The sequence below is a fragment of the Hippocampus comes genome, unplaced genomic scaffold (genome assembly GCF_001891065.2).
Source record: "Hippocampus comes isolate QL1 unplaced genomic scaffold, H_comes_QL1_v1.1 scaffold17, whole genome shotgun sequence".
In the NCBI taxonomy this organism is placed as follows: Eukaryota; Metazoa; Chordata; class Actinopteri; order Syngnathiformes; family Syngnathidae; genus Hippocampus; species Hippocampus comes.
In genome coordinates this window covers 2,140,640-2,212,728 of record NW_017805002.1, presented here as the reverse complement: position 1 = coordinate 2,212,728, position 72,089 = coordinate 2,140,640, and the positions used below count along the sequence as shown (strand labels likewise).

Genomic DNA, 72,089 nt, shown 5'->3' with positions numbered 1-72,089 from the left:
GATGGTTTTAAATGCTCCTGAAATTCAGTGCCGCTTGACGAGCCTATACAGTGTTGTGTTCATGTATGTGACGTCACTGAAGGCCTAAGGTTGAAATGCACGGCCCGCCACTGGCTGATATAGTACAGTATACAGTAACTGTCATCAGACAGATCAGTCTGTTTTTGTTTTGAGATCCAGCTGAGCGATGGACGTTTCTCTTCACCTGTGCACCTGTCAAGCATCGCAATCAAACTGCTCCTGCAGGACTCTCTTGCCGACAACTGACTGTCGGATAATTCACCTTTCTCAAGCCGCTGTTCATGTACAATTTTCTAGACGTTCCTAATCTTGCTCTGTTTTTCCCTTTCCTCCACGCAGGAAGGCTGGAGCCGGAATCGAACCCGGCACCTCTGCGCTGTTAGGCTGACATGCTAACCAGTCGACCACGAGGCTGCCTTTTCTGTTTCATATTCTTGAAAATAGCTCACATTATAGTAAATAATTCCATATGTCTATGTCTTCAAAGTACTTTAAAGCATCAGAACAGCCATCGGCTGATTAAATGTTCTCCATGATAAAACACTGAGTGAACCAGACCGTTTGTTGTCAAAGTTTCAAAATGAAGGCAACGTTCACACAGAGCTTTTGTGGGGCTTTTACCATGAGCTTCACCTCCCTGTTATGTCATGGGTGACAATTTAAAGTTTTAAAAAAGGGTGGCAGAAAGGTGATATGGTTCTCTGTGTAGCATGCAGCACAAATTATACAGAGTCAGAGTTGAGGTTGCCCTTGTGGGATTTTGATGTGTACGATGTGAAAAAAAAAAAAACAGCCAGGACTTGTAGTATAGTTAGCTCACAAAAACATTTTGCATCTGATAAAATTCAACGAAGCTCTGCTTATCAAGAGAATTTTCCAGGGTGCACACGTGGGGTGTGTGTGTGTGTGTGTGTGTGTGTGTAATACAGTGTGTGTGTGTGTGTGTGTGTGTGTGTGTGTGTGTGTGTGTGTGCGTGCGTGCTTTTGCATGATACTGCCTCTACTTCAGTGTTTCAGACAGTGTAGTCTGAAAGTGGCTCTGGATCTTCACCCAGTCTAAATGATTATGTCATGGTGGAGAAACTTGATGTGTATGTACAGTAGTGGCGATTGCTCTCGGACTGCAAGGGAAGCTCAGCTTCCCCTAAAATGTCAAAGAATAAGTGATCAAATATGTGAATGTAAATTTCATTGTGTGTACATGTCATTGACCAAATATGCGCTACAACATGCACAACTTTTGTTCCGAATCAGCTTCTACTTACTGGTTACGATGCGACTCCCTTCTCATTCATTCCCGCAGCTTCGCTGTGCTTTAAACGGTGGACGCTGAGCGTCCGCTGAGCGTCTACTGCCCGGACGCTGAGCGTCTCGAGAGTTCAGGGTAGGTTGTACCAATGCGTTGAACGGAGACGAGTCATTGGATACAAGCTGGTTTTTGTCCCGCCCACGGACGCTCGGCGTCTCTGGGACTGGGTGGCAGTGGGCGGGTACCGGACGCTCAGTTTTTCTGCATCAGATTGGATGATCTGTCTGAGCCTGTGTTCCAGTTTGATTGACATCGAAATGAAACAATCACCGATCTTTTAGTGTCGGCATCCGTGGGAGCACTTTCAATTCTCATTCTATTCTAAATTGAACTGGAGACGACTTCTAATCATCTTAGCGACACTCTCTTTGTTGAAAACGATAAGCGACGAATTAATCTTTTATTACTGGTGGGTTTCATTGTAGTTGCTGTAGTTGTAGGACACAAGTTAAATTCCTGGAAAAGACGCCTTGTTGGTATGACAGTGTTACAGATAATTTTCTTGAAAAGAAACGGAGACTAGAATTCGCGTTTATATAAACGGACACATTTTATGATGTCGGCCAAAATTGAGCTTCCCCTCCTTGACAGACCGATAGATAGATAGATAGATAGATAGATAGATAGATAGATAGATAGATAGATAGATAGATAGATAGATAGATAGATAGATAGATAGATAGATAGATAGATAGATAGATAGATAGATAGATAGATAGATAGATAGATAGATAGATAGATAGATAGATAGATAGATAGATAGATAGATAGATAGATAGATAGATATACTGTATATAGTTTATAAGTGTAATCTAAAATGTTGTAACTGTGTGATCATTGCCCATAGCTTTGTCCTTCACTCCAGTGGATTTGTCAACTCCCTCATCTTTAGAAGCACAACAAACTCCACCAGTTACGATGCTGTCTACTGTCTCAATCGCCCACGATAGTGTAAGTGCTGTAAAAAGTTCAATGTCGACATTGTGGCCTGAGCTTCAACAGCCAAAACATGGCCAGCCACATCCTGTGGAGACTATCGGAAAAAGAGTGCTTCTTTGTTGTTGAAAGCCTTCTTCTGTGCCATCCTTTTCATTTACCATATTATGTTAAATTCAGAGCTGATTTGATAATAATCCACCATGAAAAGTCAGACATTCGGTTGTATGACAACGGTGTGCTTTTTTTGTGCTGTGGAGTGATTTTTTGTCAAAAACAATAAAGTTTATCAGTTTGTACATTAAACATCTTGTCCTTGTAGTGTACAGTATTCAATTAAATATAGGTTGAACATGATTTGCAAATCATTGTCCCAACTTCGGTGGAGTTGTACGTAATAAACTATTTCAGTAATTAAAACTAAAACTCCGCAATTTGGGATACAATCTCTCCGTAGTGTTTTGAAAATAAAATACTCAAAAAAAGTTCATGAATAGTTAGAATACAATATACCCTGCAATATTCAAGCAGTAAAATAAATATTTCAATTCTATCAAATTAAAAATAAAATATAAAATAAAATGGAAGTCGGCGGCTCGCAGCTGCTTAGCAGCTAATGGGTGGATGCAAAATTAGAAGTTTTGAGCACACTTCGCCTCTAACTTGGCAGGGATGCTGTTGTAGTAAATCAGCACAAGGAGGCGACATTGTCTAACCAGTTTACAAGTCTGATCACGTTCGACCAAGCCACACCAGCGCAAACGTGGAGAAATCATGTTCGCCATGAAGAAATAAAACGATTCATTGCTTTAAAAAAGTTATTTGCAAACGTTACATTGACAATTTGCTTGTTTGGTCTATTGTGTTGAAAATGTCTTACCAATGTCATCTCCCAGGGTTGGTGAAGTGTTTAAAATAGCAACCAGGAATGAACACAATTGTTTTCCTGGGACAATGAACATTCCTGCTGTCAAAGGCTGCCCTTCCTCGGTCGGCTTCCTCTTTTGTGTTTGCGTTTTTTCCTTGTCTTCGATATTGTAAACAGAGACTGGCCCGCCTGTTTGAACCGTGTCATCAAAGTTTGCTTATTAGTTCAGGAATGGCTTGCATGTTTCCCACTCATCATGTTTGCACAGCATCGATGACTATTGTGAAAAAGGATATTTAGTCTAATTGAACCACAGCAGACATCCCCTCCCTCGCATGACCTCAGATAGACTTAAAAACAAAACAAACAAACAGTAAAGCGACTACCGAACTCACTATCTGCCATTCAATATTCACAAATTTAAACATTCACATTCATGTACTGTGTCCTACTACTTGCTGAAAACTCACCTATTTGCATTTTTACTGCTCTTTTTGAAATGTCTGAAGATGTTACAAGAAGCCACTAAAGCCCTGTCAAAATAGGAGAGTATTGGATTAATTGGTGTCACGGAAGCATGTTGACCTTTCAACTGAGAGACATGCTTTATATGTTAGGGATAAGCGAAGTTTTGCCTGTCTTGGTGCCGGAGAGTCTTTCTCGCATGTGCATTTCTGGTGCATTTTTCACAAATCAAATAATCTGGAAGCCATTTATTTATACTATATATAATACTGCAAAATGAGTTGGTTAGATTTAGAGTCATAGTTTGTGATATAGTTCCAGTTTATTCTATTAATATTGACAAATATCAACATTTGTTTGTGGGAGGGGCTTTAATTATACAGTTTGCAGCAAGAATCGGTCCTTATTCTCGACACAAGCATACCGACGATCAGAGCAAATTTGAGCTATTTTCTGTCCTTATGATCATCGTGAGCCTATGCCCAATTCTTGGAGGTTTCCGAAGGATTATCTAATGTTATGGACATGTAGTGAGACTGAGTAAACCCCACACCCCGCATACCACCCCACCCACCTCACACATCTGAGACATTTGAGCGTGAGATTTTTTTTTTTTTTTCTGGAAATGGCACAAACTTCAGGTCTTTTGTTCTGTTTAATGTCACAATCACATAGTCCATACCATGGCCCAACTTGGTGGTGACCACACGGATTTGCCATCTTAAAGGAATACTAGTCATTTTCAGCAGTAAAATGTTAATGTTTTGTGTCTAATGACTTTGATGACCATTATTTTTCATGTACAATTAACACCTTGAAAAAACGCATTTTGCCACTTGCTGTCGACTGAAAATGACATCATATGTGCTCAGGGGTCAAGTAACAACCAATCACGGCTCATCTGATGTTCGCAACCTGTGAGAGTACCTTTGATGTCATTTTCAGTGGACAGCAAGTGGCAAAATGCAATTTTAAAGGTTTTAAATTTTATATGAAAAATAATGAAGTTATCATGTTCATTATAGACAAAATATTAAGTTTTTACTGCTGAGAATAGCAAAATTAGTAAAGTATCCCTCTACTAATTTGATTCAAGCTAATTATTAATATGTGTGTGTTCGTCATTATGATGTTGTACTACAGGAAATTGTAGGACGTATGCAGACATTCAATTTTTGGATAAAAGTTCAGGTGCAGGAATTTACATTAGAGTTTTAGTCACAAAGGCTTCAAAGGAAGCATCACCCTGTCTTTTAATACTATCATGATGGTGAATCCACCCACTTTCCAGCCCGCTTGGAAATAGTTGTTTCTAATTGTATTAAGTTAAAAGTTGCTCTTTATGTGTTTGTCAGAAGTGTCTCTGTCATGTCTGAGATGGAAGAGCAAAGAAACAGAGTCGAGGGATTAAAGGAATACTGCAGATGAGAGCGCAGGGTGACTCGTCGTACGCTGCGGCTGGTAGCAGCTTCTGAATGGACGTGCATTCTGCTGCCACTTGTGGGAATACAGTAAAGCAACTAAAGAGCATCAGCAACTGCGTCGTCCTTTAAACACGAGCGAGTGCATTGCAACACTCTCCTGTTGATCATAAACCGGGAATTTCTCCATTGGGAGGCAAATAAAGGTTTTCTTATCAATCTTATAAAACAGGAGGGAGGTGACATTCTAGTTCGGTATTGTTATTGTGGCATACTGTAGCTAAAAGAACACTTCAGAAATATAACAATGGACCTAAAGTTGGAACACACATACCAATAATAAGGTGGATTTGGAGCCTGATTACGTTTTATGTCAAAGTCGGCAAAGGCCTGATATTTTCATGTCTCTAAAAGATCATCCTGTGGATTGGGGTGTGTTGAGTGATTTTCTTTTTCGTACCCAATCTACTCAGAAAACGGTCAGGCTGACAATGGTTGAACTGCTCGCACACACTTGGATGCAAAACTGTGAAGCGAAAAAAGTGTGATGCTTGCACTCCAACACTAATTTATTTTCAATGGGGAAATGAGTTATGAAAGGGGGGCGAAACAGCACAGCCCAGAGCGTCCTCTCACACGCGGCCGGCCCATCACGCCCTCATTACTTCAATTCCCTCACAGCCGATCAAAATAATAGGATTCTCCCCACAGAAGTTACAATGTACCCTGCAGTGTGCACCGATGTGTGTGCAAAGATGAACAACGCTGCAGTGTTTTCGTTGTTTTGCGTCGACGGTGGAGGAATTGGCAATCAAAGGCCCACCAAAATGTTTGCTGACAGTCAAAGCCCCTTGCCTGGTTGGACTTTTGACTTGGCACTCATCAATTCCCCTCACTTGTCAGCAAGAAAAAGTGCCAGTGCTGTCCTGTTTTAAGGCTGACAAAGATAACAATGAAGTGTTTTACTTTGTCTTCAACAAAAGTTGCTTTGGTCATTTTTGGAATGACACGTCATTTTGTTCTTGTAAAAACCAAAGGCAGGTCTTTATTTCAAGGGCAATTTTACAAATGTGTTATTCAACAAACCTGATGTATGTTAAAAAAAAAAAAACAAAAGGAAATTTTGCAACTTTAAAGAACCCGAAATGCCTGTTTTGTAATAATCAAAGACAACTTTGTTTCGTCAACCTACCTGAAGTATGAAAAATTGATGCAGGGCAACAAATGGCCCCCGAGCCGTAGTTTGGATATCTGCCCCAATCAAAACTTCGGATCGTCTTTTTTTTTTTATCACCTCAAATTCAATTTTTCAACTTCACAGAACATAAATGTGTTGAGTGAACATCGAAACAATTTAGTCTTCCATTTTCTGAAAGATCAAAGACAATTCAGCAATTGTCAGAGGATTTTTTGTAAACGACCGTTTATAGTTTTAATCCTTTTGAACAAAGGCCACGGGATTAACTTCTTGCAGTGCAAATTCAATTTAATTACTTAATTTGCACAATTTGTAATGCATTTGACAAACGTGATCATGATCAAGGGTGAAGCTCATTTTACCAACTCTGCATAATATTTTAATATTAAAATTTAGGACACAGCAAAGACTATATTGTTTATATGCCTAGGGAAAAAAATTTGCTGTACTTTTAAAATCAGAGGTCTTTTTGTTTAATGAGTATTTTTGCTGTTATTCTCTAGCAATAAATAAGTGTCAGTAAAATTTGTATCATGAGTTACATGAGTCTGTTTTGGAAATTTTCTGAAGCTTAGCAAGGAATTTGCAATAAATGCAGCCGGACTTTTTGCTTGGCTCTCGTCAATTTTCTCGCTCGTCAGCAAGAAAAAGTGCCATTACTGCCACTTTCAAAATTCGACATGTACTTTCTCTTTAAATAAAGATATGTATACAGGTATATTTAGTCAGTAGTATTTCCCCCTTTTAATGGCACTTGTGAATAGCAATGCCATTCATTTCCCGGATAGCACTTCTTCATTCCACAAACGGGATGGATGAGTAACAATGTGAAACGGCTCCAAATTGTTTGCTTGTTTTGCTAAACCTGTTCCCCAAGAAAAAAAAAAAGAAGCAGTACTGTCACTCGTGCGTGTATGTGTGTGTGGGCATGTTTGTGTGTGTTTGAGTGGAATTTTCCATTCCTCTCAATATTCAAATTTGGACATAAAATGCCATAAATCAAAAATAGGACGTCAAGGACGCGATAGATGGAGAATATGGATATTGCCCGGGTAAGGCAGTCATAAAAGTGACACTAATCGGAAATAAGTGAGAAGAACGAATTCGTGTACGATGTTATAGGTTTGCATGCAGGAGTTTTGGAAGGTAGCTCGCCATTCATTATATTCTACAGGTCAGTTTCAGCACTCTTCCAGTATATGGCTGTTCCTCTTCGTCCTCCCATCATGTGTGTTTAGGGGGAGGTTAGCTGAGGAGACTTCAATGTTTTCTTCTCAGAAACCGTGCAGAACAGGTCGCTCTGAGGAAATAGTTTGCTCCAGGCGCCCAGTGAGTTGTCGCTGGGAAAATAACACAGTTGAAACGTTGACAGTTGACTATACTATAGAATATTTTCAAACCTAATTGTACTCAAAACTGTGATCCCAAAAGATTTGAAGATCATATTAAGCTGATTTTGCAAAATTAAATCTAAAAGTAAATGATATTGATTAGATTTGGAAGTAGTATTTTGGCATACGTCTCAATTTTGTTACCTGTAAAAATATCAAGGAGTGTTCTCCCGCATTTTCACAATTCACAGATTTTCACAATTTCTAGGGAGGAGCTATCCTACGATATTCACAAAAAAACTATTCTGTTTTTGTGCTCAGTCATAAAAGTATTGTTTTGATGCTATTTTCAACTTCTAAGTTCCAAGGAACATTGAAGTTGAACTGATGAGTTTCATTATGAAAATAAAGGTGTTTTTTGATGCCATCTCCTGGCTTCCAGAAGCAATTATGAACCTTCTTCAGGTGGCATGAATTACGTGGAGATTTTGCGCATTGTGATCATCGCACTACTTGCCACTATCCGCTTAGGTCGGGGGTCGGCAACCCGCGGCTCAAGAGCCGCATGCGGCTCTTTAGCGACTCCTAGTGGCTCCCTGGAGCTTTTTCAAAAATGTTTGAAAATGGAAAAAGATGGGGGAGGGAAATATATGTTTTTGTTTTAATATGGTTTCTGTAAGAGGACAAACATGACACAAACATTATTCACGTTTTCCAAAGCTGTAAAAATGTGTCAAATAAATATTACATTTCAACATTTCGTCAACGAGGATTTCTGTCATAGCCTGCGACACACGTTTCTATTAGCAGGGCGGGATGTCAGTCAAGGGGCTGTTGTTTAAAAAAACCCAAAAAACAGCCTTTCATGTACAATTCACCGAGGGTACTTGCAAAGACTTGGAATCTGGGCGGCCGAGAGAAGCATTTTTAAACGGTACACATGCTACGATAGTTACCACGCTGAGAAAGTGCGTCCCGGGCCTCATTCATCTTCGCGGCCGTTATGGCTGTTGCTCTTTGCGGCATGAGTGTGTAAATGTGTGCGTATGCGCGTGTGCAGTAACGGGTCGATCGCGGGAGGTTGTTTGATCGAAAAGTAGATCTTCCGTCAAAAAAGTTTGGGCACCCCTGCTCTACGGGATGAACTGCAGGGGAAAAAAAAACTTTTAATCATGAATGCTCGTTGTGTATTTGTAGCCAATTTAGTCACATTCATCGTAGGCTAATATAGGTCAACATATGGCGAGTTCACAGTGAGCTGTTGTCGACAGCAGCTCCTGAGTGTGCTGATTGTGTTTGTTTTTTACTGTTCTCCCCGGCGCTCAAAGAACGGTTAAAAAGTGCATCTCTGTTGTGGTAGTGGCAGAGCTGAGGACCGAAAATCAGGGAAGCGGGGAGGCAATCTAGGATTGCAGGAAGGACTCAAAAAACTAAATATTTATTTTCCAAAAATGCAAACGAGGAATCAAATGAATACAAGTTCAAAAACCAAGACACAAAGTAGCAAACTCACAGACACGAACATGACAAGGGCTCAAAGCAATAATCAAACCAAGATGGAAAGGAAGAAGGGAACTAAACACAAGCAAAAATGGCAAGACAACGAGAAACACCTGGACAAAACACAAGTGGCTGAGGGAGTTGACCGATAGACGCAAGGGACCGGGCGGACAAGAACAAATGGACACGAGACATGAAAAGGGACATGGTAAACAAAACTAAAACCAATCAAAACCACCTCACCAAAAACGCACTTCATGACAATCAATGCCGGAGCTCTCCTTTCCCACATGTCAGGGCACTACAGATTTGGGCAATTCACCGAGTAGATGCGTTCCATCCAAAAAATAAAATAAAATCTGTGACGTGGCCAGGGCGTGGAAGGTGAACCTTGATATAGGCAGGGAACACTATTTACTTTGTACAGTTTATGTGGTGAGGTCAATTGAGACTCCGGCAAGCACACTCACGTAGGTTCTATTTGCAGCGAATGGGACAGCCAAGTAGCCGAGTCACGCGTATGTGAAGTGTTTGCCTGTCTGGTGTTCGTCACTGACTCGCAGGGGATGACGGTAGGTTGTTATCCGACACCGAGCACGTCCGCCCAAAAAATGCCCGCATGAGAAAAAAAGAGGGAGAGGCGACAACACAATATAACAAGGAAGTAACCTTAGAGTGATTGAGCAACTGCGTTTGTAAATCCCCCTCCCACTTGATGACTTTATAGTGTAATCGGCGTACAGTAGAAGGAGGGAAAAAATATGTGACATGAAGAACAAGATGTCGAAAGGCTTGTAGACTTCTGTCACATAAACAAGACGTCTAAAGCTACATTTTAAACGTCTCATACGTTTTGCTGCTAAGTGCTTCAGAGAATTCGTTTTACATACATAATGACGTTACAGTCGTCAATAAAAGATCACATTTTTCCTTGAAATAACCTAATGCATGTTGAACAAACTATTAGCCCTGACTTTTGATTTTAAAACTGGTAATCCGTCAATTTGTGTGTATATGTAATCATATGATGAGACAGAGACAATTAAACATTTCTTTGGTTGACTACAATGTGGCCTGCCACAAAAATGAGTCTGAGATCCCTATTTTAAGATATCAAAAGGAATGTAACTTTCACTTTTTACTAATTGGAGCCCCACTTTTTTGTAGCGTCATTGCCTTGGGTGTTTTGAAAACAAAACAAAAAATGATACAAGCAGTCTTTCACCATAATTTGTTGCGGCCATAACGGGAAGTTTAGTGAAGAGCTAACATGTTATACCACTAGATCATCTCACATTCACAACCTTCTCAAAAAATTCACAAACAAAAGTATCTAGAGATGATGACATTTATGATCATGCTTTATTATGTAACTTTTGTACAAGGAATGAAATGTATTATGTAGCTCGTTGTTGTTGAATACTTCCGAAAGTGCATTTTTCTTCGTAAATAAAGCAAGTAGGCATTGGTCAACATTATTTCTTGCAAACTTGGAGAGCTAATAATTTCCACCCCTTATAAGCGAGTCGATGAAATGTTTAAAACATTTTTTTTATGATAAATGTATTTATCCAGAAGTTTATTTCTTTATTTATTTTAATGTATTTACACGTCTGCAAAGTATTTACAGGGATACTTTGTACATTTCGTTAAAAAGCAACTGATGGAGGATGCAAACCTTTAAAACACAACAGAATATGTTTGAATCTTGTGTTTAATTCCCTTTGAAGTCAAACGATTATGTTGGCAAATGTGAAGTAACTGAATTTAAAAAAAAAATGTTTCTCAGCAATATATTAGTGTTGATGATAAACTCATCATGAGATTCATGACTCAGGGTGCAGTGAGAGTCCTAATTGGGCAACAGAGGGTTTAATGAGAGGGCAGAAGGTTTGCATGTCCTCCCCCGGTCGCTTCATCCCAAGCTTACCTCACTCAGCTCAGCCCGCACGGTCCGGTGAGCTCGACCAAACAGCTAATGCCGTGTGACAGGCTGTTTTTTGCCGAGGTAGTGGGCGGGAGTGACATGTTTCCAAATGGACATAATGATGAGGAGATGGGTGTGGTAAGGGGAGGAGGTGTGCTGTGATGATCAAACCTTCATCATGCACAACGTGTGCATTAACTCTTTCCTCACTCCTTCTGCGTATGTTGTCCTGGAAAAATAAAAAATAAATGCACGAATCACCAACAAGGTCAGACTGCATGATTCTAATGATTTAGCACAAGGTGTTATCAAGAGAGAAGTTTGGTTTCTATGAACCACTTTCATTTTAAAATCATACAATGGAATGTCTCGTTAACTTCTAATTTCCGCTACTATTATACAGCGTGTCACAAGTCACCACACACTTCCAAACTTCCTGCAGTGCAAGATTTTCTCTCCTCCACTGCATTTTGGCGCCAACTTGAGAAGTTTTTGTGAGCGTCACTCTGCTCCAACCAGGAGTACAATTTACGCTACATGGTGATTTTCTCTGAACAAGATCAGCTCTTAAACCACACAGCAGAAGGCCTGTTACTACCACCACTGATGAAAACACTAGACTCCGACTGGGGTGGGGTATGCTCGAGAATCCTTGGACCCAAGCTCTCGGCTCACTTGACAATTACAAAATGAAATGTACCAGGCAATAACTTCGGCCAATTTACAATGGCAGGAGGGTCATGGGAAAGGTTAACGACAACATTTACATTAATGTTAAATTTTTTTTCTGGCCAGTTTCGTGACTTTCATCTTCTCTCGGAACGCCCCCCTCACTGTCCTGGGGAAGGAGGACTTTCGCAGGGGCCCTAATGTCCGACGGAGGGCCCTGTGAAGAAAAGAAGGGAGCGTGTCAGCAATTTAGCCAGCAGAGTTACGGCCACATTTTGGCCTCCCGCCTGCTGCCCGCTCAGCTGAGTCGGGCGACGGGAGGTGCTTGCAGTGAATTGAGACCTTGTTGGGTTTGGTGGGGACAAGGAGAATGGGCATTAAAGCCCTCTTTTGTGTGATTCTACCGGCTCTTGCGCCAACCAGCTGGTTCTGGTTTGGTTTTTGGTTTGCAGTCAAGAGCCAAAAAGCTGGAAGCCATTAATCTCCCCATAATATGTCGTTTGGGAAATTCAAAATATTCACATTGATTGGCTGAATCCACATTATGTAATAGTCAATCCATGTTTTGATGAAATCTGTGAGCAGTTAGCATGACCAATGATCGGGTTGGATTCGTTCACTTCTGACCATGAAAATCGCCTGGATTTGTGTGTGTGTGTGTGTGTGTGTGTGTGTGTGTGTGTGTGTGTGTGTGTGTGTGTGTGTGTGTGTGTGTGTGCGTGTGTGTGTGTGTGTGTGGTTTTTTAACCACTCCCCTCCTACAGTTTTTCATTTAATCGGGCAGTGCAAAGGCCCTCTTGGATTACTGTCTATTCTCCTCCTTCTGCAGAATGATTTGCCTTTTGGTGGGGTCTCAACAAGCCTTAAAATCCAACCATTTTTTGCAAGAGCACATATCCTCGTGAAAATTTATGTATTTTAGGGCTCGTGAACATCCATTCATCCATCCATTTTCTAATGCGCTTATCCTCATGAGGGTCGCCGGTGTGCCCGGAGCCTATCCCAGCTGTCTTTGGGCAGTAGGCGGGGTACACCGCGAACCGGTTTCCAGCCAATCGCAGGGCACACATAGACTAACAACAACTCGCGCTCAAACTCACAACCAGGGACAATTTTGAGTGTTTCATTAACCTGCCATGCATGTTTTTAGAATGTGAAAGAAAACCGGAGGACCCTGAGAAAACCCACGCAGGCACGGGGAGAACATGCAAACTCCACACAGGAAGGCCGGAGCCGGAATCGTACCCTGCACCTCTGCACTGTGAGGTCGATGTGCTAACCAGTCGACCGCAGTGCCACCAGCTCATGAATACGGCCCCCTAAAACTAGTTCATTAGTGCCTCCGAGAAACTACTAACTTTACCATAAACACATATTATGCAGAATGGGTTTAGCGTGTGTGAAAATCTCCCGTTATTAACACGTATTTCAAGTAGGCCTGCTGATAACACCCTCTGAAATGTGGCTTTCTTTTTTCTTTGAAGTTGTATTGCTATTTTTCTATTCTAGCATTTGGCCTTCTTCCCTTTCAGAAGAAGCTCTTGCAAAACGTTTTTATTTATTTATTTATTTATTTTACACATTTTTTTGATAGCTTGTGGGAGATGAACAATTGTACAGTGCACTGTACATGTGTATAGAGGCAACAGCCCAGGCATCTGATTTGTAAGATAAAGATTATTTGAGACTCCAATGATGAATGACATATTTTCGATCTCCCTGTAGACATTGGTACAAAATGGCCTGCTGACCACCCCCACTGCTGTAAAGAACTGATATGTGGACAAAACCCAAACGACACGATTGAGAAAGGGCAGTGGCGCGCAGATTTCGACTTTTAAACACACATGACCTTTTGTTAGACGATGTGCTTTATCTTGCCATTTCACAAGCGGGTCGGAGAAGAAGCAGAAGAAGAATGGGCTTGAGAAAGCGTCTGTGTGCCTGCTGAATGTGCCAGCTTTCTAAAAAGGACCTCGTTGAGACACTCTCCGGTGGCTGTTGCCTTGGCGATAGAGAGTCACCCAACACCAAGTCAACCACATCTCCTGAGGTCATGAAACCTGTTTCAAGGCATAACACAAATGTTTAAACGGGCTCAAACGGCACATACGGGTACATTATTTCTTTTAAAATGTTCTTGTGTTACGACCCAATTCTGATTCGAATGGATCCAATTCTGTGCCTTTTTTTCCAGTTTACACTACCATAAAGTAAATCACAATTGTATAACCCCGGAGCAAAAACAAATTGGAATTGTCACTTGACACGTGCGGTGTTGATCTATCCATCCATCCATCCATTTTCCGATCCGCTTATCCTCACAAGGGTCGCAGGGGTTGCTGGAGCCTATCCCAGCCATCTTCGGGCAGAAGGCGGGGGACACCCCGAACCGGTTAGCAGCCAATCACAGGGTCACATAGACAAACCAACCATCCACGCTCACACTTGGGACAATTTAGGGTGTTCAATCAGCCTGCCATGCATGTTTTTGGAATGTGGGAGGAAACAGGAGTACCCGGAGAAAACCCGCACAGGCCCAGGGAGAACATGCAAACTCCACACAGGGAGGCCGGAGCTGGAATTGAACCCGGTACCGCTGCACTGTGAGGTCAACTTGCTAACCACTGTTCCACCGGGCCGCCCCGGTGTGGATCTAGTCGTGGAGTATTGGTGCAAGAAAAGAAAACATTATCATCACGTACTTTATTGTACGACTGTTTGAGGGGAACAAGGCATGCCCTTACGAAACAAAATAGCTTCTTTTCAACATCATGTTCTTTGACTGCAAACTAAAGCATATTAGAGTTTACAAATTACGAGTTCCTGGCTTTTCAGTGGAACGTCTTTATTCCTTTGGATCTGTTGCAAGCTGTCAGGCAGTATGCGACGATATAAGCAGCGATTCAAAAATTTAGCAACGTTTGAGCACAACCAATGTTCTTTGTGTGGCTTAAATGAGAGCTTAGCAAATATGGAGTAAACAAAACTGCAACAATGCACATGCTCCCAACGGTCTCGTCCAGCCTTGCCCTTGAACAGACATCCATCAAGACGTTTATGCAGTTGACACCATTTCACACAGCTAATGATACTGAATACTACTTTAAAACTAAATAAAGAATGATTATTTTTGAGAATGGCATGAACAGAGGCAGCTCAAAATTTTTCATGACTACGGGATATGTTCTATGCGACCCTGTACATAGCCGGATCATTTTCGTGCCCTTGTGTAGCTTGCTGATTTGGTGATCATTTAAATCAGGTGTGTTGGAGGAGGGAAACATCTAAAACATGCAGGCAAGTGGCCCTCGAGGACTGGACTTGCCCAGCCCTGAGCCAAAGGATTTGTATGTTGAGTTAACTGAGGTCATCACAACAACCAACCATCGCTTTCCTAACGCAAACAGGGAGGCGTCCATTTGAGGGAGGCGTTTTTCATTTTAAATGAGTGCGGCAGACGGCGACTAGTTGAGCCACTACAACTTGTCGGGGGGTATTATGATCATTATTTGAGGGAGGTATTTATATTTTTGAGGTCGATAACCCAAAGCAACTACTTGGGGCTCTGCGTTGAGTATTGAGATAAAGAGCAATGATGCCAATAATCCAAATGAATTCGAATGAAACAGCTCCATTTTCATGCGCACTCAAGCGCTCATAAACGCGTTCTCCAGGGAATCAGAATTCCACCTTGTTATGCAACACATTCACAGCTAATCCTTCAGAGAACAGCAACATATAAACATGCCTTTGGTAACTAACAACAGCTTTTCTGCACAAAAGAATGCTGCCAGAAGCAGAACAACCTGGTTATCACATTGTTTCGTTGTCAATTTATTGACTGGAAAAACAACATAAAACTCAACTAACCTGTGTCAGATTTGAAGTGGCTGGGAAAAGGCTTGCTGGAAGAGGGCCAAAGCCATAAGCAGCTGAGAGGGATTCAGATTTGGGCAGCTTTAGAGGGTCACAACAGAGGTGCGATTGTGTAGTCGTACTGAGAGGGGGGAAGGATTCATAGGGAGAGAGCTTTCTCCTGTTCTTTGTTATTTCAATGGACACCTGAATGTGTCCAAACATCGTCAGTTCAGGGGTCAGTGGGTGAGGGGTTATCAGAAACCCCCCTGTGAAACAGATTGTCACAAATAATTGGGAACGCCCCGACTTTCGTAGTTCAGTATTGCCTCGGTGTTTACGTGCAGACCAGCTAAGCAACTGGTTTAAGAAAGTTTTAAGCTTCGTTGCGTCATGGAGAGCTTTACAAGGAAATCCAACTGTCCTTAAGAAATAAGTTACTGTGCAACAAAACGCAAACATGTCCACCATATTTTGGAAACGCACGCTATTTGTTGGAGGTAGCGCGTCTGCCTCACAGTCTGGCATTTGGGGTTCTGCTATGTGGAGTTTGCGTATTCTCCTTGTGCTTAGGTGGGGTGTTTCCTGGTACCGCAGCTTCTTTCCACATCCTGAAACTTTCATGCTAGTGAGGGGATGGGCCTGCGATTGGTTTCTGTCTGCTGCCGTGCAACCCCAGTACCACACTGTGATGCAGTATGTGAAGATGCTTTCCAGAGTGGCTCTGTAGAAGGACACCAGCAATTTCTCCTCCAAGTTGTTCCTTCTGAGCACCCACAGGAAATGGAGTCACTGCTGTGTCTTCTTGACCACCCCTGCAGTGTCAGCAGACTAGGAAAGGTTGTCAGTGATGTGGACTCCCAGATATTTGAATGACTGGATCCTTTCCACGCAGTCACTGTTTATGATTAGTGGGGCCGGGTCCAATTTGTGTTTGCGGAAATCCATGACTAACTCCTTGGTTTTTGTGGTGTTGAGTGTGAAGTTGGTCACTTTACACTACACTATCAGTTTCCCGAACAACAATTAAAACATCGGGTAACCCACGTCTTGAAAAAACCTGGGTTTTCCTGGTGGGGCTATGTCACTCAAACAAAAAGCTTCATAACCAAGTCAGATACGTCTCTGGTCATGTTGCCCCTGGGTTCTTCACTCAACACCCTGATCTCATCAAACAATTGACCTTGCTATAGTAGAGAGCGAAATTCTGTCCAGTTGAGGTACGATAAAAGCCTAAAAACATACAGCACATTCCAGTGCAATGTGCAGGTTTATCATTTTACCGGCAACAGATATAGACACTCAAGTGAAGTGTATGCACGTCTATAGTCGAAGCTATCAGTGTCTGCTGATAGGAACAGCCCAACAGCAATTAGCCAAACAGATGGCTTCAATTTTAGACAGCTGGTTGGTGCTCCACTTTCAGGTGGAGATGGAAGAACTGTAAATGATAACAAGGATGTTAGGGCCAGGGGGTGTCAACTGAATGACCCAGCAGAGGCAACATGGAGACCAGTTTAGCTGTTTACATGCTAAAGAATCAAACATTCTACTGATAGACTCAGTTAGTAAAAATACACATTAAAAGCCATAAACTCCACAAAGCTACTGACTAACCCTGACAATCGATCTGTGTAACAATTGGGATATATTCCTTGCAACTTTCCATACTGTTGTTGCAGCATAATGGTCGTTGGTCCCGCAACCCTCAGCACAATGAGTCAAATTTCAGATGCAAACCAATGTGAACTTCCAGTATGCTAGTTTGCTCATAGAAGGTCATTAGATTAGTGACAAAGAAACAACTCTTTTGTTCTTTATAACACACCTGCGATGTGAAATAGTGGAACGGCCTGACCTCGCCGTAATCCAGTATTGGAGGTAATATCAGAACTGTAAAAAGAAGGCGTGTTGCCCTGTATAACGTATTCAGCAATTCTGTGACTGGAAATATTTCATAAAGTAGTTACACCAGGGGTGTCAAACTCATTTTTGTCGTGGGCCACATTTTAGTTGCCGTTTCCCTTGGAGGGCCGTTCTGACTGAAACTATATAAAAAAGTCAATAATAACGGTTTATTCAACTATTGTTTAAGTTACTGAGGGGGTTGGTCACAAGAAAAAGCTTACAGGATGTCTATAATTTATTAAATATAAGAATTTTAAACCTTGGTAGAATTTTAGCAAGCATCATGTAAGTGTTTGATGTTTCCGTTACTTTCGCGGGCCACATAAAATGATGTGCCGGGCCAGACCTGGCCCCCGGGCCTTGAGTTTGACACATTGAGTTACAGCAGTAACCTGCTTTGCTGTGTTCTGTATCAAAGGAGGAGGCAAATAAATGCCAGATTTGGATCCGTGAAATGTGTGGGATTTCAATGTGGGGGAAAAAAAAGCTTGATACTAATGGACATTTATAGTCACTTACTCTACCTGCTAATGGTGCTTGCATGGAAAGCAAGGGCACTCCAGAATCGCATTTGGTCAGTGCAGTGGTTATATTCCTTCTAGCAGAAACAGTCAGGCAAAGCCTGCTTTAAAGGTTAAAAAAAAAAAAAAAACAGTCACGATGACTGTGCTCCTCTTTTGGCTGCTTACCCCTGTCGCAGAGGACATTTCCTCATATGTTCCGTATCCATGGTTTTGTAAAAAAAAAAAAAAAAAAAAAAATCGCACCCAGTTACCCTGTCCACTCCCATTCAGAGCATGACCATCAGTCAGTGCTTTAACAGTCAGTGGGGGGCATGGCTTGGCACGAGCTTCTGCCAGCCGATTACATTCCAAATGTTTGGGAAGATGAATGACAGGACACCCTGCGACCTTGTCCGACCAGACATGCAAGCGGTGAGCCAAGGGAACAGTCGGGACAAAGAGTCAGAGTCCATAACTCTTTGCTGGAGACGTCGGACAAGGTCTACGGCACTTCCTCACAAAGTGCCTGTGTTTCACAACAATTTCTTTTTAGGAATTCCTCACTTCTGAGCATGGTGAAAATCTGTGCCATACCATGTCCTACAAATAATATTGATTATTCAGTTAATATCAAGTATGATCTGATTAGATCTTGGAAGACCTTGGCTGGATCTATCACTGCAGTTTGCCCAATTCATTTCTGATGCGTTTATGCTGCACTGGCAGTTCTGATATATTTTACAAAGTACATTTTTGCATCTATTTCTATTCAGGCTGCCATGAAGCATATGCCAAATGTGCGTCTTGACCAAAAAACAAAACAAAAAAAAATCTGATTGGAAATGATGCATTGTAAATCCAGCCCTTGTGGCCCTTGTAACCGACAGGCAGTTTTCAATTTTTGTGATGCACTGTAATAACCCGACGATGAAAGGATACCTTTGATCGTTTGTGTTTGGCGGGACCACGACCCTAGCTGTGCAGAAAGAGGAAACAAAGTTGTTTTTCTTAGATAAACCCAAGCCCAGAATCTTGGGAGTGTGCAGGTTGCATACGCCGTGTTTAGTTTTTTTGCTGAAAATCTCCAGCTAAGAAGCAAAGTGCATTCAACAGGTGGCTGACGTAGCGGTGCTTCCTGTTGTCGCATTTCCTCTCATAGATCAAAGTCATCATCTCTGAGGAATAAAAAGTAGCAAAAGTGAATGATGCGGTCAAGCGGGGTCAAGTTTACAGACAGACCTAAACAACATGGTTTCTTGCCACAACCAGCTGTCCTCTACAGCAGTGATTCTCGGGACCCAAAAGTTGGTCGGAGAGCCATTTTGAGTCCATCGCAGATATGTAGTAAACATTTGCAGGGCTTCCTCTGGTTATATTGGTACAGACATACAACAAGTCATTGTTATGTGTTAATCTTAAGAATACAACTTTTACTTGGCGTTGTCGTGTTCATCATTTTTTTAATAAGGTGCTCTGAAAGGTACTTTAAACATGAAGCCCAAGCATGCAAAGTTAAAAGTATGACACATTTTTGTAGTGCTATACAAGTTATGATTTGAACATTCATACAACTGCCATCCAACGAAAGTCATTCATAAACTTCCATTCATCCATTTTCTGAACCGCTTTATCCTCACAAGGGTCGCGGGGCGTGCTGGAGTCTATCCCAGCCGTCTTCGGGGAGTAGGCGGGGGACACCCTGAACCGGTTGCCAGCCAATCACAGGGCACACAGAGACAACCATCCGCGCTCACACTTAGGGACAATTTAGAGCATAGGTCTCAAACTCAGGTCCTGGAGGGCCGCTGTCCTGCATGTTTTCGAAGTCTCCCTGTTGCAAAACACCTGATTCAAATGAACAGGTTCAATGTCAGGCTTCCGCAGAGCTTGCTCATGATCTGATCATTTGAATCAGGTGTGTTGCAACAGGGAGACTTGGAAAACATGCAGGCCCTCCAGGACCTGAGTTTGACACCTCTGATTTATTGTTCAATCAGCCTGCCATGCATGTTTTGGGAAATGTGGGAGGAAACCGGAGTACCCGGAAAAAAATCCCACGCAGGCCCGTGGAGAACATGCAAACTACAAACAGGGAGGAATCGAACCCACAACCTCTGCACTTTGAGGTCGACGCGCTAACCACCGGGCCGCCCCATCCATAAACTTTTTTGTTTAATCCGAAACGGTGAAATTTATATTTTTATTCCAGGAAATTCTATGAGTTCATATAGGTGTTGTTTTTTTAGAGGTCCTGAGTTTACAAGGTGCCTCAGATACTGTGTTGTTCTGAACAGGGCGCAAGTAAACAAGTTTGCAGTGTAGCGTGAGAATACATTGTCATATGGCACAAAAAAGTATGCTCAGTTACAACATTTTTATTAGATTGTTTTGTATACATGGCCTAAGAATGTTTGTTTCATACAAAGCTTAATTATTGCACTTACTGCTGCATTAGCATAGGTTCGATAGTGAGGTGGCATTCCGATTTAGGACAAATTCTGGTTACGTCACCTCCGTAGATACAGAACTAGATCATCAACCAAGCACCAGTAACACATGCTAATGGCTATATTCTGGTGTGTGGAGGAGGATTACAAAAAGACACGAGGTGGGGTGGATGCTTCTGTTGACATCATCGTGACTCAAACCCCTTTTTTGACATCGCAATTTCATGACGTAGGCACCACCCTGTAAGAAAAGTTTCATACAAGCCCAAATACGATATATTTGAAAAGGTCAGTGTTAATCATGAGGCTGATCCACAAGCCATTGAACCAGGAAAGGACACCATATTAAATATCCCCAAAAAGGGAGTGAGAGGGTGTTTGGGGGACTCTGAGCTCCCCCAGCATTGTGAAGTGAGCCCTCAGTAGAGTATTATCAACACAAAGGCTGGTGATGGACACTGACTGGCGAGAATCACATAGCCGGGGAGATTACGTGAAAAGCTGCACGGTGCTCAGCTCCTATTGTGAGTGGGCGAATCTCAGCGGTCTGTTGACTCAGCTGAACAGAGGCCAGACTATTACTTGCATGTCTATTTCTGCTTTACTTTTTCTTTATTGAAAATTACTGAGACAAAGTGAAGGGTCTTATTGCTCATTTCAAAAATGAGCAATGCTATTCATCCATCCATTCATTTTCTAATCCACTTTATCCTCACAAGGGTCACGGGCATGCTGCAGCCTATCCCAGCTGTCTTCGAGCAGTAGGTCTGCAATACCATTTATTTAATGACCAAGAATGGATTGTGAATAGCATGTAGGACATTGCACTGAACATATGCTTGTGTTCATTCCACACCTCGGGTGTTAATTTTAACACAGGGAAAGTGTCTATGCATCCACACTTACTGGTGTTAAAGTAATATACACAAAAATGTTCAGCACACAATCGGGTGTTACAGCAACAAAATGTAGTGTTTACAGTGCAGTAATAATGACATTTCTGAGTGTTTAAATTAACACTAATGAGTGACACTATACAGTGTGGGGGGGAAGGGGGAATAAACCATGCTTCACTACCTGAAATAAAACACAGGATTTCAATTCAAAACTATTTTCTTTTGTTAAATCCATTTCAGATAGCTCATACAATGCAGCAGTTGCACACAATGTATGTTCTTTCATAATTTTCATGGGAAAACTGCACATCATGTCGTAAGTACAATCAGGTCAGACACACCAAAATCTGTGAACAAATCCCCCTCAACGCTAAGTAGATTCAGGTAATGATCAAAACTCAGAGTAATAAAACTGGTGTTCAAAAGAAATGTTTTATTGTCATGATGATGTTAACAATTTTCATGAAAGTAGGCAATTCATTTTTAGTACTCACACATACAAACATTCCATTCGGGAATTCAGTTCCATAGTTTTTAACTCAGGCAGTAGTGGCCATAATAGACATTACATATTTGACAAGACCATGACACCTCGTTTGGAAAGTGGAGCATCTCTTTGTACGCTAACATTGCCTTCATTTGGAAACTTTCATAACTGGCTGGTTTGTTAAATGCTCCATCATGGACATGCATTCATCACCTGATAGCTGTTCAGACTGAGTGGTCCTCCAGAGTCTTTGAGCCACCTTCAAAGTTACATGGCAAGAAAACAGAGAGAAGATTATGGACACAAAACAATTAACATTACATACTGAAGTCCATTAGTCCTTTAAGACTATATGGCAATAATGAGAAACCCTAGAAGTGTATGCAAACCAATACTGTACTCACAAAACTAGTTGGTGAGGCCTTGTCTTCCAAACTGGATGAAGGACACTTATCAAACAGCTGACAAATGATGCACACTCGACTAAATCGAGCTAGCTGGGTGACTCGCCAGAGCAGTCACAACTCATCAGCAGTTTTGTGTCGGGTAGAGGTTCTCCTACAAGGTCACATATACACAGTATTGACTCTGAAACATAATTCACGCAGAGTGAAAAGAAAAGTCACGTAAATAAGTTTGAATAAACGTGCAGCTTGTCACTCTAGGAGCCTACACCTTTTTGAACCAAAACATGTTAAACACACTGGTAATGAACACAATTGGCCACGTACCCCATGTGACCACGTGACGTTGAAGAAAATGCAATGATTGGCCAAGTGGTCTATCGTTTCAAGTACTGTAAAGATGTAAACTTGATACGGAATCTTAATTAGTAACAATATGAAACAGAAAACTCAAGTGGAGACCAGGTTATGACACTTATAACACTTTTTTCATCAAATACCATCATGTTGGAGGTTTGCATACCTGAGGAAAGTTTGATTCCATCTTGCAAGCGAGGAGGAGGGTGACACTCAAGAAAATTCTCTTGACTCTAACCAGTGAACTTCAAATTACGTGATTACGTGAGAGCGTGGTTTCAATTTCAAATAAACACCAATCAGAGTCGAATCCAGCAAGTGACACCCCATGTTAACAATGTATTTGTGTTACATCTTCGACTACACAGGCTATTTTATTACCGAGTGGTGTGAATGCAACACCGGCATTCTGTTTTTATCATTGTCCCTGAACTTTTAACACAAGCCGATTTGCAGTGTGGCTCATGACTGGCGTGAAAATGGCCTGAGAACATTGACAACAAATGCATTTGTTTAACATCTAAAAAAGTGTATTTGAAAAGGGTGAGTTGTTTTTCTTCATCTTACTTTTATTTAATTGTATTATATATTGGTCACCTCTTTTCTCTTGTAGCACATATAAAAATACTAACGTGTCACTTAAAACATGGGCAACAATGGCAATTTTGAGCCTGCAATGAAAGAAATGTTTTGAAACTGGAAGAGCTTGGAAGTCAACCAGTGTTACAACGGAACTGATTGTGTTCCAGTTTGGCAGTTCCAATATGAGAGAATATGTTCATGCTGAGGCCTTTTCTCAAATGGGATAAAAGCGGGCCTCTTTTGAGTGGCATCCTGAGGGTCTGATTTGGTCAAGTCAGGTCATTGTTCCCGAAAAATGTCTGTTATTGTTTCCATCAAAAAAAAAAAGGACAAATCCAGGTGCTCTTCCTCCTCTGCCATTTTGATTATTTTCTTTCCTTTTCAAGTATTTGTGTTTATGTCTTGGAAATGCAACCATTTTCTGCGTGGTTTGTAACAATTGAACATTGTTTATTGAGTCTATTTTTCTTGTCCATTTGGAGTGTGTACTGGCTTAAAACAAGGGATTTTGTTTTCTCTAGCCTCACAAATGACGCAGGATAGAACAGCAACAGTTTCTCAATGTGTAACAGATATAGTGGCACCTGTGCATATGAGTGTTTGGCAAACGAGCTGTCGCTCGGTCAATATATTGGTCTTGACTTCTGACCAAAAATTTGGGTTCCTAGCAATAAATGGTGGCCACAAAAATCACATCAAGAAGGAGATATTGAATAATTATATATAAAAAAAAGAGGCCTAGTCTTTGCTGTAAATGATTTATTGACATTGACGTTTAAACATAAAACCGACGCGCATGTTGTGTATTTGACCAAATGATATGACTTACCAGAGTCAGCTAGCTTAATGCTACCACCCGTTAAAAAAACACCAAAGACGGAAAACTGCATGAATTTGTAGTAGATGTAACCTGTGAAGCAACAGATAACTGAACACACTGAGCACAGCAACACATGCACTCAGACACTATAACAGTACTCTGTGGCATCGATTCTTTATCCTCTGCAAAAATGCTCATATTTCAGCTTAATCAATCACTAAGTTGTGATACTACTCATGTATACCGCATGTCTGTATTGTAGTGTCCCTTGATGGCAGAGGCACACAGCAGCAAGACCAGAATGTTAATAATGGTCATTGAAGCATGAAATCATGATGCATACATTATTCACATTCAATTAAATTATGGTTTTAATATGTTTTTATAAAGTACAATACTGTAGATCTTTCTTACTGGAAAAAAAATGTGTCACCAACATTATCGTTGGTGTTTTTTGTGGGTCTGGAACAGATTAAAGGCATTTCCATTCGATTCAGTGGAGAAAGATGATTTGTGATACAAGTGTATTTACTATAAATAGTACACTTTGCAGTTTTAATAATATTTTCTGGTAAAATATGCCTAAATACGTCAACCAAAACTTAAACCCACCAAGGATTAACACCACATGTGGGCTTGCTTCTCCTTTTCTATGGCTGCCACAGAAAGGCACCAGTGACAACAAAGAGGAGATGGGATTTTGCGTGGAGGAACTTCAGTGTTCATCTGAATGAATGGATTCCCACAAACACTCCCAACATCTTTTAAAAAGTCTTCAGAGATCAGTAGACCTCCAACTCCATATTTTCACTTCCAGTATTTGTCATGGCCAGGTGTCCAAATACTTTGGTTTCCCCTGACATTGTTTTCTCAACATTTCAAAGGCAGGAGATGACGAATTTTAGAGGATTCACGCCCAAAACTCTGCCTCTCCCAATTACTTTTTTTTTTCTTTTTGGTTTGGTTTATTTTTTTACATACAAACCAGCTAGGCCACTTCCGTCTATCCAAAACAAAAGGTAGTGCTCAGTTTTGGCCTCTTGAATTTGTTGTTTCAAGCCTTTGGTAACAAACATGGCAGATCAGAGGTGAAACGGGGGCTGAGTGGAGGGCATCTCAATGAGGCGATGGAAGATCATTCGATCACATGTGGACGCCATCAAAAAGCCATTGTTGGCAGGCTGTGCCACAGGTGTGTGGAGCCCACTGGTTGGAAAAGGATGGGAAATAGTATTTATTAGGGCTGCACGATATTGGAAAAAAAAAAACATGCGATATGGGTGTTGAATATTCAAGAACGGGCCTGACTGCTATTGGCTGAAAGGGAGGATGGGCCTCGCAGTTTCCAGTTAAAAGGGGAGGAACCCTTCCCACGCATTGCGTCAGCTCCACGACGTATATGAACCCAAGCCGGTCCCGGAGTCAAACTAATCTCGCTGTCTCCAGCCTCGAAACAAGAAAAAGAAACAGGAAATCTACCAAAATACAGATCGTGAGCAGATTTTTTCTTCTAACCAGGAAGCTACGGGACAAATACGAGGCGAAAGGGAGCTGGAACGACATCGCATACGTTTTAATTGTTAAGTCTTGAAAAAAAAAAGGGACGAGGGACGGGACTTTTGGTATAAACAACGTTAAGGTTAGAAAATAGACTTTTCTCCTACTTGATGTGAAAACAGTGCAACAACTTTAAAGTTGTGAGACGACGAGGAAGTTTTGCCATTTTTCCTTCCAACACTTAAACCGAGAAGAAGACGTCGAAATAACACAAGTCGGCGTTGCCTTACCGACACTGCCATGGATTCTGGAAAGGTAACTTTTTCCAAACCAGTTCTTTTTTTCTGATTGTTGCTGCAAACGTCTGGTTTTCGAGTGAGGTCAGTGAGTGCACTAAATTAATTACCCATGATGCAGCTTGCTGGGGTACCGGATGCTTCTACAATTGAGATGCTGCGGAAATGTGGTATCGTTCTCGCACAGCACTTTCGAACATCTATTTAAAAATTGTATTGCAATCCCCTTCACCATACAAAATGTTGTCTAACTATGCAAATTCATGTCCTTCAAATGAATACTTCAATCTGTGTAATGTTGTTTACGATGTGCAGTAGAAATGCTCGTCATAGATTTGTTCAGCCTACTGTTTTTGGAACCATTCATTGATATTGTAAAAAGGGCCATACATACATATTGAGATCAAATAAGGGGTGGTGTGTGTGTGTTTTTGTGTGTGTGTGTGTGTGGGTGTGGGTGGGGGTCGGGGAGAACCAAAAACATCTTTGTTAAAGGTGGGGAAAGTGTTGCCACGACAAAACTGAGTTTGACACCCCTGTCTCAGATGTAAGCGCAGGAAGGACATAACCTGTATAAGCGTGAATGCTTGCTCAAGCGAAGAGTCTGCGTGCAGACTGAATGGGTTTGAGTTGTCGCCTTGACGTAAGCACAAAGCTTTGCCCACTGCTAATGAATGGCATTGCTCGATCATAGCAATGACTAAGCTTCCAACTGAATACAGTTTTAGCAATGAAAGCAATTGAACAGAAAAAGTGATGCCAAGACATTGCTAAAACATAATTGCACTTAAGCGTCCAATGAATTAAATCAGTTCAATTTCCATCCATAAGGGCCACATTATATATAATCAATTATATTAACTGTGTGTTGTTTATTGTTTTTTCTTGGCATCTATATGCAAATTTGGAAAACATTTTAACTTTTGGTCATTTTAATCACTGTGACTCTGAGCGCTTTGGCTCAGTTTTTGGTTTTTTTGGGGGCGATATTTACATACAATACATGTGATTGTGACATGCTATAAGATGCATATGATTGCAGAACGTAGGTTAGACCTGCTACTGAAGATTAAAAGCTAACTGTACACATTACCAGGGGCAGTGTTATTGGTGCTTCAATATAAATTTGTCCTGAAGGCTTGGCAAGCAGCTGTATTTGCAGATTAAGTGCGGGTACGTCAACAAGTGTTTTGCTGAAACACAATATCCTAGAGTGAAGTACTGTCATCGAGTGAGGCATGTCCTTATTAAAATGGTCCACATTAACTAGAATGAAAAATAATTTGGAATTTTGTCATTTAAGATTTGTGTGTTGATTGATAAACAAATTAACCTGACAAAATAAGTTACCTCTTGGGTTACCGATGGTGTCACAATTCAATCACCAGGGCGACTCTTGAATGTGAATTGTCATCTGCCTATGTATGTGCCCTGCCAGTACAGACCGTTTCCCAGGCAACTGATAAAGGCTACAGCTCACCTGGGCCCCTGAACTGGATAAGCGGTATAGAAAATGGATGAATGAAGGCTTTCCACATCTATACCACTATTTTATGGGTTTCTTTCTTCACCCGTCCACTACCCATCGTTCAAATGAAATCCCAATATGCACAGTCATTGTTTGTTCAGCTCACCAAACACCAATCAGCTTTGAAAAAAACCTCAATGCTAAAAAGTTGTTTGTCAACCGAACACTTTATTTGAATCATTCCAAATAGTCTAAAGCAGGGGTGTCACTTTGGAGTTACGTCTTCCTTCGGAGGGCCGTTACGACCGAAGAAATGTTTAACCATTGCATCGTATTATTACTTGTGTGTACACACACACACACACACACACACAAAAAGACGGATTACGAGTTTTGACATCAGTCAGGTGTGAGGCCTTATTTATTTGTTTGTTGTTTCTTCAATTATTGTTCAAATGAGTATAAACCGGTTAACAAAATTATTTCGGTACATATTTAAGCAAGTATCATGGAAGCTGACACATGATTTGCTTTCGCGGGCCATATAAAATGATGTGGCGAGCCAGATTTGGCCCCCGAGCCTTGACTTTGACACCTGTGGTCTAAAGGGAAGGTGTGAGGCCTTATTTATACAGTACCAAAGTTTTATTTGTACCGTTGTTGTGAAACTAAACAGGACTTTATCTGGTGTCTGATAATGCAGTCTCTGACTACTTGCCGCAGCTTGTCAGCACCATCCTCACATTGTCAGACAGGAAATGCAATGAGACACCTAAAAACTATTTTGTTTTGTGATTTAGTGACACAGCCCCCAAATCAAGTAAAATGTATTTGTCGATGTTAATCAAAAAAAAAAAGAGTCTCAAATGGCTTTACAAACCAATTGTTGACAATGAACGACGCGCCCTGATCTAAACCCCCAAGAAGTCAAGGAAAAACTAGGAAAACAAAAACAAAACATGGGGGTGAAGGAAGGGGTCACAGATGGGGGAAACATTTAACACTCATTAGAGTCCATTTAATTAAATGAGATTGAAGCCTTGCAGGTAGACATCAAAACGCAACCCGGTCAGTCGATGCAGAATGCTCCATAGCAAGCGGCCCATTTCAGATCTTGTCCCCGACAGTCTGTGTGGAATTCGTATAGCAGAATCAGATACAGTCATTATCAGCTAGCCCCCTCTCCAAGCAGGGGAAGAGGGGGCAGGAGGGAGAAGAAGCATTCGTAAATCACCCCTGTGTGTACTTTACATAAGTTCAAGATCATAAAAATAAGTCTTAAGTGGACATTTAAATATTTTGACTGAGGTAGCGGCTCTAAATTTCATGGCTCGGGCATTCCAGAGCACTCGATCCCCAAGAAAGACATGTTTTCTAAATGTATCCTTAGCTGTTGTTGCTTTGGCCTTCGGCACTTTTCCCCTGTGACCGTCTTGTACTTCCACCCCACTTGTCCCCATCAGCTGGATGTTTGCTATGGCTATGATGGGAATATCCAGCCCCAATTTCCACGCATCAGTCCAGGGGGAGGCCATGCTCTACATCAATCCAATCAGGGCCAGCCATTGCATTTTCAAACCGCACAAGTTGCACACATACTTCTCTGCAGCTCTCGTTCCTGCCACAGGGAAACGCCAATGCAATTTTACAGCAAATTGACCTCAGAGCTTCAATTATGCATTTGTACATTGATTTCAGACCAGCTTTGGCAAGTGTTGTAACAGCTCAACTTTAGCGGCTCTTGTTTCTCTGAGATGTGTTCTGTCGATGCCATTCGGCGTGTAACACACTTAATACCTACATGGTAGCCATCACTAATGAGCTGCACGTTGCCACCTTTCCAGCTTAACTCTGAACAATGTTTTGTTTGTGTTCCCCGTTTCGCAAAGAACAAAATGCTAATTGGGGTTAAACGAACCCTTGACTCGGCTTATTTGGACGGGAAGCCGTGGGGGTGGTAACGGGTTCAGGGGCTCACGTTTTCTCGAACCTCCACACAGGGCTGCAAAACCGCCGCCTCCTGTTTGATGTGCTGCCTTCCATTTCCCTTGTAATGAGACCGAGCGAGATCATTCTGCTGGAGAATGAACAAGCCCTACCACTATATTCCTCAAGTGAACTTGTCCACAGAGTCAATAAATCATGAGACTACACGAAGGACCCCCTGATTTGTCACACACTAGATTTATTTTAAGATGAGCTCTGTCACCAAGGTCGTAGTGTTTGCTTTAGCGACGCCTAGAAAAGAGCACAGCTCATTTTATTGGCCCTACATGTGACCGTCTGGTATGTTGGCAAATTCAATCGCATTTCCAACATGCGTCGACAAACTTAAGTTAGATCAATGCTTTACAAGTTTATCATCGTCCCGAGACTCTATTCGCAGGTCAAATAAGATCATTGTTCCAGAATATTGGAAAAAAGTTCAAGAATAACAAGGCTTACCAGGAAACGTTTGGCACACTTGTGCACCCAAATTACATTATACGGTATTTTTGTTCCTCTCTTCTCAAGAAGAGGAAGTAGGAGAACAACAATCTACACTTCAACGTTCAAGTGGAGGAGATTTGCTGGCAAGTGATAATGTCGAACTGCACCGGTTTATGTTCTCCTTTGCTTGTAACAATAAGAAGTAAGGTCACTGAAAGGCATTGATGTTTGACCCTGAAATCAACATGATTCACAGTGTTGAGGGGAAATTTGGCCGCCGACTTAGGCCTTAATTAAACTGGATTTAGAAAAAAAAATTGTTTAGACACCTGCTTGGAACCCCCCCCCCACCCCCAAAGTTGGGTAATTAAAACAAATTAACCGTAAACAATTTGATCTGGACTCTTCACTTGTTTTAAGACTTAAACCTGACTGGTAAATTAATTGTGTGGGGTTATGTAGGACATAAAAAGTCGACACATCCTTTTCAAATGGCAAGATTTTGTGATGTAATAAATAAAATTAGTTGAACATTAAACGGTTATAAAAAATTTCCACCATTAATATGACCTACTGGCTTATGCAACTCAATTGAGGAAAAAAGGGTTTTTTTTTTTTAGACCGGCAAAGTACAAATAAACTACCATACTGTGGTTGCACAAGTGTGCACACCCTCTTGTAACAATGTGACTGCTCGCAATTAACCAGCACATGCCTGCCACCATTTAAAGTGCCTCTGATTTTTTTTTTCTCAAATAAAGTTCAGACGTTCTAGAAGACCTCTCATTTTTTGACTTTCTACCAGAGGCCTGAAGATTTTGTTGTTACACTGATTGCTATTTTGACCTGTTCATAATTCATTGACTTTTTCTTCATATGGTCTCCCCAACTGTCCAAAGCATGATGCTGCCACTTCTGTGTTTCACTTGTTGTTATGGTGTTCTGAGTATGATGATCATTGTTGTTTGCGCCAACATTACCTTTTGGAAAAAAGGTAATGTTCCATTTTTAAATGAGTTTGATTGTGATTAGCTAATCATGACCAACCCTAGTTATGAGGTTGTGTGTACTTGTGCAACCACATTGCCATTGTTTTTCCTTTCTGTTGTCCAAAATATTTTTCTTTTTTTTTTTCTCCCAATGTCGTCATAGGTTAGAAGTCAAATTAATGGTGGAAAAATATATGAAATGATTTATCTTTGTGCTCTTAAAGACAATTTTGCCTTCAATGAACCAAGTGTCTGCATTTTTAGAAACAAAGTCAAGAACAAAAAGCTGAGCATGTGAACAGGGTAGGTGTACGGCGTACGTTTTACATCCACTGTACGTGTTTGGAAGGAAAGTTTTGGCAACCAAAGGACTTGGGAGTTTTGTAAGCGAAACTAGAAAAAAATGTGTGTTTATTTAAACAAATTAACCACAAACGCTTTCATCTTGAGTCATCCTCAAGACTTTGTGAATGGGAGAGGTGTGGTCTGAAGGGGAAGTACATGTTTTGAAGTGATATTCTGGCAGCTAAAGGAAATGCTATTTATATGGTGATGGAAAATGTATTGACATATGTTGTTTCGCTGCCCACTTTTAATCATACAGGCAAGAAAACCAACATAAAGTAGAGAAGTTTTCATCAGACAATGAGGTACAAAGTTGGAAGTTGGGGACACTCAGTTTATTCAAACGAAATAACCATAAACACTTTCGTAAACTGAGGTAAAGACGAAACTGATGGGAAAGGTGCTGTCTGTCCGAAGTATGATTTTTGAAGAATGGTTCCGGTGAAAAAAGATGGAGATACTTGCTATAACCATGGCCTGGCAAAACATCCTTTCATTGGTTGTTTCCTTTTTACACTTTGCTGACCTCTGTGAATTATTTTTAATCAACTACGAGTAAAGTGATGACCACGTGTCGATCATGTGTTTTGGTGTAGTTCAAGTTGGGTGTAAATCACCAAGCTGATGAAGGCTTTGCCACACGCCAAAGCAAACAAGAGTATTTGAAACTGCAGATCAGGGGGATGAGTGTTGATCTTGGTGAAGTTGCAACGGATCACGTATAGGATTCCTCGCAGATGTGAAAGCTGAGATGGCGGAAGTGACGGCCTGTGGAGGGACGTGATAGAGTCCTCGTAGGCACAGCCTGAGGGGCTACCAGCTGAGTTGAAGTGCAATCAAAGCGGATTTCATCAGAGTTACTTTTGTTCTGGCCTCATATTGTTTTTGAAATAATACATTAGACGCATTTCTCGAGACTTCAAAGCAGCCTTGTAGTGCAGCAGATCAATAAACTCACTGTCAGCATTGGGTCATGAAATTGAGTTACCGATGAGATTGTTTTTCCAGTCAGCTTTCCCCCCAAAAAACAAGATAGAAATAGAAAATACAAAATAGAACTTTGTCTTCGCTATTTTAGAAAATCTCTTTGCCCGTTAAGTTAAAAAAAAAAAACTGGCAAGCGAACACTCTGGATCCTTTTGACTTCCTTTTAGCTCTTGAATTCATGAAAAGACCAGTGCGCCCCCCCCCCCCGCCACCTCCCCCCATTTTTAATTGAAAACAAATGAGAAAGTGGTTTGGCATCACGGTAGGCAACTGGTTTGCAAGTCCGCCTCACTGTCCAGAGGTGCCGGGTTGTATTCCGGCTCCAGCTTTCCTGTGTGGAGTTTGCATGTTCTCCCCGTGCCTGCGTGGCTTTTCTCCGGGTACTCCGGTTTACTCCCACGTTTTTTTTTTTAGGTATCTGAATTACTCAAGGACTCATTTCACCCCGAGTTGACAGTATGCTCCCATACATGCGACTTACATGATCCACGAGGGTTTTTTGGTTTCCTCTGCTGCATTTACAGTGAATGTGGACTGATCATGTTGCCAGCACGTTAACGTGCATTTTTGTTTGTTTGTTTGTTTGTTTGGTTGTTTATTTCACCAACCAATACGGGGAGGTTGTGCAGCTAAAACCGCGGTCCTCGATCCGTGCGGATCAAAGCTGATTCATTGCACCACTACTCGTAGTTGTCCATAGATGGAGGTAAAGATTAAGATAAAACATTTTCTATTGACTGTCAGCTGCAACGAGACACAGTATATGAAAACTCACTGCTTTGTGGCAATAATCAAATACTACTAATAATATTTTTCTTTTGGGGGTAATTTCTTCACACTAAAGTTTATTTAACTTGTGCGATTTGTGGGTTGAATGTTTCCAACCGGGCCCAATTAATTAATCACCTTTTTGGGGCCTCCGACGTGTCTGAAATCTCACTCGTTTAACGTTTATATACTCTGGTTGGAGTCTGTGTATTATAAGGGTCATAAACCAGCAGCAAAACTCACTCCGTTGCACCCTGTGGAAAGTTAGGAAAAAAAAATAACCCACCTGAAACCTGACTCTCTAAAGACCTGACTCTGTAGTGTTAACCAGCTGAAGATGAAGAGTCTTGCCTCTGTGGGGAGCTGAACTTTAACAGCCTGTCAACAGACTTAATTTGCATTTTGCAGTGATGACTCATCCCTCCAAAAATCACATGGTTAACGTTTCACAAGCAGGGACCTCACATTTGCATGCTAGATTTAAGTCATATTGTGGCATTTACACAAAATAATCAAGTGTGTGTACAATACATGAGCTTCCCCTTGCGATTATTTATAAGATGCTGGATTCCTGAAGCGATTACAGACTTTAGTTAATCTTTTTTTTTTCTTTTCTTTGACATTGTGTATGTTCAGCCAACCAATGGTCAGCCAAGATACCAACAAAACATCTCTCTGTCTTGTGACCTATGCGATATAGAAATTGTAGTGAAGTGTTAAAAGCAAATAAAATAGCTTGAATTTTAATGTTAGCTATATTGTCCCACCTCATTAAAAATAAGTGCAACTACTCGCAGCACGTTTTGGCAGAAGAAGGCACACAATGGCTTCCTTTGAGGCGACGAGGATAATAAAATTGCACGTAGGGCGTGACTTCATCGTTTCCGCAACACTTAAATGTCATGATGATCCTGCTGCCCTGTGTACAGACAGAGGTGTAGGAATCTTCCACTTGCTGTGTGCCATTTAAAGGGGACACAGCAAAATCGAACATGTCAGGCCAAATTAAACACCTTTGGAGTCTTGGTATGTAGGCAAAAGGTAAAGCTGGTCGATTTTTCTCCAGCCCTCACTGTGTGTCATTCATCGCTTGCTGTATTCAAGTGTTGAAGCAAGTATTTGCACATATTTCTAGTCTTTCCCCAGAGCGAGCCAGCTGTCAAGTAGCCAGCGATGGCTTCTCCCACGGAGATTTTTTTTGTTTACTTATATATGTAGATGAGTCGATTATTGGCACTTTATCATTGGTTCTTTAAGACAAAAAAGCCTTCATACCCCAAAGTGTACTGAGCAATGCTGTGGCGCGCTTTATCGCACACAACACATCCTTGTTTGCAGGTTTAGAGTGGCTTCAATTTTTTTATCGCACGTCACAGTGCATGCTTTAAATGCTTGATTTTTTTTTTCCCTCCTTCCTCTCCATGGCCTTCACAAAAAGTGTCACGCAGACTGCCACTGCCCCAAAATTGCTTCCTCAAAGTATGTTTTCTTTTTAGTTCGTTTCCTTAACCCAGAATGAATGTTATCATTGGCGAAGTCTGAAGGGAAAAAAATGGTAGGCAGTTGAAAAATCTTGATGTAACCTTTTTTTCCTAAAAATCTATAGAACATCATAAAATTCCTTCGGCCCAATATGTGACTGTGCCCCAAGCTTTTGCTTGCCAGTCTGACATAAAGGAAATTAACATGCATTTCTCTGGTTTATTAAATTTGCGTTATAGGGGCAATATAGTCCAAGCTGCTCAGCTCCATGGGGTCCTGATGTTTGGAGAGAAGCCAATATTTAGGGTACAGGCATCTGGAGGTTCCCCTTGGAGCAATTTATTGTTAAAATCAATTGCACATAGACTTGCGCTTCTCTGTTTGAGACAAGACATACCTGCTCGAATAGTTTCTTTAGGCGTTGCACAATGTGTTTGTGATATAAGATGTCTGGAATGTTTTCTCAGACGGCAATGTTCATTATGCTGGTTATAATCAGCCAGTGAGTAGCGAATAAGTCAAAGTCCAAAACATATCCAAATGTGGACAACCAATCAAAATTCTGCTCCCAGACCACCCACTGTTCCACATAAATGTGTTACATGCAGAAATAATGTTCAACTCTACCTGCTCGATCAATTAACGGCAGAAAATACTCAAGAAATTATCAAGACTATACCCACTTGTTGTTATGTTTGCGGATGTTTTTGCTGTATGCGATACATGCAGAATCGATCCATTCCACACAGTAACAATGAGTACAAAATCTATTCACTGTCTACGATATTGAGTCCTAATTCGAACCGACTGAGGCACTGACAGACATCGCTTCCTGTTTTTCTCCCCATGCAGCAAATCACCTTCCCATTGATGCTGTGTGTTGGGACCGCCGTGATTGGATCCCTGCAGTTCGGATACAACACGGGCGTCATCAATGCACCTCAAAAGGTAAGAATATTATCAAGTTGTTGTTGATCCACATGTGCTCTCACTCTCACCCCAAGTTAGCTGTGATGGGCTTTGGCTCACCCATGACCCTAGTCAGGATAATTACAGAAAACGGATTGATGGATGTTAAAGTAGGAGAAATCCACAATATTTTGGGTCTGCAATCTTGTCCCATGCCTGTGATGTGCTGAGCTTAGGTCCACCGAGTGGAAAAGGGGGTGGGCTTAGTAAAGGGCTAATAATAGCTGCATTAGGGGCTTATCAGCTCCAAGGACATCTTTATTAACAGACTCGGGGTGATTCCTTTGTAAAACAGTGCCCTAAAATGGGCTGAATGACAGCAAGTTAGAAGAGGATTATTGCAGGAAATGAAAAGGCACCTGTTCGCAGGGCGATGCTGATAGTAAGAAAACATTCTTATGAACACCCCTCCCCTCGGGTAAATTTTAAGTTTATTAACATGGAGGTTAATAAAGGAGCCAATTTCCGGGAGGATGTACAGTGAGACTTAATTTTGTGTGGGATTGTTACACCCCTGTTGGTCTGAGGTACCCTGCGGCCTCCCAGCACACAGGGTCTCAGGTGTGTCACCAGACAGGCCCCACCTCTTTATGGCTCTCTATTTACCTTTTCTTTCCACTGGATCCTCAGCTGTTTGATATGTTGCCACTCACCAGTGAGTGAATGATATGCAGACACGGGCAATAATTGAACCTGCCCTTAGTGCAGCTATCCATTTATACCTGACACTGCTTCATAAGGTAATTGGCGAGAATGCATAAAAGCCAACTGGCAAACAACAGTATCAGTTCAGAAAAAATCTTTAATTAACCATGTTAGGACATATGGGGTTTCTGCCTGATAGCGAGCCACGTGATATATTTGCAACCAGTCCAGGGTGTACCTCGGTTTGCCCAAAGTCAGCTGAAAGAGACTCCAGCTCACCTGTGACTCCAATATGAGAAAGCCGCTCCAAAGTGTAGAGTTTGATTTTGCATTCATACAGTCAAATCATATTTATCTTTCAGTGTAGTGCAAAAAAAAAAAAAAAATCTCCCTGGCTTGGGTGTCTTCACATGCGGAACAGCATAGCACAGTGAAAATGGGGGGTGGGGGGGGGCATATTTGGCCACATGGATCTAAGCGGTGTGAGTGCCTACACATGGGAGTAGAAGGGGGATTTGGTCAGTGTGTTTTTATACACACACTCGTGCGTGGTCACGTGAAAGTTGCAAAACAGCTCCCCAACACATAATAATCGCTTTGTATTAATGACCAAGTAAGAGGATATAGATTTACCACAATTTCTTTGCATCAACACTTGAGGTGTTTGACAGGAAATGTCCCGTATACTTTGACTTTGCATTGTAAGACTGCATGAGAGCACCACAGAGTTTTTGAACTGTTTAGATTTGAACAAGCCCCAACATAAAGTGGCCGCGATACACGGACGTCCCAATTAAAATCTCAGCACGAGCGTTGTTGGTTGTGAAAAAGTCTTGTTCCATTGGCATATACACACCGAATCTGCCGTGACTGCATGAGATTTTTTTTTTTTTTCTTGACTCACTTTGTTATACATTGCTCACTTGGACAACCTGACCGGCATCACGGACGATTCCCGCTGACAGGCCGGCAGTATGAATGCGCAGCTTGTTTTCAGGCCGTCTGCTTCCCATTGCCAGCTGCTGAATGGGCTTGCGCAGTAGTCTTTGCAAGTAACACAAGCCAGGGGTCAGTCGGGACATTTTCATGCACTTTGGCTGGGATAGTGGAGATGACTGTTCATCTCCACTACCGAGAGTGGCGCTCTCTCCCACTTGAGCCCCTTAGTATTCCTGGATTTATCCATCCATTCATCTATTTTCTAATCCGCTTATCCTCACAAGGGTCGCGGACATACTGGAACCTAGCGCAGCTGTCTTCGGGCAGTAGAGAAAATGCAAATTCCTTACAGGAAGGCCAGAGCCGGAATCGAACCCTGCACTTCTGCACTGTGAGGTGGATGTCCACCCTTTCTGAATTTAGTAATGTCTAAATCTAAGCTCGATTAGAGGTTATGGCTCAGATCAACTTGAGGTTTTAAAGTAGTAAAGCCTATGCAATGCACACCATATTGAACGTAATAGTTTAACAGGACATGCTAACAAATGGCAAACAAAAATGGAGAATGAGCATCCGCCATAGAACTGAGACAAGAGGAGACTGAGGACAGCCAGAAAACGAAGCGCTCTGGCCAAAACTGTGTAATTGGTGGAGAAGAACGAGGCTTTCCTGTACATGTATTTTATTCTCCCGCAGTGCAGAGACGAATTTTATCCTGAGAGTAGACTGAGGGCAACAAGAAATCGGAGCACTCCAGCCAAATGGAGACTTTGGATAAAAATGAGCATTTCCACTATTCTTTCAGTCGAGGAGCAAAATGTTAGACCAAGAGGAGAGCAAAAGCAACAAGAAAAAAGCACTGCAGTCAAGTGGAAACCGTGGAGGAGAGTAAGGGTCCTTATGTATTTACTTCTAACTGCGTAGGAGACAAATTTTATTCCAAGACTGGTGACGACAACAAAAAATAGCACTGGAGCCAAATGGAGACTGGAGCCTGGCGCCTTAACAGCTTTTATGATTAAGGCACCAAGTTAAACTAACATCCTTTGTATGTCACCAAGGCAGCATGCCATCTGTTTTGCATGCTGCATTCGTCCTGCACTTCCTGATCTGTCGGCTTCTGTGGTTGACTACCTATTCAAACCTGGTCAGGGTGTAACTGTGGTAAACTTCCAGCCTTACCTAATCCCACGTCTGTCCTTTATCTGCTAATGTCTTATTTAGACAAGAAAATGCTTCCGGCCGGTCGTGAGTGATCTATTAAAAAAAAAAAAAACGCACCCAAAAAAACCCCACTCGCATATCAGCCTAGATTTAAGTGGTTTGGAAGGTCATGAGCAGCTATATGATAATAAGGATCTCTATGCAAGTGTGAGGCGATAAGCGTGCTCCGCGCTAAGAGCAGCCAGCAGAAGGGATATGGCAGGCCCGCCTGTCTCACTGTAGATTGTGGGTCTCATACTGGCGTGTGTTAACCGCAGATTTGAGGTTTATGAAATAATTTGCAATACTGTACATTACTATGATGTAGCATTTTAAAATGTGCACGCCTTCATGTGGCAAAATGATAAACCAAAGAAGGGTAAGCTAATGTTAATAGGAGCCTGCCTTAGCATTGGGGCTATTCAAAGTTTTACTAAAATCTGATATCCCTCCATGAACCATTTTTTTTAAATAGAAAAATAATCATATCATTAGAGGATTGAAGTCCTATTTTATCAAGAATAGAAGGCTCATTTTTTTTATTCTAGTCTTTTTTTTTTTAGAGAATAAAGGTGTCTTTTCCAGAATAAAAGGTACAATTTTACAAAATATGTCCTTTGTTCTTGTAAATGTTATTTTTTTTTCCTTCATGAAAATAATGCCATACTTATCAAAATTATCACAGTTGCTTTTGACAAAATAAATCTTGGATCTTGTAAATACATTTTTATTATTACAACCTGTTTTAATAAAAAGAAAATATCTGTCATCCTGAAATTATGACTTCTTCTGTTACAGAGGAATTTATTGTTCATTGACAACAACTTCCTCTGTAACAAAGTGCTTCAGTTTCTTCATGCCTTTCAATCCGGTTTATGCTTCCGAGAATAATGGAGGTTTGCTTCCGCCCCAAAATACGCTTAGCATACTTACAAATGTTAAACCATGAGGTTCACTGTATACTCGTTTTAAAAACATCATGTTTAGATTTAGTAACTATTCCCCATTTCGTGACTTTTTCTTCTTGTTTTTAAGAACATTTGTTGTTTTGTTGTAGTTGTTTTAATTGGCATTAGAAAAAAATAATTCCTTCCTGTCACTACAGCCCAAAAAGTTTGAGACCCCCTGCGCTGGTTGACACTGGTCGGCCTTTGAAAATAAACACAAAGCCTATGTGACACTCAACTTGGACATCGGGCGCTTTGGTGGAGGTCAAGCAGCATACTGACCAAGTCACACGTCGAGCGCTGACGTTTTTGGAATCATGTGAGCCGCGGTTGCTCTGACATAAGCACAGACACATGCACACACTCAAACAGGCGGAGTTATTTAACTGCTACCACTGGCTGGTCTGGGGGTGTGTTTGTAAACACAGTTGTTGTGGGGGGGAAGGGAGTAAAGTTGGCAGGCGGAACTTCCTCCTTGCCCGCAATTGTCGGCGATTTGCTGCCATCAGCTGGCCATGTGCAGCTGGTCACCGCTGACACTGCACGCCGATTAAGGAAATGGGAATTAAATTGAGGAGCTCATTGCTGTTTCAGCACAAGATTACCCCCCCCCCCCCCCCCACACTTTTGTTTGGTGATGTTGACAAAAAAATTGGCACAATATACAAGATGGGGGCAACGTGTGCCTTGGCTCAAAGGTTACGAAACACTACGGCAGTGGTTGTAATTGTCGTCTTCTTCCTGTCTTCTCTGCAGATCATCGAGAACTTCATCAATGATACATGGGTTGCGCGTTACCAGACGCCCATTTCGGAAAACACCCTCAAAGCCATCTGGTCCATTGCCGTTGCCATCTTCTCCGTCGGCGGCATCTTCGGCTCCTTCTCAGTTGGCGTTTTTGTCAACCGCTTTGGAAGGTACAACACAAGCACCTCGGTTGTGAAGATCAAGTTGAAGCTTTACTTCCTTTTAGCAATGGAACAAATCACACGTGGTCCTCAGTTTACAGTCATAACCTCAAATTGTCCCCGTAAAAGTTACTTGGATCTAAGACTGCTTCAATCCAGATATGAAAATGAAGCATAAACAAAAAATGTTGGCGATATCCTATTAAGACCAAGTAATCAGTGGTTAAGTAAGTAAATAAGCAGGGATCAGCAGAGGCCTATAAGATTATATATCGGTGTCTACATCATACGGTTCCTGCCCAAAGAGCTTTACACATGGACTCGTGTACATTTCACATAGCTTACACTTACTAGCCAATCCTTTGAACTGTTAAGTAAGCAGGAGCACGCTGGTGGCGGCCTGTCACCGTTTTAACCCCTAAAACACCAAAAAGGTTTTGCTTACCTTAACCAGAATTCCGTGTCACATTGCTGCCAAAGGTACAATTCTAATAGTTTAAAGTGCGTCGTAAAATCTTTGTGGAAACCAAAACAAGTTGCCTCAATCTTTGGCTACAACTACTACTTAGGGCTGAACGAGGGAACTACTACATAGGGTGAGGCAATGTAGTGAATGACTGGGAATAAGGGTGGACATTTGGGCGCAGTTTTCTTTATCTTCTACACTTTGTTATGCCAGCAGTTGTTGTGCAATGATGTGTGAATAAAGTTAACTTAAAACTAAATTATGATCAGTCTATGATTGGAACTAAGAAAGTAATTTCATTTTTTAAGCCATAACATAATGTCTACCTGTAGGTCAACTGGGGATTGAACTCACAGCAGAGAACTTATTACCTTTCACTGATGAAGCCATTTGCTCTGAATATGAGATCCTGTCACAGTATACCTCCAAATGCCTTTTTTTTGCCCATTTTTCATTTTCATTATTTAATTTTTGCACCGTTCAATGTGACAGGGCAGTAGGGTGACGGCCTAGTACCCTCGTTTGATGACCCGCCTGTGATTGGTACTGTAGCTGGATAAGAAATGCTCATCAGAAAAATATGGGGTCCCGCAAGAATCACCTTTATTTCCCTTTTTTATTCATTTTGTGACATACGTCGGAAAACTAAGGAACGCCAATATCTAAGAAAGGCTATCAAATAAAACATTTTGTCCATCAGGATTTAAGATGGATATAAACCGCTGATCTGATGAGCTTTGCATTGCAACTAGAGGCCTCCGCTCTACCAACTGAGCTATCAAAGGATGGTTCTGTGGTGAATGTTTTTCGTGTTTCTCCATATTAATCAGGAGCGCATGCGCGGAGTACTGTAAATATAGGAAATACTCAAGATGAAGAAATCTGGGGTCCCTCATGGTCGGCCTTCATGTCCTGTACTTTGTATTCACTTCATTATATAAGACTGTCCTTGAAGATGGATTTGAACCAGATTATCTGTGATAACCACGACAGCCTTGCCCCTTCTACAAACTGAGCTATCACAGGATGTCTTTTTATTTTTTTGATGAAAAGATTTTTATCTTTCTTTTGAGTTTATATTTGACATCCCACAAGATTCCCCTTTATTTTCCATACTTTAAGGCATTTACTAACTTTAATGCATTTAATATGATGCATGGAAAAATTGCTTCAACTTTTTAATGATTCTCTCCGGGTAATTACATAAATGACTCTACTGAACGGCCCTTCATCGAAGTTTTACAACGATGTAAATGTATTGCCAAAAGCCTTCAAGTGCTTGTGGGAAAATTGCAGACATTTAGGTCAGTAGGGGGGAAATGCTCACAACTATAAGAAGCTAAATGTGAGGTCCCTCAAGGTCCCCCTTTATTTTCCAGAATTTTAAATTTATTTTGTAATGAAAAAAAAAACAAAAAACTAAGGAGCTACAATACATGTGAAGGAAAACAGAAGCCTTACATTACACTTTTTCACAAAATAAAAGCGGTATTTCTGCAACATCGATAAAGTATAACTGCTAATTGTAGGTGTTTCCATTGAAGGGTGCTTGACCTCTGAGGCTTAGTTCTCGAAATGTCCCCTCTTGCGAGATCTTGCAATTCTCCTAAAATCTCATGAAGGTCATGAAACCGTTGAGTGGGTCCCACTCCGGACGCACTTCATTTGCCCCAGTGCGCCGCGGCTAGCTCTGGCTTGGCCTGCAAAGGCTTGGGAGGGCCTGGGGCTCTCGGTTCCAATGGCATTCCCGCGCTCTACAGTGCTCGGCTGCCCGGACCTCACCACTTCCCCCACAGTGTTTGCTGCGCTCCTGCCAGAGACGCCCACCCCACCCAAGCTCAGCCGTGTCGTGCCACCCAGTTGGGACTGGCCCACAAGCGGTATCAGAGGTCCGCCCTTGCTGAGATGGCCCCTGTCCTGCTCGGCAGGTTCGCTAGGCAAACCCTCATTCTCTCCTGCCGGTTCTCCATTGCACCAGCACTCTTCGCTGTGGCTACTGGAGACATTGCTGGACAGCTTGTTGCTGCTGGAGGGGATGCAGTACTGGGTCTCACACTTTGAAAGTGACCGGGCACGGTCACATGACCAGTGGAAATGCAAAAACGTTTCCCATCAAACATTTGCGGAATACTTCATTATTGACACTTCTCCAAAACCACCTCATGGGCGTACCCAAGTCCATTAGTGGATGGCACTTTCCTTTTTTCTTTTTAAAATTTATTTATTTATTTTTAACCTTTATTTGTGTCGGTAAGGTAATTTGAGAGCAGATTCGCATTTGCAATACAAACCTGGCAGCAGACAGGAGAGTTAAGACTTTGGTAGCGAAGAGATTAATTACCGTAAACCCTAACCAAATAAGCAACTAGGGAATGCCAGATATGAACCAGCTCCTGACAACCCTGAATAGGATTATCATTATATAAGATGGAAGGTTGATCCGCGGTGGCGGCATGGGTCAGTGGTAGAGTAGTCGTCTCCCAACACAGAGGTTAGAGGTTCGATCCCTGGCAATTGTGACCATTTTAAAGTGTCCCGGTCCTTGCAAGATATTGAACCCCCAGTTGCTCCTCATGCCGTGTCATCTGTCGGTGAATAAGGAAACTGTGTAAAACCTTTTAAATACGTGGGGTAGGAAAAAAAAAAAAAGCCACTCTACCGGTTCATATACACTACCAAATTTTGCTATGTCAGCTCGGCTGTGTCCGCCTCTCCATTGCTTTGACCGTTTAAAAATATTAGATATCGGAATTTATCTGTGAATCAGAATTGGGCGACTGAACTTGCAAATGCAAGTCTAGCCTAATTGCCATTGGTTTTCATATGTCCTCAGGAGAAACTCCATGCTCCTGGCTAATGTACTGGCCCTAATCTCATCGGCCCTGATGGGCTTCTCCAAGACAGCATCCTCCTTCGAGATGCTCATCATCGGTCGCTTTGTGGTGGGCTATTACTCGGGCCTCTCCACTGGCTTTGTGCCCATGTATGTGGGTGAGGTGTCGCCCACGGCGCTTCGCGGGGCTCTGGGGACCCTCCACCAGCTCGGCATTGTCGTGGGCATCCTCATTGCACAGGTACTGTTGATTTTCATTGACATTATTTGCGTCTTTTTAAATAGATGTCATCACCCATATGAGCCTGCTGGCTGATTGCAGGTGTTTGGATTGGAGGCCATCATGGGTAACAGGGAATTGTGGCCGCTCCTCTTGGGCTTCATCTTCATCCCGTCGGTGATGCAGTGCATCCTGCTGCCCTGCTGCCCTGAAAGTCCACGGTTCCTGCTCATCAACAAAAACGAAGAAAATAAAGCCAAGACTGGTAAATTGTCACACTCACAGAAATGTCACCAAACATGGATGACTTAAGATCTTAAAATTCAGCCTCATGTTTTGCCCAGATGGTGTTGTTTATATTGGGTAAGATCACAATAAATGATAACATTTTGAAATGTGTGTATTCATATATGTATATACACAATGTCATATTACTGTTATATTAGTGCTGAAGAAGCTGAGGGGCACCAACGACGTTAGCGCTGACATGCAGGAGATGAAGGAAGAGAGCCGGCAGATGATGCGGGAGAAGAAGGTGACCATTTTGGAGCTGTTCCGCTCACCACTCTACCGCCAGCCCCTCCTTGTCGCCGTTGTGCTGCAGCTTTCCCAGCAGCTCTCGGGCATCAACGCTGTGAGTTTTTTTTTTCTTTCTCTTTTTCTTTTCCACACACATTGGTAAGTACAACCTGAAACTGAGGTTTCGTTTGCTCCTGTCAGGTCTTCTACTACTCCACAAGCATCTTTGAAAAGGCCGGAGTGGCACAGCCAGTCTATGCTACCATCGGAGCTGGTGTCGTTAACACAGCTTTCACTGTGGTGTCGGTGAGTATCTAAAAGCGCAACTCGACTCAAAAAAATGTGCTTCAAAAAAAGTCAAGAGGCTAAAACCTGATCAATAAAAGACAGATGATCATAAAGCATCAACACCATACTTCTAGCAAGATCACAAATGTGAATCCATGTTACAGAAAGGATTATTTTAACGCCCGGTGCAAGTCTAGCGGAAAGCGCGGTTTAACTCTGCCACGGTGGAGTTTTGTTTGGTTTAATATCTTAGTAGATGGTCGCAGTTAGAAAGGGGTGTTTGCGCCGATCTGGAAGTGACCATCGCTGACGTGATTCCGGCCACTGGAAGCGGCTGCTCTCATTTCCTTTAAATTCAGCACAGGAGAGGTGCACGGGTTGCGTGGCGGAAGCATAAACAGGCTTGCTGGAATCCATGCAGGAGATTGACCCCTATGTTTATCAGGAACTGCAAGAAGATGTCCACATGCAGATGATGTGGTCTATCAAATTCGGAAATGCGCTAGAGGAGACTTGACCCGGCATGAAAATCAAGATGACAGATATTAAACCTGAGCACACATGTGGCATCAGCAAAAATAGAGCCTCGGGAGGTACTGTAGAATACTGTTTGTCTTACATGTTACACATGTGTTTGTTGGGATTTCCATTCATTTAAATAGGGATGGATGATTTCATATTCATTTTCACGTCAGTCTACCAGAAAGCAAATTGTATCCAAATAGTGGAACATACAATAGAAGCAAATTCAAACCATATAACAAACTTGCTGGCGGTTCCTCTGAGAGCTTATGTTTATCTGTGCTGCTGTTTTGGTTAGCCACATAGTTCCAATGGATTCATTCAGCCGTTAACTAGTGTTCATTGCTTCCAGCTATTTGTGGTGGAGCGCGCCGGCCGGAGGTCTCTCCACCTGCTGGGACTACTGGGAATGGCCGGTTCTGCCCTCCTGATGACTATTGCCATGGCCCTTCTGGTATGTGACCCCCTTGGGTCAAATCTGTGCAAGTCCTGATTCCCGATATAACGTGCCCTTTTTTCCTGTCCCTCCGCAGGACCAGGTCAAATGGATGTCCTACTTGAGCATCGTGGCCATCTTCGCCTTCGTGGCCTTCTTTGAGATCGGACCCGGTCCCATACCCTGGTTCATCGTGGCCGAATTGTTCTCTCAAGGGCCCAGACCTTCAGCTATTGCTGTGGCCGGTTTCTCCAACTGGACTGCCAACTTCATTGTGGGGATGGGCTTCCAGTATTTAGCTGTGAGTCACATCATTAGTTTTATTTGAAAATGAGTTAATGAATTAAAGAGAATGCGGCATAACCGTGTACTGAGCAGACACTTCCATTACCATTTTATGTGATAGATAATATGGCTCAGTTTTGATGGATGCTGTTAATAAGTAACTGAAGCAATCTTTAGATTTTAATTCATTTTTAATCTCTGTGTCATTAATACGATTGCAATTATTTACATAACTTCAATTACATAAAAGTCAGAAAGACTGTATGATAATATAAGAATGCGAAGTACTCATTTTATGAGTCATATGTTACGAGGTTCAAAAATGCAATATTATGATTAGTCATTCATTCTAACAAGAGTTCATTACAATAACTTATTGGCACAATAGTAAAAGACCAAAAAAGTCAATTTCATCACAGGAACAATGTTGTAATTATAAGCACAAAGTCATACATCTTAAGATAATGAAGTTTTGATTTCACAGGGAAAACGTACCGGTAATTCAAGAGACGAAAGTACAAATGTTCAACAAAGTCGGAGTTTTAAAAGCATAGTCTTTTTGGCACATTTTAATATCACGAGAAAAGAAACGTAACATGCAGTGACACAATATCATAAGAACAAAGTCCTCATTAAGAGGACAAGACTAATTTGACTTAATGTCATGAAAAGCAAAAAAAAAAAAAAAAATTAGCTTAATTGCTTTTCGTTGCTCACTAGAATGGCACTCCATGCCTGACTCCCCTTTTTGGCACCACCTGTCCTCCACCATCACCAACCAAGGACACAAACAGATTTAAAAAACAACCTCGAGGAAACCTGATTGTGTTGCCGCCCCGTACGGCTGCACATATTGAACATGTCCAAAGCCCCACTGTACAGGTTTACTGCATTTGCGGTATTATCATTTGAGATGATTATCACACTTCCTACGAGGCATAAAAAGGCAACGGTAATGGACTGTATGTTCTCCCTCTTATGTCTTGTGCACAGACGGCGTGCGGCGCCTACGTCTTTGTCATCTTCATCGTGCTGCTACTCATCTTCTTCGTCTTCACCTACTTCAAGGTCCCCGAGACCAAAGGTCGGACTTTTGATGAAATTGCATCCGGCTTCCGCCAGAGCGCAGTAACGGGCGGTGAGAAGCACGAGGAGCTCAATAGCCTGGGGGCCGACTCGCAGCTCTGAAGTAGCCCTTCACTGCCAAGTGATGGGACAAACTCTTGATCACCGCGAGGAGGGGGCGGACCGACTAGAGGTGGGAGGCGGGGAGAAGGGATGGTTGGGTCTACTTGTTAGATGGGTCCCGGCGTAGAATCATTTTCACACTGTCAGCACATTTCGGTTGTCTTTACCGCGTGTGATCCTCCTTTTACGTCTTCTGCTGCCCATCCCCCACTGACACACACGCGCACACACACACACTGCTCTCCTCCTATGTCACTCAAAACGCTCGACGGGCAGCGTTTGGCCCAGAAGATGTGAAAGAAGTGTGTTGGAAGGTTTCTGATATTTCAAAGAAGGAAGAAGACCGCTCTTTTTTTTCCTTTTTTAATAGATCTACTTTTTCACTGAGCGATCATACTGTAAAATGCTGTAACACTGTAGAGTAGACTCTCGCACTGTAGCTCCTGCACGGCTTCCTCCTCCAGATGGCGCACTTTTCCTTGAAATAACTCCCCCAATATGTTACTGAGGAAAAAGTGATACGCTTCACAGCATTGTTACAGCTAATTTTAATATATGATATGTATATTACTTATTGATTTTAGATGGACAATATTTTACTCAAAATTTTGTAAAACAAAAAAAATAGTGTATGTAGTTGAAAATGTTCATGAAAAGGAGTCAAGGACCTCAGTGGAAAAAATTTAAATACCAGGAGAATAAAGTGAAGAAATTATACACTGTTTTTATCAAGCGACTAAAGTTAGTCAAAATTTAATGACACGAGTCCTAATTTTAATTGAATAAAGCCTCGATGCCATTGGACAGCCATTTGTTTAGCTGGCTGTACGAGACAGCCATTTGTTTAGTTAGCGCTACCAGTGGAATTCATCCTTCTCCAGGCTAAAAGGAAACATGTCTAAAAATGGCCGCCGTCTAGATTCGCTCGCCGTTGCGCCCCGGCATGATTGCGCGCTATGCACCGCGGTGTTGGTCAGCACCGCCGAGCGGTACCCCGTCAGCACAGGTAAATATCACGTTAAGTAGCTCGATACTAGACGATGCGACATGGCAGCGGGACCCTAGAAAGGATAAGCAGTTCAGAAAGTGGATGGAAAGTTGCTAAAATAGCATTTTAATATTCCAAGAATAAGTCTTAGCTTATTCGATTGAAATCATACTCTTCCAAGAATATCGTCACAATATTTGTATTGGTAAAAAAAAAAAGCGTTTGAGAATGTGGACATCGGAGTGATCAAATACATTATTTCATAACTTGTCAAAAGGAGCCTTTTTATTCCAGTGTGGCTCCTGATACTACTGTGCGTGTTCACCCATGATTTTAATGTAAAATATTGAAGATAAAGAATTAACGATACTAATTTTAATACACATATACACACACACACACACACACACAAAAATTGTGTGCTTGTTACTCACCTTAATACATCTTTCTTTTTTTCCTCTAAGGGTTTTTTTTTTACCTGACAGAGGCTCACAAACACATGGAAACACGTATATTTAGAGTGGAAATAAGAAAAAAATGGACCAAAAACGAAAGTCACCCTGATTATCCTGCCTTGGATCAGTTCTCCAAGCCTTGCTGTGTGTTCCATTGTGGAAGTATTGTTGTGCACTGCCATGTGTTGCAGTCTTGTTCAGCTTGCTCGGCCTCGCTGTCTACTTCTGCTGTATCACTGCTCTCGTCTCTTCTGTTTTGAGGAAACCAGTAAAATGAAAAAAAAAACCTTTTAGCAGCACTTTATTACAAATATCTTCTTATTTTCTCGGAAACAACTCAAATCTCTGTTCCAGAGGAGAGCGGCTGATGGACCTGATGTCTGTTGACATGGTATTTTGTCATATTTTTATTTTTTTTAATGAAGTGCTCCTCTAAATTCAGGCCACTTGTTGGCACGATGTGTCATCAAATCAGGACTTTAATCCAAATCATTTGTCATTGCGACCATTCCATAAGATATTCGCACAATGTTGCTGTCCACTAAAATGCATGTATCTGCACATTTTGTCAAAAAACATTTTGGGGAAAATCCTCAACGTAATCAAACTTTTAATGCCATGCTCAGCCCACATTAGATGGCACAGGCAAAAAAAAAAAAAAATACTATTTGCAATTTAGTGTTGCCTCTACTGTCAAGAATACCAGCTAGTGATTGGAACCCATTTGGGCAAATTTCCTTGTTGCAGTTTACCCATGTCCAGAAATTTGTGCAAAATGTCCAAAAGGGCTGGCTGGCTTCATGGCTCCTTGAGACTTTTTAATGCAGCCTGTTTTGCTAGACATGTACACCCACTATCGTTTGGATGGACAAAACCGGTCTTGAAGGTTGAGATTTTTTTTTCTTTTCAGACTACACTACTGGTGTAGGAAGAGCTACTTCAAGCCAAAATGTCTTATTTCTTGTTCATTTTTAGGCACGGTCCGTGAGACTTTTTAATGCATTCTGTTATGATAGACAGTCCACCCAATTTTGCATCACTCAGTGAAACAGGTGTCCGTGGCCGATATTTTTTCATCTTTCCCAGGGGTAATTTCTGAGGAAAAAATGGCTACTTGTAAGAAAAATAGCCAACTTCCAATTTCTTTTCAGGAATCTGTCCTTGGGACTTTTTTGTGCACTTTGTTGTGGATTGAACTGTCCACCAAAGTTCGAGTCGATTGGCGAAACCGGTGGTGAGAGTGGATTCTATTTATATTTTTCACCTGACGTCGGAGGCGCTACTGAGTGTGAAATGGCTGCTACAAACCAAAATGGCCAACAATTTTTATTTATTTTTTTCCTATTCCAGACACACGTCCATGAGGCTTTTTCACTTGTCCGTACAAAGTTCATATGGTGTTGTGGGGTTATTTTTTTCCAACTTTCCTGGGGGGTGCTACTGAGAGACAAATGAATTGCTTCAAGCCAAATGGGTGGAATTCATGTTCAGTTTCTGGTCCTTGAGACTTGTTTTTTTGCATTGTGTTATAGACCCAACCGCCGAATTTCAGGTCAATCTGTCATACTAGAGATACTTTCTCGGGGGGGTCACAGAATAATTTTTTTTTCTCCCCCTCCTCCCCTGGACCCCCTAAAATACATACTTTTCGCCAGGATGCACACCCATAAAAAAAAAAAAAACAAATAAATAAATGTGGAGTTACCTGTTTATTTCTTTATTGGACAGCGACTGTATTTTGAATGTCTTTTTTTTTGTGCCAGCCAAACTGTGCCTTTCAAGTGACCTTTAAGTGCACTCCATTTGCACACAAAAAACATGGAATTCTGTTATACTGATACACACAAGCCTTTTAAACATCATCTTGTAAATAAAACACCACAGCCACTTGCAAAAAAACATTTTCACACCATTAGAAGGATTTGTATTCTTAGATTGTTACTGCAAAGAGGAGTCTACTTTTGAAAAATGTATTTTAGCCTCCAAACACTTTTATTCAATCATCAGATGTTACATGTCGAAGGAGTGAAAAACAGTGCTCTCATTTTAGGGCGCCAAAAAAAAAACATTGTAGTGTTTTAATAATTAAAAAAAACTAAATAAACGTGTGTGTTGTTTTTTTGTTTTTATTTTGTTTGGGAAGGTGAACCTCATTTGTGTTGAGGCAAAAACGGATGATGTCCTGATTGTCAAAATTGGCTCAATAAAAGAAATGATGCAGACACAATGTGGGTGGTGTGTGTGTGTGTGTGTGTGTGTGTGTGTGTGTGTGTGTGCGCGTGCGCGCACGCACGCACGTGTGTGCTTACCTCGTAATTGGCTCACAACCAGTCAGGGTATACCCTGTCTCTCACCCAAAGGTGTGACCCTTCGAGCAATGATGTAGCCAATGGGTTGATGGATTTTTCTTAAGGTAAAATTGATTCAAAATCCATGTAGCAATCGATGCGACTGGTATGGTTGGACACCACAGCAAACACAGTGTAAAATAAATAACATGAAGTCTTTCGTCCAATTAAAGTGCAAACAAAAGTCGCTACTGATAAGTAGGCACAGTATGTTCACACAAATTAAGACTGGTAACCAAGGACAGCTCCAGGATTTTTTTTTCCTCTACCAGGGCTAAAGGGTGGGGGCTTGACGGATACAAAGTGGTTCAGAGGAAATAATTTATAAATAAATTTGTGAATAACCCGTTCAGAGTGTGCCCCACCTGTCTGAAGAAAGCTGGAATACACTCCAGCACATCCGCGACACTCGTGAGGAGAAAGCAGTTCAGATAACGGATGGAGGAAATAAAATGCTGGAGGAGCTTCACTGAGGCGACACAGATTTCTGACGTGGCTAAAGCCCCTCCATAAAGCTCTACGAACACGTTGGGAGAAGAGCAATCACCAAATGGTTACTAAACCAGGAATGAGAAGAGCAAGGAGGAAACAAAGGACAAAAGAGATCACTCGGGGGCAGTGTCCTATATGCGTACATGATTGACTACAGTGCAGCAAAGATAAAGGAACAATCTGGCTTCTTCCTGGTTTGACCACAGAACTTGAGACAGGAGCTCATTAAAATAGCACCAAAGTGAGTGCCTCCTTGCTCAAATTTCACTGTGGCTGAGAGAAAACAGATAAAAAAAAAAAAAGAGGGAAGAGCCAAATGACAGAAGAAACAAAACATAAGCCTGAATGAAGAAAGGTCATGACAAAAAAAAATGTGTGACTTGTTTCTGTCTACCAACAAGCCACCTTCAAATGTCCTCGAATCCATGCTAATGACACGTCCAGCAAGCCAGCCAATTTCCCCGCTGCCATTTCTGGCCAGTTGCCCTCGCCGAAGCCGGTGTCCAGGAAAACAAGTTTAAACATTAACCCTTATGATCACCTTGAGCCAGATGAAATCATGGCTTATTATTATTACGCTTCTGCCTATTCTTGGCCCCTCGCTGGGGTAGCATATAAAAAATACTCATCGTACTTGCGAACTTTAACCTTTGGAGAGAAAACGCTTGGTGGGTTCCTGCTGATTTAAAAGCCTTCTCAAGGTCGCTGTGAACGACCGCTTGCACTAATGAGATACAGTGCAGTATTTGCAATGCGACCTCCAGGGTGGTTCCAAATCCCCTACTACTCCTGGATGGATCAAGAGGATCACCAGTTCAAACGCTTTCCTTCTCCACCCCCTGCTGTTCAATATTTTTTTTATTTTATTAAGGGAACAGTAGGGGGTGGCGGATGCTCAGCAGGAGAGTGGAAAAGCATCAAAACATACACACCCCCAGGGTACACCAGGTTGGCCGATGCCTCTTTAAAAAAAAAAAAAAAAAAAAAGGAAATGGAAAAAACAAAACATCTGCAATTGCCTCTTGGATTGCCACGGATTACGTGCTGTGTAATTGTCACCACCGTGTCCTCTGCTTGATTGCTTGCTCTATTTCCAAACTGTAAAACTGACTTTGGTGCAAACTATAAATAAAGAGAATGTCACTTCAGAGGTTCTGACTTTGAATCTTGAATCTCTTCACATTCCGCCCCTTTCAAAATTCTAGTCCTGCAGTCCCTTATTTATCACCAGGGTCACAATCGAGAGCCCCCTGCGACAGCTGAAAATCAGTGAAGTAGCATCCAAATGTTTGCTATTCTTCCTACAAAGAGTGGAGCCGTGGCCCCCTGCTCTTCCCAATCGTTCAGTTAAGTCTTGTCACCCTGCAGTTGATTAAAACCAACACCTTTCCATCTTCTATTTGAGGAAAACACCATTTTTGTCACGTTCTTGTGTTTCCAGCAGATGGCAGACTGGAGCCAATCCTCCAGTGTGCACACCTGCTGCCAATGGTGTCATCATGGAGCCATGGATTTAAGGACTGACAAACTGTCATCAGTTTGTCGGATTATTGTTGAACTAATGTTCAAATTCTCATTTTCTAGACCTCTCGCCCTCAAAGTTCTCGTTCTTGTGGTTTTATGTTTTTCGAAAGGACTGTACAGCCTTACTTTCATTATTTGATCTTGCTTTTGTTTTGTCGAGTGAATTGGACTCGCCGTTTCGTTTGGTATTCTCGGATTACTTACTTCCTTGGCTTTGCAAGTCCATTTTGGAAATGTATTTTCTTTCCGTGGTTACTTTTGACCAGCGATTTCTGTTTCTACTTTGTCGGTGTGTTTTTAGTGAATACATATTTTTTGTTATGGAGTTTTGTCAGGTGTCTATGATTCAAGGATCCTAAAACCATTATTTAATTAGTTGCGAACCTGATAATTTTGTACAGTTATTGTATTGCATTTAAAAGCCACAAACTGAGGTAAGTCTCCAATGCTGAACCTGCCACACACACACACACACACACACACAAAATCTGGACGAGAGCCACTTCCTGCCTTCCAGCAAGACTGCTTGACCCCAATTTGCTGCAGGCAGAAATGGTGTGGGGGCTGCAGGGTGGGGGTGGTAAATGAGGGGGAGAAGTTTGTCTTTTTAGTTGTGGCCAGGAGCTGCAGACTGCGCTTTCACAAGAGAGTGAACATCAAGCAGGTTGGACTGCGACAAGCCCAAAGAAAGCCTCTCCAGAGAGAGCGGACTGTCAGTTTGAGGGACAGCGTGAAAAATGGCAAATGGGAGCCGCGGCCAAAAAGCAACAAATGTTGACGACGACGTCAGCTCTGTGATGTACTGGCCTCGGGGTCAGTGTCGTGAACCTGATGCCTTTCATGGTTTTTTTTCTCTTTCCAATATGTTTTATATACAGTGGATATAAAAGCGTCAACACAGCGCTGTTCAAAATAAGGTTTTGGTCACACAAAAACGAGGATAAATCATTGAAAACTGTTTTTTCCATCATTCATTTAATCTCTAACCTGTGCAACTCAACGGAATCATTTTTCTGTCATTCTTTTGAGGAGAAGTAAAAACGCGACAAAGCATGTCTGCACACCCACATATACATCACATAAAAAGCCACGCTGAATGTCAGCTCCATTTAAAGTGCCTCTGATTAAGCCCTGATAATGTTCAGCTGTTCAAGTCGGCTTTTCCTGAGATGTGCAGAATATGTAGAGATTTTTTTGCTTTGCAGCAGAAGTCCGAAGAATTTAGTGAACACTGGCACGTACTTCGAACTGTTCATAATTCCTTCAACTTTGAAGAAAAACAGCTCCAAAGCATTATGCCGATTTGCTGTCTCATGATTTGCAGTCACAGCTTGAAAAGAAATGAGTTTACTTTTACTTTGTTTTAAATTAATTTTACATTTATATTCAGATTAACTCTGAATGCCGTTTTTTTATAATTACTAAGAATTTACAAATTTTAATTTCTGTTTTTTTCAGTCACTGTGAAAGAAGGAAGGCACATTTTCAAATAAGTTATCAACAATATGCTTGCCTTAAAATTTAAGGCAAGCTTTTAAGGCGTAAATGACACTTCCTGTGGTTCACTTATTTAAGCTTTTTAAATGAACAGTGTATCAAACAGAGCTATTTTTCCTCAATTAAATATTAATAACAATAATATCTATCCATCCATTTTCCGATCCGCTTTATCCTCACAAGGGTCTCGGGAGGGCGGGGGGGATGCTGGAGCCTATCCCAGCCGTCTTCGGGCAGGAGGCGGGGGGCACCCTGAACCAGTTGCCAGCCAATCGCAGATAACAATAATAATATTAATAATAATAAATACAATTGATAAAGGTTTCCAAATATAAATAAAGATTAAGATTCTAACACATCCAGCAATAATTACAGCGTTTTGAATGCAGTTATTGCGATACAGTGCAATTTTTCTCTGCAAATTTATTTTGTGCCTTCCGGCCAGTGAATCTCAGTAAAATTAATATGCTCGGATGCACCTGTGTTTCCCTCCTGCAAGCGTGAGATTCCTTGGCTGAGGTCAGGACATATGAAAAAAACAACAGCAATCATGGGACGAGACCGCTCCCTGCAGCTCCAAGAACATGTTTGGAATGCATGTTTTTGTAGTCAATGTGTTCACAAGTCGCCCTGCAATTGGCTGGCAACAGGTTCAGGGTGTCCCCCGCCTTCTGCCCGAAGACAGCTGGAATAGACTCCAGCACCCCCCGCGACCATTGTGAGGATAAAGCGGATCGGGAAATGAATGGATGTTCACAAGTATGATTCCAATAGAGGATACATTTAGGTTACAGAGTGGACCGCCGAACATTATTTTTTCAGGGGAAAAAAAAATCACATCTTTCTTTCCTAATGCATGTCAATGGCCGTCAATCACATGCATATTTATTCACTATGTCCTTCGCCAAGAGTGGTGCGGCACTGTATAGGTTTATGGTGTAATATCACCATTTAGCACTAGAGGGCAGACATGGCCTAGTTGTGCTTAGTGTGCTTACTCGTGCACTGCCCGATCCCTGTACCATTTATTATGAAATAAAAAAAATAATAATACATTGTAGAAAGAGTTGGTTCTCGAGTTTTCCTGCGTACCCAACAAGAGTGAACTTCAGCACCAAGTAAATGTTTTGTGTGCAGTTAACTTGCAAAAGAACCACACCCAGACCAAGTTTCTTCACCCATGACATGATAAGCAAGATCGCCAAGATTGCCAAGGTCAAGAGCCACTTTCAAGCATAGGCCAGACTACACTGTCTGAATCATGCAGAAGTACAATCACTCAAGTGTACACTCTTAAGATGTTTTGACTAATTATATTCATACCAGTTATTTTAAAAAACAAAAAGAAGAAATGTACATTCCGATTTGCGAATAGACCGATCTCATTGACTGGACTGAATTTTATGCAAGATTGCTGATCGACTGATGTCTTAATGTGTCTGATCTATCAATGATGTCACTAATCAGATCTGCGTAATAAGACATAAGAGCAAACGCAACCTCGTTCATTCTGGGGTTGTTCTGCCATTTTGTCTATGTGAGTCCGAAAGCTCATTTATTTTTAGCCTTGTCACATGTCGTGTAAGCAAAAAGCCTTTGGGTTAAACTGTGCTTTCTGCTAGACTTGCACTCGGCATTAAAATAATTCTTTTTGTAAGATGGATTCACATTTGTGAACTTGCTAGAAGTATGGTGTTGATGCTTTATGATCCTGTCTTTTATTGATCAGGTTTTATCCTCTTGACTTTTTTTGAAGCACATTTTTCACTTTTTTTTGAGTCAAGTTGCGCTTTTAGATACTCACCGACATTAAAGATAAAACTGAACTTCATTATAACTTATTGCATGCAGCACTTAATTGTAAATGATGTAAAATTTCATACTTCACATATCACAATTGAATTTTCAATATTGTAGCCACCTCATAATCATTTTAAGATATACCTTAATGTTCCTTATATTTCAAAATATGGGTTGGGACACTCAGTTTATGATTGCATATAACTTAGAAGGGTCATCGTGTGGCGTATTCTACTTGTTGGCGGTCATTCAGAAAATGGTGTCATAAAACAAGGCTGAGGGGTGGAAAAAAATTGAAGCCCAATATTTCTGTATTATTTGACCCCTGAACAAACCCCCCCCCCCAAATTGTCCAGTCAATTTTGGCAAGAACAACAATTTTAGGAATATTTCTGGCATATTACAACTGACATAATGAAAATGTACTTTTACTTGGGGAATGTAGTGGAGTACAGTAAAAGCAAAAGTTGTCAGATATATAAATAATGACATCATAGAATACGTATGCACGAGAATTATACCTAAATATTTCTACTCTGTTTCATTACAAGAGTGGCTGCTCGGCCGTTTTCTCGAGTGTTTCAGAGTCCTTCTTGACTCTTAAGTCAACTGCGGCTGGCTCCTTTGGGATGGCAGCTGCTGGGCTGGAGGATGTGAATGCGGGCACGCTGTGGCAGAGACGTTTAATTATTCATGTTACAACCCTGCTCTGGAGAGCATCCAGCAGCCAGATCGCCAGAGAGCTGCACAAAGGATGCCTCTATTGATCACCAACATGTGCAGAAAATGGAACCATGACAATATCATGAGAGATGGAGTGCAACATGATGAGCATCAGGACTGCATTTGTGTTCCTCCATTTTTTAATTTTTCAGTATTTTAGCGCTTTTTTTTAATGAGATGTTGCTTCCCTTTGACAAATTTGCTTCTCCCATTTTAATTGAAGGCTCTCAGATTATTTACCCTTTTCCTGTGTTCTATTCATTGCATTTACTTTTGAAATGTTTTAATACCTGTGTGGCACGAAACTTGGTTACTCACCATGATTGTTGCGCAAACAAATCATTTTATGTAGGATGTTTTTGACGCACACAAACTTAAATTGCTTCCTCAAGGTCACCTGTGAGCTAATATTATATGTCATAAGTAGTTAAACAAGATACATTAATTAAAGCATGAGAAAAAAACCTATTTCTTCAATTCAACAAAGGAATCGTTTTCCCGAAGTGAGATCCTGACGAGCGACAAACCCGGAAGTGTGACGTCCCTTTAAGACAACAATAGCGGAGCTCTTGATGGAAAGTGTTTTAAACATATTTGAGGGGCTTCAGGTGTTTGAAGAGTTGGAGGAGGTAGTTGGCAATAATTATGTTGGTCCATACACGTATGAACCAGATGCTCAGGTTGCGTAAAATGTTGTGCCTGATGGAGTGGGGACGAGACCCATCGGGATTGGAAGAACGGTCAGCTATATAGGCTGCGCTTATTAGCCTGGCGTTCTGGTTTGCAATTCAATGCTGTGCCATGCTGTAAATTGCGCACAATGGAATTACGGTACCTATTTGGTCCATGTATTCCCGCTAGCACTGAAAGCACATGTTGTAGTAGGTTGGTGTATGGCTTGCCATAGTTGGTGTCCTACATTGTCATTGCTATGGTAGCTCTGTTGCTTTGTCAGCCACACCGCGCATTGTATCGGCAGAATTACAGAGGATTACATCCATGCACTCATTGATTTAAAATGTGTTCGTACAGGATTACATCCATGTCCTCGTACAATACTTTGAATCGAATGTTTTCATAAACAACAGCCAGAGTTATTCAGTGATTATCACACCTACCTTTTTTGCAAATCCGGTCTCCTTAAGTGCATGGAACAAAGAATGCTCGTCAACACCGGCGTGAAATTCATTCGCTTTGCGAGAATAAAACTGTATTTGCGTTCATTTCATCACATTCTCATATTGGTGAAATCAAAACTAGTGTGCAACTAGCCTCTCGCCCTGCCTCACCCCCTGACATCTGAATTTCTCCTGTTGTTTCACCTCGGTGGCGACAAGTAAAGTGAGACACTGTTGCTGTGAGCACTTTGCATGAATCAATTTGGCTATGTCCTGAGGAGAACCACTTTCTTGGAGATGTCGACCTGTGGTGATTCATCATTTCATTAAATGGAATTTCTTGCTGTTCAAACCAAGATTGGATGATTGGATGTATGTCCATTGCATCATATAATGTGACAATCGTTGCCCACTCAACTTCCACTGCAGTTGAGTCCAGTCATCCCGGAAGGAGAATCTCTTTTTAAGGTTTATTCATCCACCCCCAATGCCCTCACCCACCTCAAAAGAAAGTTTTCTGTGAGTCGATTTTTTTTTTTGCCTAAATAAATAAACTCGACTTCACTTTAATTAAAAAAGACAGATTGATCCATTTCCTGTCTATTTTTATTTGCATATCGGCTAACTCTGTCAAACAACTCAAAAAATGACTCGCCTAATTAATGGCCACTTACCATGGGCACCTCCCTGACAGCGTGTCTTAGAACGTGACCCCGCCACCACCCTTGGTCAAAAAAGAAGGCTCTAAATTTGTCTGACCTCGGAACACGGGTGGAGAAAATGGATCAGCTGGCGCTTGAGGGAACACTTGTTCCTTCCAAATGTCAAGTTTGCTTTGTGGCCGCTGCACGCACGCACGCGCACACACACACACGCACACACACACACACACACACACACACACACACACACACACACACACACACACACACACACACACACACACACACACACACATTCCAGCTCTGTATGTCCACCAGCGAGCTGAGCACCAAGGAGAGCTAATTACAATTAGCTCCTCATCTGCATTCAGGGAAGGCCCCCCCTTGAGAGAATGGGGCCCACATCTGTGCCTGGTTAGTGAACAGACAACACCGCTCGCTAAGCGTGAGACTTTTCCATGGGTGATGCATTGGACTTGCTCTGACTCTTTTGCTCAAGGTTGACCAGACGAGGTCGGGCCTGAATGTCTGCAGCTGTCACCGCTGATGTGTCACGTCACAATTAATTTCTCAGAAATAGAACAAGAAAGACTGGCGTGTGTTCATGGGGGGGGGTCATTCTTAAAGTTTTCTCTTGAAGTGCAGCAGGTCAATAAAACACAACTTACGTTTGCTTCTCTTGGTGGTTTAATCCTCCAGCCACATTTCTGAAATGATATGAAGAAAAGTTTTTGTTGCAAGGCAGGGTTTCAAAGTGCAAGTCTTTTACTGATTTGCTTGTATGGGAAAAGCTGTATTTTTTTTGTTGTTGCGAGGCAGCAGTGCAATCACTTGTGCCCGACATCAGCGATTAAAAAAAAAGTACAAAAAACAAAAAAATATTGTTGTCTAGAATTATGATGATCAAATTCACTATTGTTTCATTAGCATTGATAAAAATCATTAATTTTTTTCAGCAAATTGAGACACCAGTGTGTTTCTGTGCCTAAAAAAGGATAAACCTGACTGAATGAGTAGTTTCCAAGCTTTAATTTCGTTCATGTTTTTCTTCCTTGTCGCTATTCATGTGTGGCTTGCCAATTCGTTTTATTTAATTTGCTTTTAAATCCTCTGTCTCTGAAAAGCTGTCACTTCAATTTGTCACAGATGCAAGCATATCTCACATACATTATTCTCCTCAATTATTTTTCTCTTTTTTCTCATCAAAAATGTCAAGCAGTGTGATGTAGCGGGCGGGAAAATTATGATGACGATGATCAAAATGACAGCTGCCTTTTTTCGGACGTGGCGACCCTGGCAAATGAGACTTTTCTGTCTACAAGGTCTTGATCGCACTGTCGGTATGTGCTTATAAAGTTATTTGAAACCAGGCCTATGTTTAGGGGTCCACCGTCCCAAAAATAAACACAAACGTTTGTAATATTTGTCTCTTCTGTTAAGACAAATAGCACCTTATAATATTGTACTTCATAAAACATACAGTAAGTATAACATTCAATGGAACTTAAGGAATTAAACTTTGTGCTACATTGTGTGCTTCACCTCTGGTGTACACGTCTAGGTCACCTGGGGGCAGTATAATGGATCCATCAATCCATCCATCCATCCATCCATGATCAGAACGACTTTCTCCTCACGAGGGTCGTGGGCATGCTGGAGCCTATCCCAGCTGTCTTTGGGCAGCAGGTGGGGGACACCGGCCTGAACTGGTTGCCAGCCAATCGCAGGGCACACAGAGACAAACAAACACACATGCTCTCATTCAAACCGAGGGACATTTTTTGAGCGTTCTCTTCACCTGTCATGCAGGTTTTTGGAGTGTGGGAGGAAACCGCAGTACCTGGAGAAAACACACGCAGGCATGGGAAGAACAGAAAGTCCAGAGCCCATATTAGAACCCTGGAACTCTGTACTGTGAGACAGACGTGTTCACCAGTGAGCCACCCACCGTGCCATACACGGTGTAACAAATTATTTCTCTGTAAGTCGCTGTAATATTAGTCATTCTTTGCAAACGATGTATAATATATGCCTGTGAGTGTTGTTGTATTATCTGTCTACATGTGTTGCTCCACCATTTGGATTTGAATATATGTTGCCCCAAGTGTAAAATAAGAACAAAAAAATAAACTAGTTACAGTAATACATAAGGCAAATCTTTTTGCATTAATGAGTTTATTTTCTTCTCTCTGACCTGAGCAGACCTTTAAAGGGGAAGTCAACCCCAAAATGTTCTTTACAATAACACATTCCCTGCAGCCAAACTTGTCTAAACATGGATTTTCTGGTGAATATTGCATTTATGGAAGATGAATTAAGCAGCAAAATCAAACCATTTTTATCCATCTGGCCATTTTGACACTTGCTGTCGACTAAAAATGACATCACAGTTGCTCAGGGCGGAGGTAACGGCCAATCAGACCTCACCTGTTTTTGAGTATGGTCATGTTTGTAAGCTGAGCTATAATCAAAATGCCAAGTTTAAACTCTGGGCACAAGAAAATTTGGGGGTGGACTTCCCCTTTAATAGCATTCCATATCCATTTTCCTTTGTGCTTGGCTCATTAGGTTCGCAAATAAATTGGAGCCTATCTCAGCTGACACTGAGAAACAAGCGGGGTGAATTGGTCACCATCCAATCACAGTCATTTAATAGTTTTTTTTTCTTTCCTCAAAAATAGATTGCTGTCCGTTTTGCTTTGATTCAACCGCTGCTCTTTGTTGAGCAGAATCATTTTCCTTCTCCTGTGTGTGGCCCCTGTGGGACCGCTCCTTTTTGTTCTGCTTTTCATTCATCCATGTGCCTTCGCTGGAATCAAACATGAACACTCATCTGCTCAGGTGGCCTATTGTTATGTTCCTATTATTGCTGCTGTCCCATGAGGAGGCTGGAGTCTTGGAAGGAAGTCCGCTGACTGGCTGAGTATTTGGGCTGTGATGGGAAATCAGAATGCAGATGTGCAAAGACAGATGTAACACAAATTACATTCACACACACACGCGCACACACACACGTACGTGTAGTGATCAACTGGCTCACCTCTGCCATTAAGAATCAAGACGATGTGTAATATGTTAACATGTGATTTTGTCTATATTGTATATATCAGAAGTAGACACATTCTATTTGTAAACACATATTGAAATTGTTTTGCTCTGTTTTTGTTTTCAGCACCAACTGGAGTGGAAGGCGTGCCTCTTCAGTGGTGCACCTATTTCTCATTCCCCATCAAGCCTTACCTAGCAATTAAGGACTGTCAAGTTTCCAAGTCACTTGTAGAGATGAGCTGCAAGGCAGCTGAAGTACTAGCTGGTTGCACAGAAGATGATGTTGGAGTTTTATGTGAAGGCATAAACTGGTTTGTGACTAAACCAGGATGCCGGGGGGAGTTGAAGAGGATGAGGATGTTGTAGAGTCGGAGAAGGAAGTGTCGTTTAAAGGTAGGTGAGCGCGTGGGCAAGTAACAGAATTGCAGTGAGAGACATAATGGGATTCAAAATGCTAAAAGTAGCCTGGAAAGAAATAATTCGGATGAGGATAGGGTAGTAGTGAGAAGGAAGAAGATTAGGGAGGAAGACACGGCTTGAATCATTTACATTTAGAAAGGAAGATGAAGACATAACATTTAGCCCAGTGGTGTTGACTAATGAAATACAAAAGAAAGTAGATGTTGATACAGTGAACGTACGGAGGGATGGAAACTTGTTAATAAATTGTAAAGATAAGGTGCAGAAAAACAAAGTCATGACCTTGGTTAAAATCCATCCATCCATCCATTTTCTGATCCGCTTATCCTCACAAGGGTCGCGGGGCATGCTGGAGCCCATCCCAGCTGTCTTCGTGCAGTAGGCGGGGGACACCTTGAACCGGTTGCCAGCCAATTGCAGGGCAAACAGAGACGAACAACCATTCGCGCTAAAACTCACACCTAGGGAACATTTAGAGTGTTCTATTAACCTGCATGTTTTTGGAATGCGGGAGGAAACCGGAGTACCCGGTGAAAACCCACACAGGCATGGGGAGAACATATGAACTCCACACAGGGAGGCTGGAGCCGGAATCGAACCCTGCACCTCTGCACTGTGAGGTTGATGCGCTAACCACTGGACCCCCCCCCCCGCCCCCATAACTAGTTCATGTAAATGATTGGGCCAGCATGCACAAATACTCTCACACCGTTGTCACATTTAAAAACCTTTTTTCATCCACAAGTTTCTTTGCATTGCCTCAAGAAGAATGACCCCTCACTCACACCTAAATTTATGACCGCACTCACCAGTTCACATCTTTTGGCCAGCCTACAAAAATACACACTCATCTCTCCCCTGTTTTGTTTTTTTTGTTGTTTTTTTTTCCATCAGATCAATCACGGAGAGTGTGTGTGTTTTTGTGACAGTGCCTCTTTTCTTCTAGGCAATGGTGCAGCAGTAATACTGCAGCTTATTACACCAACGCCCAGATTAAACCGGTATTAACGATCCCGGGCTTTACGGACCAGCAGCCGTGCATCATCCAGCTGTGTGTCAAGAGAGAACAAAAAGCAAACAGAACCAGCCAACTGGACAGCAGAAATCCAGTGAAATATTGGAGATCGTTCACATTTTGTGTTACAGCTTTGTTCGGGGCGCTCGATTCACTTTTTGTTGCAGTGATTGACGTTTTCTTCTCCTGGTCCTTTCTTCTGAGCAATGGCACTCAAAGATAAAACGCCCACGGGGCTTTAAAACTGAAAAATGCTGATGGTAAAAAGTCATCTCAGCTCAGGTGGAACATGTTATTTTCACCAGCAGTGAAAATAGATTAAAAAAAACAAAAAAAAACATCTTGCCAGTAAGCACAGATTAAAAACTAGAGAAGATTTAATGTTAAAACCACAGTGGAACATCAACACCTGAACAATCATAGGAACTAATATATTCTACAGTGGACTACTTTCTTCCTTTCATAACTTTGCTGCTGTAAATTGGGAATTTATCCATTGTGAGACGAAGAAAGGTTTTCTTATTCTTATTCATTTCGGACTCAAATTTTGACCGTCATTAAACTGTAACTGTCCTTGCATTGTTTCATATATTGAATGTTCCGCTTATTTGTTGACCGTCTGACTCGCTGATGGTGTAGTGGTACACTTGCCTGACTTGTGTTCCTACTCAGTGACTGCATAAACGTGGGTGTGAATGGTTGTTCGTCTCTATATGTGCTTTACGACTGGCTGGCGACCAGCTCAGGGTGTAGTCTGCCTTCTGCCCGCAGTCAGCTGGGATGGGCTCCATCACCTTTTTGCTACCCTGGAAGGGATGGATGCTTGCCCATCTATCTAGTTGGGCCTACTGTAGTGCCTAGCTACCAAACATTTGTGTGTGGGGGGTGGGAAACAAGTACATTTTTTTTTTAGCTGCCAATTTCACAAAACCTGTTCAGGGACTATTTCTGAATTTTGTCGAATTGTGACACAAATGTATATACTGCTGTCCTCACACTGGCTTTCTCTGCCCATGACCAGGCACGTGAATGAAGAGCTGCCATATTCAAGCGAGTACACAGAAAAGCTACTGTCAAAGCGAAAAGGTAAGCCGAGCTCTCGGGTTAGCTTTGAAGAGCTAGAGCAATGCAGGACATTGACTGACAATGTATCAGCTGCATGTACCACATGAATGGATCTGCTACAGTTTTGACAAATTGTAATTTAAAAGTTTGAGTGAAGTACTGTGACCATGAGTGAAAACACAAAAAAATGATAAGATGCAATCAGCATATTGAACACCGATAAATAGGTTAAAGTCATGAAATAGTCATGTCTAAAAAAACAAAAAAAGATGAATGACATTAATAAACCTCTGATGGTGTCAACCAAACATGACCATGTTACATCCAGTTTCTTAAATTTATCCGAGGTCGGGTCGAGGTGGAAGCATTTTACGTCTTTTGTACTGGATTGCACGAGATTGATCATGATCATATCTGATTTGAGAAGTAGATTAGATTGAAAATCAAAAACGTCTTTCAATATGCTGCTACAAAATGGCCAATATGTCATTTGAAGCAGGTCACCTCCAAAGGGGTGTAGGGGTTGAGACTAAAAAAATTAATGGTGCCATGCTTCATTCTGCATGGTGAAAAGCAGAATGTGGTACCGGTAATTGGATCCATATTTCCGGCATGCTGTCTCTCACGGTGAAATGATTCATAGCGGCAGTCTATTTATAAGCACCTCAATAGGACACCCAGCGCTCTTGTCTGCTCAATGGGATAGACTCATGGATCGAGCTTTGTTGGCCATCTTGATGTATTATTGACCCAATTTGACTTGCTGGCTAATATTATGCTATGAGCTATCATAGCACCAAGAGCATAAGATCATCACAGGATAGCTGAAGCATCTAAAATTTGTAGGCATTAATCTTAAAAATGACTAGCTATGCATTGTTCTGTTATAAACCAACCTAAGCTAACAATTTGTACATTTGTAGTATCGCATATTGATATGGACTAGTTTCGTTTCTTTGCCATACCTAGATGGTCCTGCTTATTTTGAGCTTTCATTTTGTAAAGGAGTTATAAATCAAGGCTACAACACTTGATTTTGAAAATGCTAAGCTAACACGCTTTTAGCTTGTGCTGGCCTACCTGTAGTAACAAGATTTCAACTGAAGCACAAATCCTTGCTCTGTCAATTTTTTTGGATTAATATTCATTACAAAAAAAGTCAATTTCCTTCATTTATTCAAGATCATTTTTTTAGTTATGATAGGATAAAACCTGCCATTCAGTAGCAGAATACCCACCCACAGTTGTATGCTCAACTGACATCCAATCAGCCTGTTGCGCATTTTTAGTATCAAGATTATAACAGCAGCACAAATACTCCCTATGCCAAGCTAAGTAGTATTCAGTCAGTCCTATGTTATGCTATGTTATCTAATGTTGTGGTGACAAGATTAACCTAGTCATGCCAAGCTCGGCTAAAGGCTCTTGTTTTGCATCCTGGTGCATGCGATTTTGCGTATCCTAAGCTCGCTTGCTCTCAGGTTGCTGCTCATCTTTAGCATGAAGATTGTCCCTCGTCCAGTAAAAATACTCCCTGGTCCATGCAAGACAATGACGCCTGTGCCTGGTGGTGTGGTAAGGTCCCCTTGCAAGGTCGTCTAGCATGCAGACCACGCTGATGTAAACAGTTTTGAATGGTCTGATGTGACACTTGGGTGCCTTTCACCTCCCTTAAAAATGTGCCTGGAGTTGAGTGGCATTCATCATCCGGTTTCTCAGGGCATTGTTCACAGTGTCGCGGTCATCAGTGTGGGATGTGGCCAGAGGATGTCCACTTCTACTGTCTGTGACTCTTCCAGTTTCTCTGTGTCTCTGTTGCAACCTGCTGATAACACTCTGTGACACTCTTAAGCTCTGTGGCCACTTCCGTTTGAGAACGTCCTGTTTGAAGCATCACTGTTGATTCATTGTTTGGTGTCGTCATGAGGCCAAAATGTGAACAGCATGATGAGGACAATTGTTTCAACACCAGCTCTAATAATTCAGAAAGAACAAGCTAAGTTATGAATGTGCATATAGAGTTGATTTATTTTTAAAAAATCTACGATTATACACATTTGTTTGTATCATTTATGTATAACATGCTCTTGTTTCATGCATGTTTGCCATCAGATGGCAATCCCTGTTATCTTGTGCATGCTGACATTTATTACGCGGGACAGCTGTGAGTCCATCAGTGACAGCACAGCTTCTGACATTGACATTCTCCACAAACATGGAGCTTGGTTCTGAATATTGAATGGATTCAATTAGGCATCTGCGGCACGCTGTCTCTTGCGACACAAATAGTTGACGACACCTAAAGATGGTGATCATAAGAAAAGAAGAAGCCACTGACCGCAACTGGAGAAAACATTAAAGGATGGCATTGTGGAACCGATTTACAACAATACTTGAACATTCATACGACACAGCAAAGCACCTTTTGCTCCACAAATGAATGCCTTTGAGGTTCAAAAGCTGTCAAATTGTTTTGGTGCCATTCTGTCCAGTGAGCTTTCACTCAGGATGACTTGTTACTTCCCAGTCCTCTCAATGCCATACTTTAATTTCCAGATTGAATTTTCCGCAGTCCCAGTCATCAATGAGCAACGAATGAGAATTGATTTTCAAGAGACGTAAAGGCTGCCTTCTGAACAGGCTTTATGCGATCAGGATTTTTGGGGTTGCTCAGCGATCTGAAGGCTTGGGAAAAAAAAAAACAAAAAAAAAAACAATAACCAATTCAATCAGAAGATGGAGCAATATACAATATATCTATTTAAACAACTTGTACATTTACTCTATACTCAACCCCCGCCATAATAAAAATGTACTGGAAAAAATACAATAATTAACCCCCCCACAAAAAAATGCAGATAAACATTAAATTCAACCTGTAATATTGACATGCTTACAACAGTTCCTCTCACATTTATGGAAAAAAATGCATGAACATCGCCAGTCATTCAAGTACATACATGTGATGTGATGAAGTAGCACATTCCCGATACCGTTTGGCCTCAGTGTAAATGTACAGACTCAGTCCTATCTTCGCAAACTGTGTTGAGATTATGGGCCCTATTTCGTTAGACTGCTGCCCGTGTGCTCAGCATAAACACGGGCGGAATTTTATTTTTGTGCCAGTGCAAGTCTAGTCTTGCATGTTTGTTCCTGCCTGTACATGCTGGCGCATGAAACACCCTCATCCCCAACCCACCTGATAATTTGGTGACAAAAAGTAATCTACATTTTGCATATCATTTTCGTGCTAGTTCAGCATGTTTGTGAATTTGGAAGATGTGTAACGCCACACTGGGCGTACCTGCTGCACCCTACAGCGCATCTCACAATTGGGTGACAAAAAGTAATCTACATTTTACACCAGTTAAAATGTAATCGCGCAGATGGTCTAAAGTGATTTTTGGGTGTGTGTGGTGGACCTCATGATGCAACTGGATATGTCATCCATAAAGACATACTGTGAAAGTGTGAAAAGTACAATTGGAAGTACAGTAGATGTATATGTACGACCTTCTGTTTAAAAGTTATTTCCAACTGTAAAATCCCAGGTTGGAAGCATACTGATTTCAGAGAAGGATGTGGGTGGGACCATTGGACAGCTCACCCTTTAAGACATGGTGTTACGAGTTAAATTCATTCATGTAGAGCTTCCCATTCAAAAGGTTTTCCCAATGATGATGTTCTATGGACTCCCAAATTCCCAACAACAGTCCTCAGGGTTGTTCCAGTCAATGACATCGTCTTGATAACTCTCAGGTTCATCACCTCAGAATATCTTCTGGCTTCTTGATGAACTTTATCATTCGGAATGGCCTGGAATTCTCCTGAATCATTCATTGTTTAGTCCTTGGCTGCCAGGGGATATCCCATGATGTGCTGAAAGCCTCGCTCCCCCTCCCCGATGCCATCAAAATTTTATAATGCTATGCTCCGTTACCTCTTTCACCCCCACAACTGGGATATGCATGACTACTTGAGTATGGTTCAAGTGCACATTCATGAAGGATTGGTAAGGTCTTGGAATACACTGTAAAATGACAAACTGACGCTTTGACTGACTAAATACCCAATTAACTCACCCATTGCTCTACTGATAGGGTGACTTATTGACTGACCGACTGTCCCCACAACCAATTCACTGGCAGGCAGGATTACCTACCATCATACCAACGGACCAAAAAATGAACTTAAACCAACCAAGTGACCAACCGACTGATTTACTAAATAATTGACTTTTTTCATAATGACCTGACGGATTTCCGTGCTGACTGACTCACTGAATAACCAACCAATGACTGAAAAATCAATGACCGATTAAACAACTCCAATCCTACCCTGGACCTGTCCCCCACAGACATATGATAGAGGGCCATGACAGGCCACCAACTTGCTTGTGCCTCTCACCTGAGACACAAATCTCTAAAAACCTTTTTTAATTTTATTTTGTCATAGAAGCTAATTTTATGTGAACAAATGTTCATGTTGCCCGTGACCCCCGTGAAGATAAGCAGATTAGAAAATGGATGGATGGATGAATGATGTTGAGTTGTCACTCGTACATTAAAAATAAAGAAACAATGGTGTAATTTTGTTTGATTGATGGGAATCTAATGCAAAGTAGGTTTGAAGCGTGTGTGTGTGTGTGTGTGTGTGTGTGTGTGTGTGTGTGTGTGTGTGTGTGTGTTTAGCAATTTCCTGGTGATGTACCCCTTTGACTGCATTCACTCTAGCTGTTCATATTTGTTGTAAAGCTGAACAAATATTCATGATATTTTTGATAACTAGAGATGAAAGTTCAAGATATCAATACCTCAAAATCAATTAATCAATTGTCTCTTCTTGAAACTGTATGAAGAACCCATTTTCACACTTGCTTTGGAATGCAACGGTAAGGCCAATCAAAAATAAAACCCGCTTCATGCTTTCGTAATAGTACATCAGCTGAAGACCACCCTTAGCGTAGCACCATCTAGTGGATGCATAGCGCAAGCGCAGCCAATATTTTAGCTTCTATTCTATGCGTTTTATAATGCAGTGCACCCCATATATGAAAACAGTTTTTAAATAGGCCATTCATTGAAGGTACGCCTTATAATCCGAAGCACCTTTTATCATGCAGAAAATACAGTAAGTTACCTTAAAATCATATACAACCAAGGAGGGGCTTCTAGTGCGTGAGAGGCAGGAGCACAAACATTGCTATTTGTTGAGAGTACCAAGTGCACGCTTCATTAAAATGCATCTAAATAATGCTGTTACACAAGAGATGTTCGGCAGCTACAGGCTGTTTAGTATGCATTTTTAGGCCAAGGCAAGTCAACAGAGGATTTCTATCTCAACTCTGCTTTTGAATTTATTGCAGTTTTGGGTGCAGCCTCAACCACTTTGCAAATGAAAGACAATGACAACGTGCAGGGACACTGATGCTCACTCTAGTCTGGTGGTGTTTGGTGCATTGCACATTTTTGGTTGGACAAATAGCTTTCAAGACATCAGACAGGGTGTTTGGAAAAACACCATTGAAACATGTCTGTCTCTTAAGAATACAAGTTCACTGTGACTTTCCGAACACAAGGGTGCCGCGTGGTGTAGATAAAGCGCTGTATAAGTGCACTCCATTTACCCTGTGTCAGTGTCAGTTGTCTGTGGATAGTGTCAACTTATTGGCCAAACTCCTGATCTTCCCATTTAAAGTCAAGGTTTTCCACATATACTGAAGAAAATGTCTAATGCCGTATATACGAATATGAATTGTGGCACTATGAAGTCAAAATATGAGCCTGTTTTCATTGACTCTGCAGTGCTTGAAGCTGATGAATGCTTACGTTTGTAATGTGCTTGAATGATTCAAGGGGCGCATTATTTTTTTTTTTTATTGGCCAACTGACCGTTTGTCTGGTTATTGAATTAAGTCCATGTGCTCCACAAATGAACTCATGTAAAGCACATAGCTGTAACTCCAATGATATCTTGCTGCAAATCTGATTGTGTTAATTCAACACCTACGGTGTTAATTTGAGCAAACTGTCCACACTACCCGATAAAGTAACATTTACAAAAGTGTTAAATAGTGTTACAGCAACAAAATGTATTGTTGACAGTGCAGCAGCAATGACAATATTGAGTAGACTTTAAACGGATCTGATTGATTGGGTTCAATGCAAAATCGTTGATCGGCTGTAGTGTCATAATTTGCAAGTTCAATCAATGACATCATTGATCAGATCCACAAAATAGGACATGACAGCAAACACAACCTCGTTCACTCCCGGGTTGTTCTCCGTTGCCATAGTGTGTAGACTTCATCTTCTGTCTCCCCCATGTTGGTTATTGCTGTCTTGTTTATGTTCCTCTGAACGGGTTGTAACTGGGAAGTAAATTCCTTGCGTGTTTCCTGCATGCTTGGCCAATAAATCTAATTCTGATATGTGAAGCCAAAAGTTAATTTATTTTTAGCCTTGTCACATGTCATGAAGCCTTTGTTCTGAGGGTGGAAGTTCTGCCTCCGTGTCCTGGACCATCCAATCACAAATAGTGTGCTTGTAGTTGTTTTGAGTGGTAAAAAGTTCATTCATTCATTCATTCATTTATTTCCCGATCCACTTATCCTCACAAGGGTCGTGGGGGGTGCTGGAGCCTGTCCCATTTGACATTGGGTGGAAGGTGGACAACACCCTGAACTGGTTGCCAGCCAATCGCAGGGAACACAGAAACGAACAACCATTCACACTCACACTCACACCTAGGGACAATTTGGAGTGTTCAATAAGCCTGCCATGCATGTTTTTGGAATGAGGGAGGAAACCGGAGCACCCGGAGAAAACCCACGCAGGCCCGGGGAGAACATGCAAACTCCACACAGGGAGGCCGGAGCTGAAATTGAACCTCTGAACTGTGAGGTCGACGCGATAACCACTGGACCACTGGGCTACCTGGTAAAAAGTTAAAAAAGAAAAAAAAAAACATGACACAAAAAAATATTATTGTTCTTAAAGAAATAGCTACATTATGTGTATTATTTCTTTAATTGTTACATCTCCATCCATCCATCCATTTTCTCAACGACTTTATCCTCACAAGTGTCGCGGGGCATTCTGGAGCCTATCCCAGCTATCTTCGGGCAGGAGGAGGGGGCACCCTGAACCGGTTGCGAGCCAATCGCAGGGCACAGAGAGACGAACCCCACGTTGGCCCGGGGAGAACATGCAAACTCCAGGCCGGAGCCAGGATCGAACCCACGACCTCTGCACTGTGAGGTTGACGCGCTAACCACCAAGCCGCCTTGTTACATCTCTATATTATAAAATAGCTGTCATCACTCATCATGATCCGTGAACTCTGGGCCATGCATATTCAGATAATCAAAGATGTAACCAGCAGGCAGGCGCGTTGTTTGAATACACCCAGAGATAGCGTTGTTGTTGAGCTAATCTTGTGACACAATTACATATTAAATCAATACAGTTTGCGTAGATGGGGGGTGAATCTGACCAACTACACCACAGTCGAATGGCTTCGAGAATGTGCTTACTCTGTCACTTCACACAGCAGGTAAAAAGTGGATGGTTTTGGACAAAATAATTATTTTGGTCTGTGGGCAGCAGCACTTGTACAACACAGCCAGCTTGCAATACGAGCCAAAAAGGAGCAGGCCTAGGCTACTTGGCGTAGCTGGTACACTGCAAATCAGCCAGTGTTAAAAGTACAGGGACGGTGTTAAAAACAGATTGTTGGGCGACTCACCTGAGCACACATTGGCGGTTTTGTGTGGGGTTGAGGGCTCCGACAAGGTCACATATACACGGGATTTAATATGAACCATAATTCAAGCAAAATGAAAAGAAAGTCACGGAAATAAGTCTGAATAAACGTGTAGCTTGTCACTCTAGCTCCCTACACCTGCTTGAACTAAAACCAAATACCATGTTAATGAATCCTATTGGCCGTGTAGCCCATGTGACCACATGACGAAAATACAACTATGATTGGCTAAGATGTGACCAACACACATCTATACTTTAAAGTACTGCATAGATGTGGGCATGACATGGAATTTGAATTATCGACTAATTAATGTGATCTGTTGTAAACGATATGAAACAGCAAATTCAAGTTGAAACCAAGTTATGAGGCCAACACTTTTTTCATCGAATACCATTTTTATTGGACTTTTGCATACCTTAGGAAAGTCTGATTCCATCTTGCAAGGGAGGAGGAAAGTGATGCTGAAGAAAATTGTCTTGACGCTAACCAGTGAACCTCAAATTATTATGCGAGATCCTGGTTTTAATTTCAAATAAACACTAATCAGGGTTGAATCCTGGTGACACCCCAATTTAACATGTCCGTGTCCGTTGGACTACACAGGCTATTTCACTACCGTACTGAGTGGTG

At 41.7% G+C, this 72,089-nt stretch overlaps 1 protein-coding gene and 1 long non-coding RNA gene across 2 annotated transcripts; one reads left to right on the top strand and one right to left on the bottom strand.

The window, feature by feature from the left end:
* The first annotated feature begins 25,275 nt into the window (after nt 1-25,275).
* Nucleotides 25,276-50,046, top strand: slc2a1b (solute carrier family 2 member 1b). The gene is made up of 10 exons (XM_019857242.1): nt 25,276-25,719; nt 35,022-35,117; nt 39,629-39,789; nt 43,080-43,320; nt 43,402-43,564; nt 43,746-43,933; nt 44,020-44,124; nt 44,981-45,082; nt 45,162-45,365; nt 46,343-50,046. Exons 1-10 carry the CDS (start codon nt 25,705-25,707, stop codon nt 46,535-46,537), a joined length of 1,470 nt encoding a protein of 489 aa, XP_019712801.1. The 5' UTR covers nt 25,276-25,704; the 3' UTR covers nt 46,538-50,046.
* On the bottom strand, nt 46,688-58,455 carry LOC109507648 (uncharacterized). Its single transcript, XR_002166507.1, has 3 exons — nt 58,401-58,455; nt 48,684-48,686; nt 46,688-46,747 (listed from the first exon to the last, which is right to left on the bottom strand). It is a non-coding gene; the product is annotated as an uncharacterized LOC109507648 (long non-coding RNA).
* Nucleotides 58,456-72,089: the final 13,634 nt, after the last annotated feature.

Coding starts and splice junctions, on each gene's coding strand:
- slc2a1b (XM_019857242.1), top strand. Junction 43,321..43,401: donor TGGGCATCCTCATTGCACAG/GTACTGTTGATT, acceptor GGCTGATTGCAG/GTGTTTGGATTGGAGGCCAT. Junction 43,934..44,019: donor AGCTCTCGGGCATCAACGCT/GTGAGTTTTTTT, acceptor TGCTCCTGTCAG/GTCTTCTACTACTCCACAAG.